We start from the raw sequence: 59,171 nt of genomic DNA, 5'->3' as shown, positions 1-59,171 counted from the left end.
TATTTTTCTTATTCAAGACCTACAACTATCAATGTGTAAGATAATAGAACGTGATTTAATTGGTAAAACACACACTTTATTCGTAACTGAGGGGTCACGAATTTGAGTCATCAAGAAGTTAAATAACTTTAATTCTGTTTTTTTTAAAAAAGAGTACTTACTAATTAGGGTAAAATACACAAAACCTCCTTGTGGTTTGACTATTTGACACGCTACCTCCTCATTATTTAAAAACACCCACACTACCCCCTCGTGCTTTGGATTAGAGTAGAATTACGCTTTTTGACTTGCTATTGAACCTGTAGTCTGTCTATTATTAATTTTTTCATTTTATTTTATTTTCTTTTCCTTTCCTTTTTTTTTCCTTTTCTTTTTCTATTCTTCGTCTCTTTCTTCCTCCGTTTCACATTCTCCACAACCCACAACATCGAAGCAAGGGGGTCTTGGCATCTGCTCATTTTTTCATTTTCACATTTTCTTTCATATTCCTCCTCTCTCCTGCTCCCCTTCCCCCTCCACTACTTCACACCACCATCCCCTCCACTAGAACTTTGCACCACCATTTCACACCACCATCCCCATCTCCACCCGAACCACCACTTCATACGACTATCCTCTCCACCCAAAGTCTAAAATCCTGCAAATTTGGAGTACCATAATATGAGAGGTAGTGGGTCAGTTTGTACTTTTATGTATTGCTACAGATCTAGTCCCTCACGGTAAAAATGGGCACCACCGGATCAGCCATCAAAGACCTAAAAATTGGGTAGAGGAATTCTACAGGTGGGTCTCATTTTTGCTACGATTTCGGGTAGAAAGAAGAAGAGGACTTGTAGTTGTAGTCTAAAACCGTTCTTAACATTTCTTCGCTTCCTTTAGTCTTTATCTTCCGCCTCCGTAATCTGCATCCCCACATCCCTTATATCTACGCCGTTCCCACTCACCGCATCTCCTATTCATCAACTGCGTTCTACATCCTGCAATTCTTTTCCAGACGGACCAAAACAATGAATCCTCGTCCATTCGTCCAAATTGTGATTGGAAACTTGGCGGTGAGGCTTCCTCCCCCATCCTCTTGGTCTAAGTCAACGACCACCACGACCCTGTGTTACTGTAAAATCAAGCTCAAAGGCTTCCCAATGCAGTATTCGACAGCCCCGTGGCTTTCTCAGGAGAGTGGTACTGATGCGATTGAGAGCAGGATTCATGCTGGGTTTAACTTCAAGAAGTTGGAGTTTGAGAAGCTTGTTGAGAAATTGGCTGCCAGAGGTAAGACTTGTGGTTTGAAGATTGAGATATATACGGGAAAAGGAAGGAATACTTCTGCAGCTTACGGGTGGAAGTTGGGTGGGAAATTTTTGGGCAATATTTTGGTGCAGCTGGACTTGAAAGCAACGGAGCATAGTAATAAAGGGTGCGTGATTCAGGATGGATGGATTAGCACGGTGAGCGGTGGGAGGGGAAAAGTGGTTGAGTTGCACATAAACGTGAGAGCTGAGAGCTAAGCCAGACCCAAGATTTGTGTTTCAATTTGAAGGGGATGCCATTTTCACTCATCTGATTTGTCCATTTTTTCAAGAATTTTATGATGGAAGCTTATGAAATTCATGAAATTTTTTCTTGGATATTTGGGTGAATTTGGATTTTGGAGCCATTGTTTTAGAAGAATCTTTGAAGACAACGCCGCGTGCGGTGGTGGCGACTGATCAGTAGAGAGAGATGGCAGAGCAAAAGTGAGAGGGTATGAATAATTTTTAGAAAATTTTAAAAGTGCATCACTAATTATAAAATTTGTAAAAATACCTATGATAATTAAGTCAAAGCACCAAAATTAAAAGAAAAAGTGACAATAAAATAAAAAATATTAAAAAAATAATAATACATCACTTGCAGGTAGCATATAGGTTACCGGTCAAATTTCACTTTAGTCCAAAGCACGAGGGGATAATGTGGGTGTTTTCAAATAATGAGGAGGTAGCGTATTGATAGGGTGCATTTTAGTGGGTATTTTGGGCATTATTGCACAACTAATTGACTAAATACTTTCATTAATTGGGTGGATTCTACTGATATTTTGTTTTGATGCTAATTGCAGGAAAGGACGTTGAAAAGTACTTAAAATCAAAACTTAGAAGATTTGTCGCTGTGGGGTCCGCTTGAGAAGCTGAAGAAACCTAATTGTAATAGATTTTATTTTAATATATTTCTAGGGAGTCTGGCTGCAATTTTGGACAAGTAACAATTCCCGGCTATTGGGGATACTATTTATCTCTCGCGCGGCTTAGGTTAGAGGGGGAGTTCTTTTTCTCTTTGTTTTGGTTTTTCCTTGGCTCTGGAAGGAGACTAGACAGCCGCAGCTTTGTAGGGAGAAAGGCAATAGCCACCTTTGTTGACTTTGGGAAGCCTGTGAGTTTTTCTTTTGTTTGGACCAAATTGAGGAATCAAACAATCTTCCTATCTCTCGTATGATTCTTGTGTGAGAAAAGAAAGAAAGCTAAAAGGAGCCGCAATTGTGGACCTTTGAAAATGCTTTTGATTCTGGCTTTGACCGAAGGAAATTGAGGCCTTGGAAATCAATTGAAAGCAATCGTAATCCATTGTTGTTTCTTTCTTTCTTCGGCTGACCGAAGTGAACGAAGGGTCAAATCTTCCGTTTGCTTTGATTGAAGAATTGACGGCTTCCCCCAGCTCTGCCGCATGGCCTGTACTCTAATTATGGGGAACTAAACCTCCTAACTCTAGTCAAGGGAGTAACTGATGAATTGGTTCAACTAATACTGTGAGATCTAAACCATTGTTAATTGTTTTCTTCATTTATTGATATTTACATGTTCCTTGCTTTTAATCGCTATAGCCTTGTGTATGATTGGTTAGTGCGCAATAATTAATTATTCATATAGGTTATTTTGCTAACTAGAGGTAATTGAATCCGTAATTGTTCGTTATCTCTGTCTTTGTAGCAACTGGCGTAATTGGGTTTATGTCAGGGGAACATGCGATCTAGCTTAAATAAACCCTCGTAGCGTGTTTGTTAGCTAGGATTGGGCCTTTCTAATTAATAATGCAATCTAGAAATTAAATCCTACGGTCGTACCTAGGGTTGTTTTCGGGTTAGAGAAATAGCTAACGGTCGTACCTTAGCTATCGATAAATTAAGGAAGGGTTGGTTGTTTAGCGCGTGCGAGACAACTATAACCAATTTATTAATAAATGTTGGAATTATTTCTGCATCAATGATCAGTGCATGAACCATTTCTGAAGTATACCCTTGGCTAGAGTTCCTCTCAGTTATTTCTTCAAATTAATTATTTTCTGCATTTAATTTGTTCAGCTGGCTTTTGATACCAAAACCCCCCATTAATCTTGATTTGAAAAGAAACAAATATCTCTCCAGTCCCTGAGGAGACGACCCTGCTTACCACTGTCTACTAGTTAGGGAATTCAGTTAAATAATTAATTCAGGTATATCGGATTAAGCAAACTCTTCGGGAACAGGGTGAATCAAGTAACCCATTGCACACCTAGAGTCCCTGCTCCAGTACTCGAATTGATTACTGACTGTTTCAGGTGGTAGTTAGGATTTATTTATTATTATTGCACAGGTTCGGCACCTGTCAATTTTTGATCAAATAGTCAAATCACAAGAAGGTTTTCTCTATTTTACCCTACTAATTAACTAATATCAATGTGTGCCTTTATACAATGATTTTTTGTGAAACATAACGTCTTCAATCTCGACGTTGGTGTTGGGCTTGTGTTCTACAGCTAACAAAATTGATGGTAATAACCAGCTCGATTAGTGTTGCGCTTGTGTTCCAGCTCTATAGCTAACAAAATTGATAATAATAACCAGCACTCAATATCTACTGGACATGACATGTATTTAAATCTGATTAATTTTTTCCTAACCTTTTCTTTTGCAGCTCGAAGCAAAAAAAAAGTATGGTGTTTTTATTCTTACCACTAGTATTTGTAGCTCGTGATGCATATGGCCTATCTCTATCTCTTACCTTAATCAAGCACTCGCCAAAAAAAAAAAAAAAAAATTAGTCACCAATGTCGGCCAGAAAGCCAGCCGTTTGCCTCCTCGAAAGCTCTGAAATTTTAGGCATACTTGTTTAGGTTATTTCTTTTTTAGAACTAGGAAACCATGTAGTTAAATGATGCATCAAAATAAAAAAAAAATTTCTAATGCTTAAACTTTTTTACTAGGGTTTCTCACTCTTGTTTTTTTCACCCTTCCTACGTACGTAGGCCTACAATTGTTGCTGTACATCTGGACAATTTATTAAATCATCTGTTTTTTGATGCCATTTGGAAACCAAATTGGAGTTTTTTTCACATGGAAAAACTGAAAAAGTAGGGAAATTATGAAAGGGATTTTCTAATTTAAGTTAAAAATAGTGGAATTAAAAATAAGTGCATACATTTGGTTGGTTCAATTTCATGTAATTTAGTTAATTTTTGTGCAACTAAAATTTGTAAATCGAATTTCTTTTTATTTATCTTTTTATTTCTCATACTAAAACATCTCTCTTGACCGCACTTGCATAACTTGTAGTACAACTTATACCTTCAGTAAAAAAAAAAAGAGTAAACTTTCAAAAAGCATTAATAAGAGGGGTTAGTTTGAAAAGTTACCATTACAATTAGCACAGATTCTGAAGAAAAAAATTTAAAAACTTTTCATTCAATTCTCAGTTTATCCACAATTGGACAGACAATAGTCAAAACAGCTGACACCAATGACTAGTTTGGCAGAAGGGAAAAAAAGAGAGAAAGTTTAAGTTAGAAAAGAAAGAATAGAATAGCTAGCAAATGTTGTAATATTTTTTCATGTTGTTTGGGAGCTTTTGGAAATAAAGAGAATGAAATGATTCTTCTTTATTTGAGAGTGGAGAGAAGTAAAAGGAAAATATTTTACATAAATGCCCTTAAAACTTGAAATTCACATGACATCACAAAACATTATATTAAAATATGAGTAAATCTTATATGCACTAATAATGTATACATTATCACCATTAGATCTATGACATATGTATAAATGTTGAATTTCAAATTCAAATTTTATATAGTTATTATTTATTCAGCTACTAACAGTTTTGGATTGACCATTTTGGACTAACAGTATTTTGTAGTTTGAAAGAAACGTGAGATCCCTCCTTTTATTTCTATTCTTTTCCTACAAATACTCCTAAATGCCAGAAATATTCTACTTTCTTTCTTAGTCCTTTCTTTTCTCACCAAATTTGTCCTCCCAAAGGAGCTATTTAAGTAGAAGGATCGAGGAGAAATCACAACATCCAAGTTAAATAATTTCATGCGGTAACTGCACTAGGAAGCTATCACATTTGGATAAGGTTCCATGTCAAACTTTGTTTCATGTTGTGCGAGCTATGTACACTTAGATTAGCATGAATATCAACTCCCTTGCACTACAAGTTTCACTTCATTGCTTCAACTGAATATTTTTCTTGTTTAAGACCTACAACTATCAATGTGTAAGATAATAGAAGTGATTTAATTGGTAAAACACACACTTTATTCGTAATTGAGGGTCACGAATTTGAGTCATCAAGAAGTTAAATAACTTTAATTCTATTTTTTTTTTAAAAAAAGACTACTTACTAATTAACTAATATCAATGTGTGCCTTTATACAATGAATTTTTGTGAAACATAGCGTCTTCAATCTCCACGTTGGTGTTGGGCTTGTGTTCTACAGCTAACAAAATTGATGGTAATAATCAGCTCGATTGGTGTTGCGCTTGTGTTCCAGTTCTATAGCTAACAAAATTAATAATAATAACCAGCACTCAATATCTACAGGACGTGACATGTATTTAAATCTGATTAATTTTTTCCTAACCTTTTCTTTTGCAGCTCGAAGCAAAAAAAAAAAGTATGGTGTTTTTATTCTTACCACTAGTATTTGTAGCTCGTGATGCATGTGGCCTATCTCTATCTCCTACCTTAATCAATCACTCGCCAAAAAATAAAAAATAAAAATCCTTAGTCACCAATGTCGGTCAGAAAGCCAGCCGTTTGCCTCCTCGAAAGCTCTGAAATTTTAGGCACACTTGTTTAGGTTATTTCTTTTTTAGAACTAGGAAACCATGTAGTTAAATGATGCATCAAAATCAAAATTTTTTTTTCTAATATTGCTTAAACTTTTAACAACACAATTCGATCCATGTTCAAGGAAGCATGTCTGGGATTACAGTATGGCTGGTTGCAAAGAACATGAAATGATATCCATATTATGACCTGTAAGTAATGATATCTGATGATTGAGGAAGTGCTACAACTGGCAGACCTTAATTCTTGTGAAAATAATTGAAATGCTGGACCGCATTATTGATTACTGACTTTAGCGGTATACAATGAAACATCAAGAACAGCGAGAACCATGTACCTCTGCCAAGACGGTGCAGTTAATTTGGCAGGAGAGAATATGGTTGGTGGTGAAAAGTTACAGAGTGTATTTACAGATGGTAGCTGGCAAATCTTACCGCAATTTGTGCTATAAATAGGCACCATGCAGTCGAGTTGAGAGCAAGGAGGTTAGGAGAGGGATTGAAGTAGCATAAAATGGCTGGAAAACAAATGAAATTGCTTTTACTGGTTTCAGTTGTGATTTCTTCTCTAGCGGTCAATGTTATAGCCACTCCTTCGCCTTGGGCAATGGCTGGAGTTCTGTTAGACCGCCTTTTCTTGGTCTTATCTCCGCTCATAGTGACAAACAAGCGCAAGCCTTTTTGGCTACTGGTGCCTTCAGGCCGGATCCAGAACACCCCTACGTGGATTTGTCAGGCAAATATCTATATATATATATATATATATACACATATATTTCCCATGCATTAAATCTGCTTCGCAACTATTACAACCACTATTTTTTCTTCCTCATAATAATGATCGAAGTTTGTTGCTGACTTTTAATCACCTAATAATTTGTTTCATTGCAGGCAGGCGTTATCACATCGGGACCATAGGGTCTAATAGTGACTGGCAAGCGTAATTGAGTTCCAATAGGTCCCAGTTTCTAGTTTGGCCACCCTTCGTTAGTTTGGGAGCTTTTGTACCAGTAAAAAAGGTTGCAATAATTGTGCTTGGATTGGATTAATCAGGTGACTGCTGCAGCAACGACCCAACTACTGTTGGACTTCTTCCCAATTAGAGCAGCTATACACTTTGGCACTGCGGGCGGCGCCGACAGTTCCCTGTCCGTGGGAAATGTTGTCATCCCAATGCAGTTTTCTCAAACTGGAATATGGGACTGGCTGGTAATATTAATTCCTTTGTTTCTTTGTTTTTTTTTCCCCTTAAATGTAAAACCTAAAGTTTCATAAAGCATAAGCACCTAAGCGTTTGCAATGAGAATGTTTCTCAAAATCAAGCGCACACAATCAGTGCCAACTGCCAACTATTCAGTCAGTATCACTAAGAATTCGAATCACTACACTCAACTTGACAAAAGAACCGTGGAATCAAAATATTGAAGAGGGGAGGGTTGGGTTGGATGGTAAAATATGGGAGGCATGACAAGTAGGAGATCCTGAATTCATGACCTACCATTTACAAAAAAAAAAAAAAAGAGAGAGAAAAAAAAGGGCAAAAATGTGCTAATTACTGAAATTTGCAAGCAAGGCTTATGAACCTGTTGTCTTTTGGATCTGGATGGTGCTTTTGTCCTCCCTCCATAAGCAGTAGACAGCAGCTCCAATTAATGAAAGCCTAAATACCTGATGGTGCAATTGAATTCCTCATTTTATTTATTTATTTATTTTATTGTGAAGTGGAAAAAATTTTAGTCCTTTCCTTGCTTCAAAAGTATTGAACGTGTTTCTTCTTCTTCTTCTTTTTTTTTTCAATATTCAAGGAATTATATTTTTGCATGTATCTTCATCTGGGCATGCATGCATACTGCAGAAACCCAAGGTAGCAACACATCCAGATACTGATGCTGCTGAGCTAGAGATCGCAAGCTATCACATTCCCGCTGGCGGATATAATCAGTTGGGTCTCGTGGCTTATTGGAGTCAGTACTTCTTTTCCGAGACAGGAAAGCCTGATACTCCTGAAAGAAAACTTTGGTTCGAGGCATCCAAGAATTTGCTGCAAATCGCTTCCATGCTAGAGGTAATAAGGCACAGATTCACATCTAGAATTAACATTCTCTTTACCCTCATTTTAAGTTGCCAAATTCTATTTCAAGCGAAAATGAGACAACCCCTTTCATACATTTCAATGTAGTAAATTCTTTTTTATTCTAACGGTGGTAGTTTTGTTCAAACAGGGAATTGAGCTAAACCAGTGCCTAAACAAAGTTTGCCTCCCTCAAAAGCCTAAGCTAGTTCTTGGCGTCAACGGTACAACTGCCAACTTTTTTGTTGACAATGCAGCTTACAGAGATTTCCTCCACAAAACTTTTCATGTTTCATCCATTGATATGGAGAGCACAGCAGTAATCATGGTAATTTTTATTGTCTTGTTACCAGATCGAGTACTTTCATCCTCACTGCTTTTTCTGCTACTTTATTCTTTTGTAAAAGCGTTTCTTCATCAAACTAGAACCAATTTGAAGAATCTTCCCTGCAATTGAATATCTGATCTCAAATTTATCCTCTCAAATTGACCCCAAGAAAACAGTATATACGTAGCAGCAGGAAGATAACTTGTCTTTGGTTATGTGCAGACATCCTTGTCGAATGGCCACTCTGTGATTGCCATCCGCGGACTCTGTGATCAGAACAAGGAGAGAATTTGAGTGCAACTTATGGGGCTATAGCTGCAGCAAATGTCGCGATAACCGTTGTTGCATTTGTTAATAAAATACCATCACCTCGTTAATTTCCGGCCATAGCTGTGGCAGCTATGTATGTTCAGCTTGATCAGGAGGAGCGCTGAATCCATCAATGAATATGCTTCTAATTAATAATTTGTCTAGAAAGAATAAATGAGCTTCAAGAATAGAAGTCTGTTGAAGCAAGACGTTTTATGTAAAATGTACCACAAAAGTATTGTGTGTTTCCTTGTTAATTTGAATGCAACGCAATTCCTCCTAGCTGGTCCAAGGAATAATTTTATGTTATTAACAGGGAAAATCGTTCAAAACGTCCATCACATTTTACAAGATGACTTTTTTCGTCCCTCACTTTTAAAAGTGTAATTTTATGTCTCTTACAAATTCACATTGACCAAATTTAGTCCCTACCTAGGTTTCTAACTAGATTTTTGCCGGAATCCACCACGTCACTTGCATGTGATCATTTTTTAAGGACAAAATTGTCAAATCAAATTTTTACATAATCTGATTCATAGTCCCTCATTCACAAAATGAATTTTTTCGTCTCTAACATTTTACAAAATGAATTGTTTTGTTCCTCACATTTCAAAAAATGAATTTTTTCATCCCTCACATTTTTCAAAATGAATTTTTTATCGCTCATTAATCATGTGTATGAATAGCTTTTTTTCTATAAACCCACGTATATGTCTATTTGATTTTACTCGTACAGCACGAATAACATGTAATTTATCTCTATTGGATTTCATCTAAACATGCTAATCGTAGTTATACACATGTTATTCAATAAATATATATATAGGGGTTTAAAACTAATAATTTTATTTGAAATTCATGTATATGTTTATATGATTTCACCATTTGAACCTGTTAAATATTTGTGATATTTCTCTTTTGGTAATAATTTATTTATTGAATTGTATAATTAGGTCATCTAATTAATGGATCGTAACTCGAATTCTATAATTGTGCTAACAAATTTCAGTTTAAATATGAAATTTCTACTCGACACTTTTAAGACCAACAGTTGAATTACTTGCCTTGTGATTGTCTTAAAATTTGAAAATGCCAATCACTTATTTCTTTTTGTCATAATTTTCTTTTATTTATTTTTTCTATCCAAATTTAATTTGATATAAACACTCGATAATATTTAGGATTAAATGTCTTTTTTGTTTTCAAATTTCGAGTAAAAAAATGAATATAAGTGAAAAACTAATAATTTTTTTAATTCTATGTATATATCTATTTGATTTCACTTGAGCAATACGAATAGTATGTAATATATCTCTATTTGATTTGACATGCTATTCGTACTGTTCAGGTGAAATCAAATAGATATATACATAAGGTTTTAAAAAAAAATTATTCACACACATGATCAATAAAAAGATGAAAAAATTCATTTTAAAAAATGTAAAGGATGAAAAAATTCATTTTATGAAATGTAAGGGACGAAAAAATTTATTTTATGAAATGTGAGGGATTATGAATTGAATTATATAAAATTTAATTTGACAATTTTGCCTTTAATATATGATCACGTGCAAGGCACATGGTGAATTCTGACAAAAAACTAGTCGGAAACTTAAGTAGGGATCAAATTTGACCAATGTGAATTTGTAAGGGACGTAAAATTATATTTTTAAAAGTGAAGGATTAAAAAAGTTATTTTACAAAATGTGAGGGACATTTTGAATGATTTTCCCTTATTAATAATGGTATACAAAAGCAAGGCAAAATTCAACTATTGACGTACCATTTTACCAAAAAATGATGGCAGATTTGTACGTGCTTCGTACTTCCTAGAGCTTGAAAAGGGTTTTTAAATGCTTCAATTACAATGTCTAAATTTTGGCCGATGCCATATTGGACCTGAATTACATTAAAGTCTTGAATTGTGAAACTACTGATAAAAGTGCCTAATAACGCTTCTCAACTTTGACAAATGAAGATTATTTGCGAACCGTGAATGACAGCACTAAAACCCTTAAAAAAAAATGCGACTCTAAAATCCGACCAAAAGTTACAAGAAAATTTTATTCCTAGCTAATAAGCGCTTCGATGGTCTACAATAATTCTCATAGGTAGCGAAATCTTATATATATATATATTCAAGGATGCTTCAATTCAAAAAGAAGAATTCTTAAAAACCACAGCATCTGGCCATGTGCTGTTGTGGACACAATTGTTTTAGGTTTGTTTAGTTTTTGATAGGAATTTGACAATTATAGGAAGTGGTATTCTAGATTGTTTCAAATTGGTTCATGGATATTTGTTTTTGGTCTATTAAGCCTGTTTCTGTCTTCCAAACGCCGATTCCTCAATGTTAAGAAGAATAAATTTAATTTTAAGTTTATAATGAGAATTTCCAATTTCTAATTTCCTTTTTCTTTAGATGACACACTAGCTAGAAAAGGAATTCTTTAATCCAAGCTTTCCACAGTAAAATTGTTGGGGCAACATCGGAAAATCAGCACGAACAAGAACATTGGGCCGTCCAGCCATCATTTCTTCTATTGTATTATTCGATATATTATGGACATAGACTAGCATATTTAATTTCTTTTAGGGTTAATCTTGTGCACACTGACAACATATGTTATAGCGCGTATGGATGCGTGCTACCTCATTTTGATTTTAATTTTTATATATGTGATATGCATCTATGCCTGCTAGTATATACATTATCAGTATATACAAAATTAATCGTTTCTTTTACAAATAATCCTTAGTCAAAATGCTATCAAAATCTCCTCCAAAATAAATTACTACTAAATTTTATTTTATTTTTATTTAAGAAGTTACTCTAAGCATTACAAAGGAGAAATGAGGTTCGAAAATCATGTATTGGCTATTGACGGCACATGATCAGAAGCAGGTGATTCAAGAAATGGAAAGATATCTTAGGAATCTATGTAAGATCTGTTCGTTCTTCTCCCTCTCCTCCAAATAAATGGTCAAAATTCATCTGGGTCTGAATCTAGTTGAGAGGTCTAATACATATTAAAATTTGTTAAAGAAATAACAAGATGTTTCTTTTTTCCCATCTAAGTGATCAACAAATGACGAAATGGTTCATATATTTAAAACAACAACGTATTTGCAAACCTGCCAATTAAATTTGGTCTCGGGACAATTACTTCCGAAGTTTGAATTTCTTGGTTTCCAAAATCCCAAGCATAGCCCGTAAAGAACAAGTTCAGTTAAATTGGAACAGTTTAGTCCGTACGGCCTCATTTCGAAACCCTCGCGCTGTCACGACTGGAGTTTGTGCTTTGTACTCAATCCAAGAAAAAAATTACTCCCTTGAATGCGTCGTCTCAAGAAAAAGATTAAGCTAATAAATAGATCCTTGTATAGCCTACTGCTGTTAAACTTTGAATGCTTTTGATTGGATCGGCCATGGTGGTGCTTCACACAATGTACTTCTAATGGCCGCTATTCTCAAGGTATCTTGAATATTGAATTTGACAGTGAGAAGAACTCGATCACTGGATCTACTTCAGTGACTAGTCAATAATCTTTTTAGGCAAAACAATCAACAGAGCAACTTTTAACAGTAAAGCTTCTTTTTGAAAATTTTTTTTTTTTTTAAATTAGGGGTATGTGGCGATTAAGCAGTACTGCTAGGGGGCACATGGGTATTAAAAGTTTCGTAGAATTTGATCAAATTTCCTTTAGGATCGTGTCCTTTCGTAGCAAGTAGATTAAGCAGCTATTTTGGAGTAGAAGCCCAATTAAATTGTCGTTCAGTTCTCATCTCTCTGTACTAATATTTGAAGGCTGTAGCCCGTGGAATCTATATGGCTGATCATTTTTTACCTTAATTAGTTGGTCGTCAAAAAGTGAGTACCTGTCTCCTGAAATGCTGAAAGACTAGTACAAGTTTTAGCCAATCGTTGTTATAGTAGTAGAGTAGCTAAGATGTTACTTTTTTGACCCAGCATTAATAGTAGGGATAATTTTACAAACCTTCCTTGAGGTATATGATAATTACAGATAGTACCCCTTAGGTTTAAATAATTACAGAAACCTCCATTAGAAAATACTTTGAAGCTCACTTTGCTGATGTAAGCAACAATTCCCCATTGAAAATCCTAAAACGCCCTTAGATGATTATCCTCCAGAAAAACAAAACTCCTTAGTAACGTTAAATTCAAAACATTACTCACACATTTTTATAAAGTTCTTTAGTAAATTTATTCCTATCCGCTAAAAAAATGTTGATACCTACTTGGCCAACAAAACTAATTCAATAAGAATCTATGTGTGGAGGAAACTAACATTTTTATTTACTCTAAAATCACCACTATATGGAGTAAGATTGGGTTTAGGTTTTGTGGGTGTCTATGACAAGATAAATAAGTTTATCACTCTTGTTCTTCTTTTTTCATTTTTCACTTTTTTCAAAGGATTTACTAAATTTAATTTACAATACATTAGTTCTCTTCATGGAGACTTTAAATTCAACATTGGATGAAGGTTATTTTTGTCATTTTAGACAATGAGGGGAGGTATGTGTAATTTTTTAAACTTGGAGGGTACTGTCTGAAATTGTTATAAACCTTAGGGGAGGTTTGTGAAATTATCCCTTAATAGTAATATATGATCTAAACATGAATCCCGTGTTACTAATAAATTAATCAAATTATTTCAATTTGTTTAGAATCACCTTGGCATCTGTGCAGTACTTTGGCCCCATAGAATGGGAAGGCCGACAACCCCCACCATGATAAGTATGTAGCTGATGTTCAGAGCAAGGAGAACCATACAATGGCTGGAAACCAAGTCAGATGGCTTTTGTTGATGCTAGTTTTCGTTTCCTCGCTTATAGCCGTTTCATCCGAAAGGAAGGCAATCTCTGCTAGTAGGACAATCAAAGAGCTGAATCGCAATGGACCTTATCTTGGTCTTATTACGGTTTTTGCCCCTGAAGAAGATGCTTTTTTCGCTACTGGTGCCTTCAAGCCTAACCCGAAGCACCCTTATGTGGATTTGTCAGGTACATGATCAATCCCCAATGTATACGCTTCAATATGGTACTAAAAGCGCAAGTGTATCGATTATGATGATTGAAAATGGTGGTTGGTTTCTTACAGGGAGGCGGTTTCGCGTAGGGAGCATAGGAGGATCAAAAGTCATTTATGTAAGATGTGGAGAGGGAATGGTAGGTTCATTTCACATCCTTCTGGTCTGGTTATTACAGACAGTTGCTTGTAGTTGTTATGATTTGTGATCAGCAACTATGGTGTCTTAGTTCACTGGCCAATCTAGTTCACAAATCATAAAGTTGAGTTGATCGGTAAAGTTAGACAGTAGTATTTAAATCGTAAGCAAAGATACTGCTTGCTTAAGAGCTACAGTGCTGGCAAAATCATTTTCATTTGCTTAGCTATTCATGTTGATAAGGAAAAGGGTGTATAACATTAGTAACAAGCTAATCACTGAAGGAAGTTTGGCAATAATGAATTTTTCTATTTCGGCCATTGCTTTTTTTCTGTTAAGTACTACTACCTCAAGAAATGTCTAATTGTGGTACACTCAGGTGAATGCTGCAGCAGCAACACAACAGATGTTGGATGTCTTTCGCATGATTGGAATTGTACACTTTGGCATTGCAGGCAATGCTAACAATTCCATGTCCATAGGAGATGTCATCATCCCTAAGCAGTTTGCTCAAACAGGGTTATGGGACTGGGTGGTAATAATCATTTGGCTCATTTCCTGCCTCTGTATATGCAGACTACGAGTTTATTTGCGTACAATCTCTTCATTTTGCAGAAATTCAAGGCAACAATACCGACAAATGATGTTGCTGAACTGGACTTTGGAAGCTATGATGTTCCCAATGGAGGAGACAATGAGTTGGGGAGCATTGGGTATTCGACGGAGTTCTTCTACTCTAAGTCAGGAAAGCCTAATGCTCCTGAAAGAACACTTTGGTTTCAGACAAGTCAGAATTGGCTAGAAGTATCTTCTAGTCTGGAGGTGAGTTACTTATCGCTAATACGTAACATCCTCATTCGCTTTGCAGCCAGCTAATTGCTGCTGCCTAAAACATTTTTTTTCCTCTTAAGTTGTCTTCAACTAGCCCTTGAATCTAATGAATGCATTTTCACTAATACAGGGGATAGCGCTGGAACAGTGCGTGAACTCGAGCTTGTGCCTTCCTGAAAAGCCCAAGGTAGTTGTTGGACTGAATGGCGCAACTGCCAACATTTTTGTGGACAATGCAGCTTACAGGGAGTTCCTCTATACAACTTTTCATGTTTCATCACTTGATATGGAGAGTGCAGCTGTAGTCATGGTAAACGCCTCCCACCAAAACTAATCTGAAGAATATATCTGCTTAGAAACTCGGGCGCGCATAATTACTAGTCAAGATAACTTGTTATGTTCATGTTTTCTGGAATTGCAGACATGTTTATCGAATGGCTTCAAGGTAATTGTCATACGAGGACTATCGGATTTAGCTGGAGCAGAAGATGGAGACAATACTATTCGTCTGTTTGGCCCTCTTGCAGCATCAAATGTAGCCAAGGCTGTTGTCCAATTTGTGAAGACATTGCGAGGATTTCACTTTCAACTGTCTATTTAGCCGCAACAGAGATTCAAGTTAATCAAGAGGAGTTTGAGAACTCATTTGCTGATACATTTGTAACTGAAACCTTCGCAGCTAAATACTTCTAGGAGCATGATTATGTACTCCAACTGAAAAAAGAATGAATGAGAAATTTACAAGTATTTATGAACTACATTACAAAGAAATCAAATCTTAAATGAAATTTACAAGTTACTTATGGCATGTATAGATCAATGTATGATAAAAAGAAGTTTCATAGCAGTCACGGGCATGCAGCAAAGGAAAACACTTAGTCAATCGCTTGACAAGATTGAAATCTTCGGCATCCTTATAATCAGATGCATATTGGTGTGGAAAATTGTCAACCAAAACCAAGAATATACGATTAAGGTTTTCATTGTTTGTTGTTCACCTTCTTTAGCAGTTTAATTCAGATGGTTCCACATTACTAGGGTTTCTCACTCTTGTTTCTTCACCCTTCCTGTGTAGGCCTACAATTGTTGTTGTACATCTGGTCATCTGTTTTCCCATTTTGGTGCCATATGGAAACCAAAGTTGGAGTTTTTTTCATATGAAAAACTAACAAAGTAGGGAAATTATGAAAGGGGTTTTCTAATTTAAGTTAAAAATAGTGGAATTAAAAATAAGTGCATACATTTGGTTGGTTTAATTTCATGTAATTTAGTTAATTTTTGTGCAACTAAAATTTGTAAAATGAATTCCTTTTTATGTAGGGTTATTATCACTTTACTTTACTCCCCCAACATTGGGCGTTACTATCAATTTCCCTCTTAACGTTATTTTTTAGTCATTTTACCCTCAAGACTAATGGTCAAACTTAACGGAATTTATTAATCTAAGTGATAAGACATGTTTAATCTTTAAAATTATTATCACTTTACTCCCATAAACTATAATCTTGTTATCAATTTATTCTACCATTAACCCAGCTTAACAAGTTAAAAAACTTTAGAAGATAGTACCCTCGTTTTTATATAATAAAAATAATAAAAAATTTAGCATGACTCTTCTACTTTTTAGTATCAAGAAAAAAAGTCAAAACATTAATCTCTTTCTTCTTGACAATCTTATTAATATTAAAAAAAAAAAAAATAGGGGAGGGAAAGGGAGAGAGCACAATTCTTTTTTTAATACAAATAAGAAAGAATTCAATATTTTTATTATTTTAAAATTACTTTTACTTTTCTGTTTATTATCCAATTTCAATCCTAATTCCGAAAATATTAAAATAATATGATAATATTATATTCTTCCTTATTTTCTTTCTTTGTAAAATCTATTTTTTTGACTCCTTCTGTCCTATCTCCTTTTCTTTTCCTAGTATTAATAAGTGTGAAAAAAGAAATTTGAAAAATCCTTTTATTGTTATGTTTTTGGAATCTTAGAGTGGAAAAAATGAAAAATAATTATTCCAACTTTTTTTTAAATTATATATAAAAAAGATAAATACATTTAAAAAATTTTGAACATGCTTTTTAGATTAATGATAGGATAAAATATCTAGAAAATAATGTTAGAAAGTAAAGCGATTATATCACCAAAATTTAAAGGGATAAAATGATAATAATAATGTAGTAACGTTATAAAATAAAAGGATATTTTTGTCAAAATTTAATTAACATACTGAGTTGTATTACCCATGGACTATGTTTTTAAACTCAGACAGGACTAGTCGGTCCGACCGATCAATCATAAACCGGCCAAGTGTCCAGTCTGAGTTACTCTAAAAAATCGAATGTATAAAAACTCGATTGAAATCGGGTTTGACCGGCAAACTAGATGAATCGGTTTGATGTCAAGCTTTTTTTTAAAAAAGGTCAAAGCATTTTCAATATTATATTTTGGTCCCTGGGTTGTTAAAAATTATTAATATATCTCAAATATTTCATGTTGTCCTAAAGTTTGGTGTTATTTTTCAATCAAATTCATAATTTTAATTCTAAACTTGTTAATGTTCATTTAATAATATAAATTGCAACTTGATCATTCTAATTTCTTTTTATTTTCTTATTAAATATATTTGAAACATCAAATATATATGAATATATATTTATTAATATTAATATACTCTTAAGTATTTTACATACAATATTTTAATTTTTAAACAATTTTTAATTATGACGTTATTCGGTTCAACCCCCGATCGAACCCGGTCGAACCCATTGACTTCTGACCCCTAAGCTTGACCAAGTCGATACTCGGTCCGAGTCTGAAAACCTATGGGGTGAAATAACTAAAAGATAACATTAAGAGATAAATTAATAATAATGATATAGTTTAAGGAGGTAAAGTGATAATAACCCTTTTATTTATCTTTTTATTTCTCATACTATTACTTAAACATCTCTCTTGACTGCATTTGCATGTACAAATTATATCTTCCGTAAAAAAGACAAAAAAAGTAAGCTTTCAAAAAACTATTTTTAATTTCTCTTAGAAGCATGAATAACTGAATAAGAGGGGCTAGTTTGACAAGTTACCATTACAATTAGTACGGATTCTGAAGAAAAAGAATAAAAAACTTTTCTTTTAATTCCGCACCCAAAAATTAATTGGTAATAAAAGAAGAGCCCTCTTCAACTTGGTTCAGCTCCCTTTTGATTAACATACTAACATATTAACTGAGTTTAATTCATACTCTAATCTTCTGCATAACGAAGGCAGAGAAAACTTAGAGGCCGAATCTGCCTGCGGATGATCCATGGCGCTATCTAGGCTCCGAAATCCGGTGATCTCTCGAGCACCTTCCCTTCTCCGAGCTCGGCTGTTTTCTTCCACCTGCCGATCCCTCCCTTGGTAAAACTCGCATCATCTGCTTCCTCTCTAACTCGCTTTGCCGGGGCTCTCAGAATTGTGTGTAATTCATTTTAATGTCTAATTGAATTTTATTCATTTTCATCGGTAGATTGTCAGAGTCAGCAGCTTAGCACATTTGTCAAACAAGAAAGATATTATTGAAAATGAGAGTTGAAAATTTTGGAACTCGGATTTGCTTAGAAGATTAGGAATTGTTTACCGATTGATGAAAGCTTGAATCATTTAGTACATGACTTTTTCATCCTCAATTAATTTGTGGTAGAGGATTATCATGTGCAGTTTGTTTGGCAATTTGTTATTGCCTTCGATTAATGTCAGACCTTAAGAAATGTAATGCATGGGCATATCTTGCTATCAGAAGTTTTGTCAATTGGTAATTTCATGCTTTATTAGAGCAATTTCGTGAATTTAGACTTGCTATGATATTCATGGACGATGTTGCAGTTGAACAGTTAAAGGTATATGAATAAGTATTTAAAAATAGTTGATTTTCTAATAAAATTTGGATGGCTTTCAGCCTAAAAAAAACATCCGTATGGCTCTAGAAAAAGAATTTGTGAGAAACATAGTTATGATACGTGAAGATTGTTAGATACGGGAAACTGCTGTTGTCGCAGTTGGGAAGTTCTTAATAAGACTGTAAGTGGAGTAAAAGGTCATTACATTTTAGAAAGTCCGTTTTGTACTGTTCTTAGTGAAGTGCATGTACAGCAGAAAAAAATAAATCCCACCTCGAACTGTGCTTTACTCCTTTAAATTGATAAAGAGATCAAGAATGTAGTGCACGTGTGGAAAAGAGGATAGTGATGGTAGAAATATGTCTTCAAAGGAATCAACAGAGAATGCTGGCCAAGTAAAAAAATACAAAGGAAAGGGATAGAGAGACAAGAAAAAAGAAACAGGATGAGTCAAGGCTGAGATTAAAGGATAAGAAAATGATAGAATGAAGAGATGCTTTGCTTTATGAGAGAATTTATGTAAACATAAAGGAAGAAAGGGAATGTGAGTCTGAGGTTAGCATGTTTGGGGGGGTGTGTGTCTCTTTGTGTGTGTGTGTGTGAGAGAGAGAGAGAGAGATAGACGAAGCAAAAAATGAGAAATTAGCAGAGACAAAAAGATCTGTTGAATTTTAGTAGGCAAGAAAAGGTCTCGAGCTAGTAAGAAAATTAAAGTTATTTTTTGAAGAAGCATATGCATATGGCTCACAGTGAAGTCAACTAAGTTGCAAACTACATTGACAAGGTCTTTATAGTTTTACATGTTATGTTTTGCTATATGAATGGTTTTTGTAATAAATAGAGAGTTACGTCGCTCTAATGAAAATTCATAAGTTAGACCTTATTAGACCCTGTACATCTTCTGGAGTAGGAGAAATTGAAGTCTCCCAGGTTTGTCAAAGAAATATGGAACACCATTGATTCCTTGGCTGCAATAGGATCTAGTTATGGTTGATGAAGAGGAAAATAAATTAGAAACAGCATATCTTTGCATTTCTGTATGTATGAGACTTAACATCCTGCTTGCTTAAGTATTTATTTTTTCAATGGTTACCTCATGCAGCAGCTCCAGGGTGCTCAGTTCCTTTGCTGATGTTGAAGGCACATTATCAAGGTGGGATTCTCTAGTGTTCACAAATTTTTTTATTTGCATGCTTCTTTCACTCATTTAATGTTAGGTTCTCCCAGAACATAGTGTTTACTGATCTGAAATTGTGTTTCTAGTAGGTTTTGTGAAATGGTATTGCATTATGTGATGCTTTCAGTCTACGGGGTTCTTGAACATCATGTTGCGGACCAACTGAATACATATCAATAGACAATATGTTGCCTACTTAACATATACACTGTCTCCCTGTAGTTGCCAGACATGATCATTTACTTTAGAAATTCTTTGATATGCTTTAATTAGTTCTACAATGCCTTATTTGCTCTACTGTAAAAGGCCTTACCACATTCATGAATTGCAGATTTTAATCTGCTAGATATCTAAAACTATATTATGGAAATTATTTGAGGTTATTGGATAAGACCCTGTTGACCCTGGGTGTGTTGATATCTGATCCACAAGCAATCTCTTTGGTTTATGCATCATAATATACATTTGACATGATAAGGTAGAGATAGTTAGCTTCTATCTTCAAATCATTCAATTTAAATGCCCACTAACGTTGTAGTTTGTCAGGACTACATCTGTACCTATTTTTGGTCGATTACATGGACATTCTTCAAAAATGAAGGTTAGTTGTGAAAAGTTGTGGATTCCTTGCTATTATTAGCCAGCACATGCTGTTTCCTAATATTGTTCCTAAATTGGCAGTCACGAATTGGTGTACGGTATTTCTCATCTGCAGGTATGGATAAACTGTTTAACAATTGTAGATTCTTCTGCATGAACTGCTGAAAATTTTGCCATGATATTGTCAGCATCACCTTGTCAGTTGTTTCTTTGCGTTGATAATGATCAAGCAGATGAAAATGCAGGGCCTTTTTAAGGGAAGTGCAGTTTGATCATGTCAATGATTGGGCCAATTATGTAGAATGTTGGACATAGAAAAACAAGCTATGTCAGATTGAGTCTAGCCTTACTATAGGCAGAATACTGAGTGTAGTATTCACACGGTATAATACTTGGTGAAGATTCGTATTGGTTAAAATTGGCTAAGGTGAAAGCTTGCATCTTGTTTGATGGATATAGCTGCCTTGTTGATCTTTATCCAGTGGTTAATTTTTAATGGTGCAGACAAACCAATTTCTAGGTTGTAGAGAAATTAATTAAGGCCTGAACTGCTTTGGGATTGTATGCATCTTTTGGCAGTATATTGAGTGTTGGCTTGTAGGCTACCTTTTATGTTTTTGAAAGTGGAGTGTGAAATATTAATGTGCAAATGATGAACATGACAAAGGGTAAATGGTTGAATGATATTGCTTGCTCAATTTTATTGTCTTGTCCTTAATGGGTAACAATGTCATTTCAGATCCTCTCCAAACGGTCGTTGGAATGCCAGCTCTGTCCCCTACAATGGTAAGATTGCTGCAAAGGAATTAAATTTCTATTTTGAGAAAGATTTCTTTGATTTGTCTGCAAACTGAAATTGATGCTCTTCTGCAGAGTCAAGGTAACATTGCAAAGTGGAGGAAAAAAGAGGGAGACAAGGTCAGTTTGTGTTGCTGTAGTGATTCCTCCATATGATGCTAAAGTTTAGGTTGATCTTTAGGGTAGTAGTATACAGATATACGGTGAAATATTTAGGATAAAAATAGTGAAACATTTTTTTAATTGAAACCAAAATGGAAATATTTAGCCATATCTGCTTTTTCCTTTATGTGCTGACTTGCAATTTGATGCAACAGATCAATGTGGGGGATGTGCTATGTGATATAGAGACTGACAAAGCTACACTTGAATTTGAAAGTCTTGAGGAAGGGTAGGCCTAAAATTTCACCACTCGTAATATGTGGGAATGTTATCCAAAATCTGGATTCGAAGTGCATGTCTTGTACCTTGGTTATCAGTGGATCTCCACTCTTATGCAATACATATTTGTCTGTATTATTCTCAAATATTTTCTCATTAATGGTTTGCATCAATAGCAACATTTTTATTGGAGTTTCCATAGTTCTGCTTTTTATTGTGCTCATCTGAGCTTCTGTTTGTTATATCCTTTTCACTTCCGAATTACATCTGGTACTTCTTTTCTGTTCTTCCACTTTCAGTTTCATGATTCTATATTAAAAATGAATACTGTGGTTTCTCGAGGATTTTAACATATATTTCATATTGAACACAGAAAGCCTGAAACACAGAAATGTAACGTTAATATTACTTTCTGAATTACCATGTTCAGCTGCTTCTGTGCTTCAATACTAATGGGCATGGCCTGGCTGAAAATTGACCGCAGGTTCTTGGCTAAGATACTGGTACCTGAAGGTTCAAAAGATGTGCCTGTGGGACAATCGATTGCAATTACGGTAACATGTGATAATCCTCACATAATATATTTTTGTTCTTCTATTTTTACTGAAAAAGTAAAAGGATTAAAAACCGGCATCTACTTTCTCTTACTTGGATACGTTCAGCAATAAGAAACTATTTGTGATAATGGTATCTTTTCTTGATAGCTCACATAGAATCCTTATTTTGTTGAGGTCATTTTCTTGGTAGAGTTGCTTTCTTATTTTGTAGAGTTATACCAATGATTCTTAACTTGTGTAGATTTTTCATCAATATACTGCTCATTCGTCGGGTGTTTTTTTTTTTGCTTTTATGGGCATCTCACTGTAAAAAAGCCTGACTTCAGCTGCTTCACTAGGTTGAGGATCCAGATGATATAAAAAATGTATCTATTCCTGCTGGTAGTGGAGCAGAAGTCAAGGAAGAAACATCTGAAAAAAGTATAGGTAACGAAGAGAAGAAACAGCAAACAAGTTCTCTGAAGACAAACACAGCTGAACTTCCTCCTCATTTTGTTCTTGGAATGCCTGCATTATCCCCAACCATGGTATGGAAACAAAGTTTAATTCTTCAATAAAAACTTCGATAAAATCCGTGCTTCTTCCAAGACTTCCATGGTCTGTCATTGCCTTGTAATGTTTCTTCCCCCGCCCCCTTCTCTCATGCAGAGCCAAGGAAACATTGCTAAATGGAGGAAACAGGAAGGTGATAAGGTCAGTTATGCGAGGATTTTTAGACATATCTGTAAGATGGGAAAATTATTTGATTTGAGTGATAGTGAACAATGTCATCTTTGTGCTTTTATTTATTTCTTTTTTGTCTGTTGTCACCTCATTCAGATAGAAGTTGGGGATGTGCTTTGTGAGATAGAGACCGACAAAGCAACCCTTGAATTTGAAAGTCTTGAAGAAGGGTAATACTTTTTTTTTAAACTGCTAATCCAGAACAAATTATGTTGAACTTTCCTGTTATTCCTGTATTTCATCATTTCATTAACATATTGAGGAAATTGGTCGTTGTTAATACATTTTGAAGCATGAAATATTATGTTTGGTCTTGTTCTGTATATGATGACTTTCTTGACAAGTTGGGGAGGGACCTAATTCAAACTTGTGTGCATGTCTTTGTCCAACTTGGTCAGTGTATATGCACGTCTTCTCTTTAATTGTTTTTTGCACTTATCTTTTATTTTCTTTTGGTTGGGCAGATAGATGTGAACTGAAGGATGAACACTTTGTTGTTTAGTTCACCAACAATCCAGTGGTTCTTGGAGACTATTGGAATCCTGTGCCCCTCAAACCATTGTTTTTTCTCCCGCTTTCTAACGTGCTCCAATAGATTTTAGAATGTTGCTGATAATATAGTACATGGCATTGTAGGGAATAAGTCAAAAGACTCCATTTATTGTACAGTAAATGACTTTCTGAGATATATGGTTTTGTTTTTATACCTTCAGATTTTTGGCCAAGATTCTAGTTCCAGACGGTTCAAAAGACGTGGCAGTTGGACAACCTATTGCCGTAACTGTGAGTTGCTAATACTTAGAATTTTCTTCTTCAGCCTTTAATTATCCTGACATTCTTTTCCAGTAGGAAGAAATTTTCCTGTGAAGTAAAGGATACAATAAATTACTATATGATGAAGCACCTAAAAGCAACGATCTTCTTTTGAAGTATTCTATTGTCTGTAGCTTGTTTTCCTATGTAATTTCTGTTAATTTGTAGCACTTCAGAGGGGATTGACGCTTGTTTTTTCCCCTAGGTGGAGGATCCAAATGATATTGAAAGTGTAAAAACATCATTTAGTGGTGATAGAATGCTGCAGGAGGACAAGCCGGTCCAGCATGACCCGACTCCTAAAACAAAAGCTCAAAACACAAGTTTCAGTAGAATAAGTCCATCTGCAAAGTTGCTTATTGTGGAACATGGATTGGATGCGTCGTCAATACCAGCTTCTGGTCCTCGTGGTACTATTTTAAAGGGAGATGTTTTAGCTGCCATAAAATCAGGGATTGGATCTTCGAAGATCTCATCATCTAAAGAGAAACAAACCCCATCTCCACAGGTTAAATCACAAACTGGTTCTCCAGGATTGTCTGGATTAAAATCTACTTTACCCCAGGCTGATGCATATGAAGATTTACCTAATAGTCAAATTCGCAAGGTAATCTCTTTTGTGTTTTGATTTTTAGTATACAGAGAAATAAATTGCCTTACAGAATAAAAGTCATCATGATAATAAATATTCTTAGCTTAGACCACAGTTTTTATGGTGTGTAAGTTAAGAGTCATTGCAAACACCTTCTGTGGAGAGATGTGAACTTATTAGAAAGCTTCAAACCTTGTATGAAAAGAGAGAACATCTTAATAGGTTTGGTAAAAGAAACCCAAAACCGTTAGTTCCTAGTACTGATACTTGCTGCTTTTGCAAGCTGCCCTATCAAGCTCTCCTCTGGGCGCATGCTTATGGATCAAAGATCTCTTGAATTAAAACATCTCAACTTTTTCTCCCTTCACAATGAGGCTTAACATGCTGATCACATATTTTTTTTCCTTCAAAAATGCATTTTTTTTCAGGCATGTCCATATCAGCTTTGCTTATTTTCATTATTGCTAATCTATACATCTCTTTGTATATTTCTATTGCGCTTAATTGCCAAGTTCTTCTGCAGGTTATAGCGACTAGGTTATTGGAATCAAAGCAATCTACACCTCATTTATATTTATCTTCAGGTTTAAAAAAGTTTTTATGAATATTGCTGCCTTCTGTTTAGCAATTTAACTCATATCTGAAATGCCTTTTGTAATTTCTGCTAGATGTCATCCTGGATCCTCTTCTGTCCTTCAGAAAGGAGCTCAAGGGTATGGGTGCTTGCTTCTTCTTTTATTGTTATTGTTATTATTATTATTATGTTTATGTTTATGTTTATGTTCATGTTTATGTTTGAGAGGTTTGTTCATAGCTTTTTGCATTACAATTCTGTCTTGCAGAAAATTTTGATGTTAAAGTTTCAGTGAATGATATTGTCATCAAAGTTGTTGCAATGGCACTGAGAAATGTCCCAGAAGCAAATGGTAAGTTGTGTCATTATGTCTTTTCTGTTTGTTCTGGAATTGAGTTATTTGTCATTAAGCTCAAAATAAAAGTTTAAAATGGTAAGATGAGTTATTAATTGACCTTTTAAAACTAGTAGTAATGGAAACCTGATTGAGCCTGAAGCTGTTCTGTTTTAAAACTCCATTGAAGATTTTCTTGTTTTGGACTGACTCTGGTTTCGTTATAACTGGTTTTCAGTTCTGCATTGTCATTATATTTCCAATCTTTTTCTTAGAGTTGAGGGAGAAATAAGTGCTTTAGCTCCTCCAACTAAATGCCATGTTGGTCTATTACTTGACAATAGAATGCTGTGGTGGTTTTTTGAAGTGTTTTCATTCTGTTTATATCCAGATTTTTTGCTGGATCAATGAAAGAACTTTGAAAAAAGTAATACTTCAGTGGCTGTTTCAGTTGTAGAAGTGTTATTTCTCATTCTCATTTATTGGTTGCTAATTGTTTCAAGCTCCTTGTCACTAGGATCATATAGGTCCATGTCACAAGGAGTCGGTTAGAAGTATTGGGTAAGGGAAAGTGTTCAACTGTCAAGTTCTTGTTGCTATGACCAAAGAGGAAGATTGTGGGCTCAAAATATGTCGCGATATTTTCTAATGCACATGGTCTTTTCAACATGCGGCTGTTAGTTCACACAGATGATTTCAAATTGGCAACCCTCCTCTTGGCGTATGTAATAATAAACACAGTATGATCATTTATGCATAGATATAACACCATATCCTATCGGAACTTCTTCCAATACTTGACTGTTTAGTGTCCTAGAAACTTCCAAGGGCGGGGGAAGAACATTTACTGGCCTGCCTAGATCTTGTATTTCCCACTTATTTCGTTAGTCAAACCAACCATTCTCTTCTCAATGGAATAGATTGTCTTTTCCTTTTTCTGGTAGATAGGTAGCTCCCGAGCTAGGAGCGCATCATCTAGGCATGGCGTAAAGGAACATAGGATGCATGCACTTTAGGGAAATTGTGATATATATGTATCTTTCTACGTCTTGTTGCTTTATGAAAGATAATCTATGTAATTACTAAGTTCTTGGATTTGTACCATGATGCTTTCTATTTGTATTATTTCTGGTCATAAGCTGCTAATGAATCGTAATATGCAAATCTGCAGCTTACTGGGATGTCAAAAAAGGTGAAGCATTATTTTCTGATGCGGTTGACATATCAATTGCAGTTGCTACAGATAAGGTACTCAATTGAATATCTGCTACTCTTGTCAAGGTATAAAACTCACTTCTCTCATTATATTCTTTGTGAATTACAGGGCTTGATGACTCCTATTATTAGAAATGCTGATCAAAAATCCATATCAGCAATTTCCTTAGAGGTACTTCTATGAACAGATGTTTAAATCTTTTCACTTTTAGATACACAAATGCAATACCTTACCTAAGCCCCATATTCTCCACTGAAGGGTTGATATGCAGAAGACTTGTAGACTTTCAACATAATTTGTATAAGATAATTTATTTTCTCCATTCTTGGCCTGCATGGTCTACTGATGAAATTGCGTATCCTCCAATAAACAAGACAGTTAAGAAGGTTTGCTGAAGAATCAATTTCACTTGGTGGAAAATAGCAGCAATTGCTGTTAAAGATCAGCTAGAATCATGACTACAAAACCGATCTCTCCCCTCCCCACCCCAACCCCCCCCCCCCAAAAAAATGAAAAAACAGTTTATTTAGCATCTTCTTTACCTGCCATAAAAATGTATTACGTAGGGTGTAGTTTCATTGCTTTCCTGAAAGGTCGAGCATTCCTCTCGTAACCGTTTTGAAATTGTCAGTGTCTAATTCTGCATTAAATTGTTCATTTTTTGTTGTGGACTTGAGAACTAAGTTATTCTTTTTAGTCTGAAAATGTATTGTTTTTTAGCTTTCACTAAGGAAGTGATTTATGTTTTGGCTGGTGACTTCAAGCACATGTATGAGTGTGTGTGTGTGTGTCACTTTGTCTTTGTCCTTGTGTGTCTGATTAACTTGTACTTTTATATCTTCTGATCATTTGCGCACAAAAGGTCAAGGAACTTGCTGAAAGAGCAAGAGCGGGAAAGCTTAAGCCAAATGAATTCCAGGGTGGCACTTTTAGGTAAATATGTTTAAGCATCTGGATTTCGCTTTCAGCTCTGTATATTCTGTTCTGGCCATTAATGATTTATATACTTCTGCAGCATCTCAAATTTGGGAATGTTTCCGGTGGACCACTTTTGTGCAATTATAAATCCCCCGCAGGTTCTCTCTCTCTCTCTCTCTCACTCTGTGACATGCACACATACTTCCAAACATTCCTTGAGGGAGTGGAGATTTTTTAATTCTGGTTTCTCAATTTGAATTTGAAGTCTAGAAACTTGTCCAATGGATTTTTTTTGTGTACCCATCCAGGCGGGCATTCTTGCAGTTGGTAGAGGCAATCAAGTTGTTGAGCCTGTTGTTGGAGCAGATGGTAAGAAATCGATGGTTCTTTATTGTCTCTTGTTGCTTTAATCCCTGGCTTTTGAGGTTAATTTGATTTTGGACTTTTCAGGAATTGAGAAGCCTGGTGTTGTCACAAAAATGAGTTTAACACTGTCAGCGGACCATCGTGTTTTTGACGGACATGTTGGAGGTACACTTGGCTCATCCTGTCCACTAGTAAAAACAAATACAAATTTGTCTTGTATCTGTCCACTCCATTCTTTGAAACGACTCTTTCTTATATGTCCACGTATACAAACTCAGACTTTGCTTTCGCTCCCTCTCTTCAACCAACTAGTAAAAAGAAGAAGAACGCTGAAACGACTACATTTATGTGCATTTTCATTTCATTGTCAAAGTTATGAACACGTGGATGTATTTTACAGGTGCTTTTCTCGCCGCTTTACGTTCAAACTTTTCCGACATTCGAAGACTTCTTTTGTGAGTTGTCACGGGGGTACAATGTACGTGTAGAACAGCCATTTCAGAAATTAGCTAGTTAGCATACCTTTGTTGTGCCATTTTGCGGAAAATTCTATTCCTGAGCTCCAACTTTTTGCTTTGAAGATTTTTCAACGGTAATTAGATATTAGTTCTTCTTAAGATTGTCTTTAATTCAATGATCATAGTTCACACAAGTGTGATTTTTTATTTTCCACCTCCCTTTCTTATTTCATTGCAGTTAAGAAAAATAATGTACAATAGGGGTGAACATTTCTGCCTTGTCCCCTGAAATTGTTAAGGTTCTTCCACTTAATGCATTTTGAGCAATTCTTTTCTTAGACTTTGTATTTGCTGTCCTGGCAAAGGATGGAAATTGAACTATATGTACAAGCAGGCCGCCACAAAATGTATGCCTATGTTTCTCCAAGGGGGTACAGATTCTGCATTGTTTCTCCTATCCTAGTTGTTGTTTTGTGCCATGGATGTCTTTTTTGATGCAATCGCGGCTGCATTTTTTGTAATTTTCTTAATCTCTAACAACATAAGGTGGTTTGATAAAGAATTTTAAGACATAAAAATCTGATGGTTTAGACCATTGGTATAACATGTAACGAGATAATCATAATCATGTATGTCCAGAAAGATGGTTGTGAGACAGATCAAGAAGTTCAATTATCTCAGGTGCTGGAGCTTTGGACGGATAGACCCTGTTGTCGCTTGAAAGATTCAACCAATCACACCGTCAAGGCTTGCAACTTCTGCAGGAATTTCTCCAGATAAGTAATTGCTCGAAAAATCAATCATTTTGACGAATCCGAGAGTATTTCTTTATTCCGACACCGCTCCTTTCCATATCAAGACAAGAATGCACTGGCAGCACAGAACAGGGGAAGGCTTGACTATCAAATCGCCTGTTTCATATCAGGACTGCCATCGTCATACATGACCATCACAGTAGCATTAAATATGTTTCAAAACCTTCAGCTAGAAGCTAAACACCTGTATGCCTCCAAGACCCAACTTAGCTAGTAAGAACATTGGCCGGGAGACTGAAATGTTCGACTCTCAAGCCATCCCCGTTCTCCCTTCCTGTTATTGTTATAAGACTCGGAGTCTTCCAAAAATAAAAAATAAACCCCTGTACTATTGTCGGCATGCTAGCATATGGATATGAGATGGTTTTGAAATTTGAGATATCCCAAATTGAAAAGAAAAAGAGAATGTCCTTAATTCTAGAAACTTATTCATAAAATGAACTCCAAATTATGCTACCATAATGTAAAACGCGACAAATATAAAACAAAATTGATAGAAACACATCATGACTTGATTTCGTAGGTTTTATTAGTGATACTCGATAAGGACCCCTTATTAATTGTCCTAGGGGAACGTTTGTTCACTATATAATATCAAGTCTCCGTTCTGTTTCTCTGTATCGTAGCACAAAGCAAAGCTAGCAAAACTATGTAGTGCTGGTCAAATACAAGAGTCTACAAATAATCTACGAATTTCAATAGGTAATTGTATAGCTGGTAAACACAGGAAAATGCCGTCACAAGGAGAATGAATGGCGAGAAAAACCTTATCGCAGTTAGTGGTGTCAAAGAATCTAAAACACTATCAACTCATTCAGTTGCTACATCTTTGATAGCCAAAGGCTCGTACCATTGAGAACCGAATCCAGCAGCTCTTCTGGCTGTCTCATTAAAAGGAGGCTTTAATGGGCCCCTAAAGTATCTCCTGACAGTTGCATGAAACATCCGAATTACTTCATCATCAGCTTCCACATCATTATCACTGTAGTTAACTTCATTTTTCTGTGGCATCAGCAATCCATCAATCACATCTGGATTTCTGGACCTCAAGCAAAGATACCTAAACCACTTAACTCCTGCAGCACAATGCGTAATCTCTTCAGGGTAAATGACTTTCTCCAGCAGGTCAGCAGTCTGATCATCTCTCCCATTGCGGAAGCGAGATATTGTCGTCGGGATCACATCCAGCCCTCGAGCCTGCAATTATTTCTACAGTTCATGAGGTTGATTTTAATAATAATTGAGAATAATTAAGAGGGGAAATGACATACATAGTTCCATCCAGCCAAGTACATATTTTCAACAGTTCAGAGAGCTCTGTATACTCTGCTGACTCATATTCCAAGAACTAAATGCCCATTGATCATTGTAACATTCTTCCATTGGCCAGCAACAAAAAAGACACTAACCTCATGAACGCAATGTTCAATAGCCAAACGTGCCAACAAATCATTAGAAGTAGCCATAGCAGAGTCCCAGAGACCATCATGGGCAGGTAAAGCTCCATAAAATGATCCTAGTTCTTCAAGCCGCACAGAAAGCAGGGTGAAATGCCGACCTTCATCTTGTGCCACCTTCACGAAGTCAGTGAAAAAATCTCTGGGCATGCACTCTTGCTTGCCGAAACGAGCAATTATATCCTATAACAAAAGTACAATGTTAATATATCAAAGGGAAAGTAGTTAAAAGAGAACTGGAAATAAAATTGTTTAGAAATGCGTATCCCATGACTAAATAGAGACCACACAAAACCAATAACCAGATAAAATTAGAATTAAAAGTATGAACCAAATTGGTCTGACTTTTGACGCTATTAACAGCAGTAGTATTAACATGTAAATGATAAAACTGCAAAGGGATAAAAATGATAAATAACTACAAGAAAAGAAAAGCAAATATTACCCAAGATAAGTCAACGGCCCAGCTCTCAGTGTGGACAAGACTGTGTACAATGGCTTGTCTACTCTGCAAGCTTCCAGCTTTGCCCAGTTTCGGCATCATGCTAGGTGACACTAGTTTCACCTGCACAATGTCTTTAATCAGTTAGCACCTTCAACACCTTCACTTGTGATCTCAAATTCATTGAGGCATTTCGTCGAACAGTTAAAAGAAATGGAACGATATTGAAGTAAACAAGATCATATTTCATAACAGTCAGAAAATCACTAACGTTGCTAAGCCTAGCAGGGCGATCCGGTACAATGACGTCTTGGGATGGGTCATAGGCCTGAGTGATGAGACCCTGTAGCCATTTATTAGCTACTTCGTCACCCAGCCGGGCCTTTTCAACTGGGTCAGCCGTGTTGAGCACTCGTAGTGCCGCTTCCACCAGGGTCTCTGAGCTGCTCATCTCTTTCCCTCCCTCTCTATCTATGTGAAAGTTCTAAAGAAATCAACTGGCCGTCAGGATATCCTTTACATTACATTGAGAGCAAGAGAGAGCGTGTTCTTGATACGAATAGCTCCCCTGTATGTGTGTATCATCAATCAACCAAAACTTCAAAGAGCAAATTATTGAGGTATCCACTAAACTTTTTGAATAGTTGAATTTTGGCTACTCAGTAGTATGTTTGTACCCGCCAACTTATTAAAAGTGTAAAGTTTGGATTATTTCGTCTAATTTTATCATCAATTTTGTCATTTCTAACCATTAATAATATATCTCGTAAATTGTGCGAATCCTTATATCTATTGAATTAATAATGGAATCAAACAAAATGGCTTAAAACTTACACTTTTAATAGTTCAATGATTAAAAACATGCTATTAACAGTTGAATAGCCAAATCTTGACTATTCAAAAGTTCAGTGGCTACTCAAATAATTTGCTCAACTTCAAATAGGTTTTGCTCAACTTCAAATAATCTGCACGCTTTTGAGGAGCCTAACTGAAAGCGCCTGCACGCTTTTGTGGAGCCAAATTAAAAGTTGGGTTCTTCTATTTTGTAATCCAAACTTCCTATGCTTAAAAAAGCTATATGATTTTACAATGCACCGACTTGTCTTTTTTATATTCTTATCCAGTGCTTAGATAAAACTTCAAAAAGTTTTTATTATTGCTTGTTGATGATAAAAATTGATTTCACGCCATGATTCTAATTTTATTCATATACATCGATTTTCCTATACATATAGCAATATAATGTGATCGTGTACAAAATAAATGTAATAAGTAAAATACTGTGCAGAACCAGACAGAACTACAACTACATTGGCCTTGCCTATTTCAAACTTAGCATGAACTGCATGTAGGGTTTGGAATGAGTAGTGTAGGACTTTGACAATATGCACCACTCATCTTAGGAAATTGCAGTCATTGTCCACTGTTAATAACCAATCAAATTAGAAGCTAATGCTACAGTGAGTATTAAGTAGTTAGTATTAACTAGCAACATTGGTTTGGTTCGGGCAAAAGCCAAAACCATAAGTTAGGGTTTGCGTTTGTCTTTGGCATGTTTTGCTATTGCGGTGAGGATATAGGACCACTAAGATATGAACTAGAGGCATTACAATTCTAAGCACCTTTGTAGGAATGGCAATGGGGCGAGGATCGCTGCCTACTAATTCCCCCCGCCCTCCACCTCGTCCCCGCTCCACCTTGTTTTCTCCGCGAGGTCAATGAAAATTTGTCCTATAATTTTATTTTAATCAAATTTTAGTAAAGAATCAAGTACTTAAGTATTAATATATCATCAAGTCATTATTCATTCTAATTTTACAATTGAAACTCATAAAAATAATTAAACAAAAGTTATTTGAATACAATCCAATATGATAAGATAAATACAACTAAAGTAGTCAAATTTTCATTTTTGAAACAAATACAATCACAAAATCATTATTGTATTTTTTTTTTGAGAAAAAAGTGTTATTGTGTTAAGTGTAATTAGGAATTTAGTATAAATGTATTAGTAAATTTAATATAACTAATTAATAATTTCTATTAGTAGACATGTATAATTATTAATATAATTGATAGTATCAATTATATGACATATACTAATATATATTATATAATACTTATAATTAATAATATCATTATTAGAAAGTTGTAATTAATTAAATTAAATATTTTATATATTTATTTAATTTTTTTAACGGGTGGCTGGTAGAGGATATACTCCCTCGCCTCGTTTTTTAATTGGGGGAAAATATTTTCCCGGTCCCATTGGCCCCTCGCGGGCATCCGTCTTAATTGTCGTTCTGCACCTTTGCAAGTTAAAAGTTAAAACGAACAAATAAAATAAGCTCTCCTAAAACCTTTTTTTTTTTTTTAAAAAAAAAAATTCAACTCAAAATTCCTTTAGACGAAGAAAGCGTGCCGTTTTATTTGTCTCAGAATCCCGACTTCGATGTGGACCTCTACATAACGCTTTCCCCCACGACTTCAGAAATTCTGAATAAAACGGTCTCTCCTCGTCTCGAGTCCCCGGAAGTCGTCCTCCTCCTTCGTTGCCTCTGCAATAGAATCGTTAAATTTAAAAACTAGGGCTTTGAAGAATTTTTCTAATTTTAACCTAAAATTAACAAGAAGATGCTGGCGGGTTCGTACCCGAGTCAAAGGATACTATCAGAGTCGACCCACCACAGACTCATCGAAGTCGTGAAAACAGCTCTCATCAAAATATTCGTGTCGCCATATGCAACTGTGTGTGAATTGTATTGTGGGAAAGTAGCGGATGAAGACAAGTGGGACGATGCTCAAATTGGTCACTACATCGGCATTGGTACTACTACCGCTGCTCTTGTCCAATTCTCTTTTCTTAATTTCAATGATTTTTTTTCCCTTTGTTGGATTTTCTAAAGTGTTCAATGTGCTTTTATATTGAAATGAATGTGGTTGATATTTAAAATTTCTTTGTTTACTCTTTTGCTGTTTGATTGATTAGATGTGGGCACGTCGGGCGTGGGAGAAGTAAGAGAAGCTTGGGAGAGTCAGCGCAAGTCTTACACTTCTGACTTCTTTGAGCTCGAGCCCTGCACTGTGAGCTCCTCCCCCTGCGTTCTACTACTACTGCATTTTTTTTTACCTTGTCTCTTTTAAGTTGGCTTCTGGGAATTTAATGGTTTTTCTCGTTTAGCCCTAATCAGATATTGGATTTGATTTTTTTTTAAAGAAAAAGAAAGACTTCCTTTTTCCCCAGCATAAGTTCCTCCTTGGTTCGAAGTTTTGCGTAAGTTTTGGCAATGATGGTTTACATTTTTAAGGTTGGATGAGTATCAATTAGATTCATGTACCTTTCTTCCATCAATACTTTCACCAAGTGTTAAAAATTGATTAAAAGTAGCTTGCTTTGGTTGATCTAGTTAATCCTTCCTTTCATCCTGCCCCAATTGTTTCCCTCCTAAAGTATATCCATGAATTTCATATGGACTTAAATTTGGATCCTTTTTGTTGCTTGCAAACTTTCTATGTAGTTAAGATACTTGGGTCGTGAATGCTTTTATGCAGGAAGATATAAGCTTGCATCTGCAGGACAAAGAGATTCAGGCTGATGTCATTTGCTGCTTGCACCATTTGCAGGTTTCAATTAAAATTCTACTTCTTAATGTCATTTTACCTGGCATATATTCTTTATTGACACTGGAGGAAAAACTTCTCCTACACAAAATTGAGACCTTGAAATAAAAGATGAAAAATAAGTATCTGGTGGAGTGAAGTTCCTATTATCTGTTGCAGCTTTGCTTTGAGACAGAGGACAAAGCGAAGAGACTGTTGCATAATGTTTCATCTTTGCTGAAACCAGGAGGTTATTTTTTCGGTATTACTCCTGACTCATCTACTATATGGTATGCGCAACAAGTTTGATAATTTCTTAGCCATCTTTGTAAATGTTATGTATATGTTTGGTCATGTCCTTGCTTTTGTGTAAGCTTTCCAAGATATCAAGTTCTTCGTCTTCATATATTAAGGGTTGTTATCCATTTGGCCCTTGTGTCAAAATTTTTCATTCTATTGTTCTTCAAGTTATGAACTCAGTTCCAATGGACTAATTCTCGCTTCTGGCTATATAGCTGCTGCTTGTTTCCAATTCATTTATTCTAAGTTGGTTTTTGGTAATGGTTCATATTCAAGGTTTTGGTAAACTCATCTTTGTCATCCATTTCACATATGTAGTCTAATATCATAAAACTCTATACATTTTAGCATATTTGTTAGCTCTACAGTGTAACTAGCCGTCTGTGCAGGGCAAAGTACCAGAAAAATGTAGAAGCATACCACAACAAGAGCAGTGGAATGAAGCCCAACATTGTCCCTAACTGTATCAGATCAGAAAGCTATATGATCACTTTTGAAGTCGAGGAAGAGAAGTAAACAAGAAATTAAATGTTTCTGCTTTATTGGATATTCTTGGAGTTTTTTATGAGTTGTTTGACAGTTCCTGCTACATGTTCAATTGATATCCAGGTTCCCATTCTTTGGAAAAAAGTACCAGTTGAAGTTTGCGAATGAAATTTCTGCTGAAACCCATTGCCTGGTTCATTTTCCAAGCTTGATTAGGTCAACTTTTATCTTGTCCACACTATCTGTTCTCCCCCTATCTACTAGCAAAAGGGTCAATATTTGTGTGGTGATCCCCTTGGTTAAACCGGATTTACAATTGTAGCCTGATGTCAGTTAATGTAAAAGCTTAGTAGATGTGGACCTTGGGCATCTTGCCATGGGACTTGCAATTAGGTGGTCATACCTCTTCTTATAGGGACCGTTACTTCATTTACCGAATGATCTTCTAGATGACTGTCGTCTATGGATAGCATTACAGTTCTTTTTTGGGAAAACCATTTTTGAATAATTGTCTGCAGGTTGGCTAGAGAGGCTGGTCTTGAGTATGTGGAGATTCAAAACTTGACTGATTTTTATGATGATAACCGGTATGGATTTTCTCCTTTTTTAATCTTTAATCATTGTAGATTGTTCCTTTGGTTGGTTCAGTCTTTCCTGTCTGTTTACCATTTGAAATTGTATATTTCACTTACCACTGTTCCCAACATTTTGTATGTGGTTTCTGTTGCTAATTTTGAAAGACTTTTATTTAGGTTCTGTAATTGTAGGTTCCAAGCTTCATTGTCATATATTGTAATAACTTAGTTTTATTGTGGTAGGTATGTTTGAAAATTTATTGTGGTAGTTTTATTGTGGTAGGTATGTTTGAAAATTTATAGGAGATAGTTCTCTTCCTCCCCTTCTTCATTCCTACATTTCTTGTACTCCGTAAATATAAAGTTTCATCTAAACCTGGTGACAAGTTACTACTAAACATCCAGAGATGTTTTATGCTTAGTGCTCTAAGTACGCGGCTTATTCTCCTAGTTCTACCTGTCATAATTTTTTTTTGTGTTTTTGATGTCACTCTTGTTATGCTTGTCTTCGGATGGCTGGCTAATGTGCTTGTCATTTAGTAATATAAACTGAAAAGATGATTATTCAGCAAAATGACAAAATTTTGTTGGTATTTTGATGGATTATTAGGAGGAAATGGAATGGGATTTTTTTATAGGTAGTGCAACTCCTAAATTGTTGATCATATGCTTTTGTTCATTTGAGAAGATGAGGCTCCAGCAATTTGTTATGAATTTCTCTCTTACGTGTGTTTATTTATATCTCTAACTATTCTTCCCTGTTTCCCCTGCATTTCAAAGTGCCCAATTTGCAGGCATGCTGCAAGACTCAGGTCATAATTTTGTTGATCCCCGGGGAAGACTTCTTCCCAGATCATATGATGTTTTAGGTGATTTCTTCCTTTCATTTGTTTTCCAAAGAAATCAACTGCGTCCTTGCTTATCTATTTCCTTAAATTACTTCTGTGTAGAACGAAATTTAGGTCTTATTCTTCTGGTATCATCCTCCTGCAGGTCTATTCACCACTTTCATATTTCAAAAGCCTGATCCTGATATTGGTCCCCCTCTTATGACCCCTGTATTGGAAGATGGGAGTCACAATAATGATGAGGCAAGTCTTTATAATATTGGAAAGTGCCATTTAAGTGGGCCTCTGGATTTGGCTTCTATTATAGGGAGGGATCAACTTCACCAGTCACATTGACACAAAATCAAAGATCTATTTTCTAGATTCACATTCTATATTCTATGTGTTTCATCCTTACGATTACAAAAAATCAAGTATTTCTTGGTTGATTACAACAGTCTTAAAGACTTTTTCTACATTTTGATGAAAGCAATAAATTTTAATCCTAATGAGTTGCACTGAGTTTGTTTGGATAGAGAGAATTTGGATGATTTATTTGAGATATTTACTGTAGCACTTTTTGTGATGTGATGTATGTGAGATAAAAAGGTGATTGGGAAGATAAAAAGGTGATTGGGATTTGTGAGGATAAATTTTGCAAACCAAAATCTCTCAATCCAAACAAACTCACTGTGTTTGAATTTAAAAAAGCACCTCTGTCTGTTGAATAGTGGAAACAGTTTATAAGAAATGCTTGAGGCATAACAAGAATTAAAATTGCTTCAAATTGATGTTGTGGGTTCACGACACGCTTGCAAAAAATAGAAAAGATCCAAAAAAAGGAATAAAACAAGCAGAAAATTCTCATCCAAAAATGAAAAGATGGAAATACAAAACTAAAGAGAGAGATTCTGTTGTTGATGCAAGAGACAAGCTATAGTTTGATAAATCATGGATTAGACTAGTTGCATTAATAAGTCAAGCTCTCTCTTATTTTCTGTTTCAACAAAGAGAAACAGTAGATGCGACTTGAACTTTCTAGTGCAACAACTGGCCAACATTTTTTTTTTGGGGCTGCTGCAGGGAGATTGGCTTGGAAATGGTTGGGGAGATGATGACAAGAGTGTGCAGACTGAAACCTCCCAAGGATTAGGCAAGATAACTGAGCAGAAAGGAATTCTAGGTCCTGGTCCAGCAGAGTTGCGCTTTGCTGAAGCCATTTGAGCCAATTTTAATTGGAAAAGGTGCAGGTATTACACGTTCAACGCAAGTTTGTAGTTGGCTGTTAAGAACTGGTAAGAGGAAGTATGATGACTGAAAAACTTGCATTGATGTTTCATTTGGCCTATCCGGATCGTACAAAATGAGATGCTTTGCTGAGTTGTGCTGAGTGAAGTAGATTTGTGAAGAGGAGTGCAAGCAACTAATCACATATGAATTTAGTTGTACGATAGTCTTATTTCTTCTCCGAATGTCTTATGTAATAGAGGCAGAATGCTTGCTCATGGATGGCTCAAATATATTGCTGGTTTGAAGCTATGTACATGCTTCATGACGAGATATTAGATCATGATGGCTTGGACAATTTTAATCGTATAGCATTGCTGTAAGTTGCCCTGAAAACTAGTTTCTCTTTTTGCCTTTATGGTATTGGCATAATTACTCCTCCGTGATTATGTCATTCCTTAAGCTAAAAATGCGCCTCGTAATGCCGATTGGTCCCTCCAGCTCAGGGGGATATCGAAGAAATTACTACTAATCAAGAGTGAAGTGCCACTTTCTACTGATTTTGGCAATGATACCCAACACTGAGACTGTTATAGTGCATTACCCGGTTAATTCCCAGGCGGCTGGAGTTGAGGTGGAGGAATTGGCTCTGACCTTACCGTCATCAATGTCCAAGTCCAGCTATTTTGGTTATTTAATTCCTAATTTGCCGCCTGAGTCCATCTTTCTTAGGCTGAAAGCTTATTGTGAATTTGTGATGTGGGATTCTGCAAGTTCTTCTGTCAGAGGCTATGGACATAAGGGAAATGGGGCGGGGGGACGGTCACTGAGCAGTTAAAGGCCATGATTTGGTCAAAATATTTTGTGCGGTTCAGATAACAAGTTGTGCATCGATTTTTACATCGTGTGTGGGTCCGCAAAATTTTGTATTAAAGTTACACGTTATGCAAATAAAATTACGTCGTGTGTAATCAAAGTTACGCGCTGTTAAAAATGACCAAAATCGTTGAGGACGGTTGCAGGTGCAACCGTCCGTGCCGCTTGTCCGGACATAAGAAATGCAGAGAGCTGCAATGATCCGTGAGAAAATACACATTGGGAGAATAATTTGAAGGAAGTAGAAGAAGAGGTTTTTGACGAAAAAGTGAGGAGGCAACTTGTAGTTGTACCTGTTTTTGACTTGAGGTCGATAATCGATATTGATTGATTGACAGGTCGATTGAAATTGTCTTCAGATTGAAATGGTGAATCTTCTTAATTAAATGCTTGTACGTCTCAATTCTGAGATTGGCTGGTGCATGGGTTGACTACTTGTTCTTGTTAAATCTGATGGAGAATCGTGCAAAGATCAATCATCTAGTTTCTTCAAACAAATCTTGCAAAACTGTGTTTTTTAAAGAAAGATTGAGCATGTTGCTTGCTATTCATGATTGGGTTGGGTTGTGAATTATAACTAGTAATCGATACGCCTTTTTTAAGATCGTTTTCAGTCTAAAATTTCAAGAATTTTCTTTTTATTATAAAAGAAATTGTGTTCATCTGTTACGTGGAAGTCATTAAAAGGGGTTTAAATAAAGTTGTTGCAGGGGGAATGGAACGCCGATATAACCAGTGAATTTTGGTTTAGTGGCTATCAAAAAGAGGCTAAGAGTTTAAATTTCACCTGGAGCGAAAGAAATATATTAAAATCAGATAGAGATATAACTATTAAATTTTGGTTCAGTGACTACCAAAAATGACTAAGAGTTCAAATTTTATTTGCAGCAAAAAAAAACCCCGATGTAACCACTGAACTTTGATTCAGTGGCTACCAAAAAGAATTAAGGGTTCCAACTTCACCTCCAACAAAAAAAATATATTAAAATCAGATAGAGAACGGACCCACGTAAAAACACCAATGAGCACGCCCGGTGGGACTCGAACCCACAATCGCCTGATTAGAAGTCAGGCGCCTTATCCATTAGGCCACGAGCGCTTCTCTATTTCAACTGTTAATTACAGGCACTACTTTTTTTTCACTTAACAAGACGACACAAAAAACCTATGAACTATTCTAAGAGACGGAATTGCCCTAATATGCGTTCACCGGTAATTTTCTCTATTTTGTTTATATAATTCGCTAAGTTTTTCATACTCCATAATTAGTATTAAATTTTTGAAATTCCCTTTTTTCCCCTAAATTTTCAACTGATATTCGACTTCATTTCAAGCTTGCCATCATTTATAAACTAAGTGGTAGTTGTAAACTTCAAGAATTTTAGAAGAGCACAGTAAAGAAACATAGGAAATTTCAGAAATTTACGGAGGGACAATTATAAGCCAAGATTGAAAATTTATTCAAGCCATTTTTAAAAATTCTTCAAAGTTGAGGAAGGGGGGTTGGGGGGTATATAGAATATACCCACCCTCACTTGAATGTGGCTCCGCTAATCAGCTTTCGGTAAATCCTTTCAAAGATGCTAAATGGTAAAAGGAATATACTTCATAAGGAGACAGGATAGTAATAGGACTTGCTCTATCAATAACAAAGCAACCATGTTTTCTTCCTTCACACCCACACGCGGAAGGCACTTTAATCTACAGGTGCCAGTCTAACTTATTGCATTCTACACAATGGGGACTAGAAAGTTGTCAACAGGTTTTTCGGAAACCATAGTAAAATAATCCCTGAAGCTTCGTCAAAGCGGAAAACACAGATAATGGAAGATGACATTTTAGGATTCAATCCTCAAGCTCAATGATCTTGACCACAGATGCATCACCCACTTTTTGGCAAACAACAACTCGATCATGCGGTTTTATGACACCAGAGGCTTTCCCGTGATCCAATGCCACCTTCAAGACTGACTCGTTGGTCGCATTTGTAGAGTCAGCCTGCAAAACCAGCCATTACGACTGTGGTTACAATGGTAAATCAGGAACATCATCTGAAGGGAGAATAACTATTGGTATTAGCTAGCATTTACCGCTCAAACATCAACCAAGCCCATAATCACTTTCCAGATTCAGTTATGATGCATGGGTGAAAAAATTGAAAGTGCATCATAACTTGGTCCAATAGGTGCACATGGTAGTACACCACAAGAAAAATCGAACAAGTTTGGTTATAAGTTGCACAACCATGGCACTCAAATCCCGTAGAATTTTATTGGAAGTAGCATGCCAATCAAGTGCAGTAGGAGATCAGAATTAAAGCAAAGGTTATGATCAGATGTTTGGGATGCATGGCAACAGATAAACCTAAAAGATATTTTCAATCAGAATAAATACCACAACAAAGAAAATATCTTACTGCATGTCGTGGATCTGCAAGAATAGGGAAAAGGCCTCTGACTATAAGAGATTGCCTCGCCTGAAAGTACACCAATCAGTAAGCAGGTTAAACAACCAATATCACTTTCCGATTACCAAATGATGGAGAATACTAGCATTGATTTGAACAATGGTTAAAATATATATATATATATATATTTATGTATGTATATCAGATTCCCAGAAGCATCCAGGCAATGCACTCTTTCTGGTAAGTCTATATATACCAAGAGGGACAAACTCTAGGCTGTTTGTATGGCATTTTAAAGTTGTATCAACTTTAAAATTCAACAAGCAACCAAGGACGCTGATCTCCAAACAGCATGCAGTACCTCAAAAGCACCACTAAATGTCCAGCGGAGCTGATTCGTCTTGAGCCGAGGAATAACAACTGACAATACAGGCATTGTTGGCCTATATTTTGCAATCAATCTGCATAATTTTGAAAAGGAAGAGTTGAAATTATATAGGTAATTGCTTCTCTAATCGGTTAATACAGACTAGATATTAGCACTTTTCAGGACATCCAAATTGTAGTTGGAAATATTCAAATTTTGAGGATTCTCAACTGTTAAAGGTTGCATTCCAAACATTTTGCTCACAAACCACACACAAAAACAGAGACATGCGCACAGAGAGAGAGAGAGAGAGAGAGAGAGAGAGAGAGAGACCTTGCAGCTCTTCCAGATGAAGTGAAGCAAATGATAACTGATGCTTTTACCTTAATGGCAGCTCGAACCTGCATTAACAGAAGTAACATTTAAAACTTGCATGTGTACAGGGTTCTCCAAGCCACGGTAAAGCTAAAAAGGATTTCAAGGAGATAGCCTATCCAAACTAAACTAGGCGGAGTAAATACAGCTAACCGATAATTTTAAGAGAAATACCGCAGAGGAAGCAATAGATTCCAAGTGGGTCATTGGTTCTCCAACATACTTGACAGTTTTCTTGAAATAGAGATCTTGATTGTAAGCTTTCTCAGCCTGCAACAGCATATGAAGTAGATTTATCTGATTGTAAAGATGCTCTCTAAATTATGACAAATGATGCGAAAGTAAGCAAAAAATTGAGCAATTTGATATTAGGGAGAGGTGGCACTGCAATTGCACAAACCAATACAAGCACGTAAAGAAGTTCATCCTCAAAGATAGGTTGATGCAGGGCTGATGACAGTCACTTAAAAAAACCCTGTCCTAGGTCTCCATTACACCAAGGAATGATACACATCCTGTATGCTGCAATACTGCATATGGGACTTGTGACATGGATCCAAAATTTCCTCTAACTTTTCACATACCTATGGTGCAAGGGGAACAGCTTAGGACAGAGTTTTCCGATTGATAAGGCTTTGAAGGCTGCATGATACGCAAGTCTGATATCTTCCTATTGCAAAAAGACTTCTTATGAAACACTACTTTCAAATCACAGGAGAATGTAGCTCATTCAAGAAAACAACATAAACTGAGATAACCCTAGAAGCTATAAACTGCAGCTAGAGGAGTCTAGAAGATTCATAAGAGGCTTGCACTAGGTTTTATCAGCTAGAGGAGGGAGAAAGCACAGATGTTGCAGAACAGATAGGTAGCTGAACCAACAAGTTTCTAGGTCAGTAACATAGTAGACCTACCTCAGCACAAATTTTACCAACAATAGAAATAGTCTCAACAGGGTATAACCCACGTAGGGTCTCTGCACCTAGAAGAATTGCATCACTACCTGAAACAGAGGTAAATGGTTATAGCTTGGAGTATCCAAGACCCAATCACAATGAATAGATGAGGACACCTCAAACAAGGATTGCCAAAAGGAAAAACCTGGGCAAGGATGAAAATTAACCGAGTACATAAGTGATAAGTGAAACTCACCATCCAATACAGCATTGGCCACATCAGTTGCCTCGGCACGAGTGGGTCTTAAGTTGTCAGTCATACTATCTACAACACGTGTAACCACAGCAGGTTTCCCAGCCATATTGCACTTGTAAACAGCAGCTTTTTGAAATAGAAATACCTGGGCATTTGGAAAGACATAAAAATAGTATCAATCAGGAATATATTCCTAGAACAAGAACATGGACAAGCATTGAAAACAAGAGAAAACACTAATTTCCATTCCTTTTCCAGTTATGATTCACTTTTTACCATCAAGACTGGCAGTGCTTTTGCTTTTCAAATAATATGAAAACTAAGGGGAACTTCGAAGAGAAAATGAGCTAATATTTCTCATTACACATCAGAATTTCCAATTCATACTCCAATTGCAATTGATCGAGACAAAACATTCAAATTACAACACAAACCTTCTCAGGGGGGAGATCTATTCCCAAATTTCCACGAGAGAGGATGATGCCATCTGCTTCTTGTAGGATCTCATCAAAGTGAGTTAACCCCTGCAGGATAATGACAGTTTAAAAAAAAAAAAGTGAAAATCACATAAGACAACATATAAGGCCCCAAATAGCAGTACTTCAAGAATACGCAGGAGACAGCTCACCTCTACATTTTCAATCTTTGCAAAAATATGGGTCTGACTGAGATCACCCAGTTTAGAGAGAAATTCACGAGCCTGTGTCAAAAATGAATAATCCACATAGTTGAGAATAAGAAGTGTACACTTACTTTAAGGCCAAAATAAGTCATAGTGAGCTTGATGAATTACTATAGAACAATAATATATACAACAGGTATTGGGAAGTGACGGGAAAGGAAGACAGAGACAACTTGATGTAGAAAAAGCAAACAAACAAGAAATTCAGAAATAAAACCTTACATGTCGAACATCTTCTGCATGCCGTGTGTATGACAGAGAAAGGAAGTCTATGTTGTTTCGCACACCCCAGGTGCTTATAACCTAAATTGAACATGAAACATTGTAAAGCAGCGCACACATGGTTTAAACATGGGAATATGACGTGGTTTCTGATTATAACCAGCGAGACCAGCAGGACCAGCAGTTCTAGCATTAAAGGACAAGAAACATAAAATGTTGGAAGAAATGTCATTAGTTTAGACTAAAATGGTTTTCAACTAGACATAGTTGAGTGACATCTGCAGCAGATATATGAATAAGAAATCAGTCCTCAAAGACCTCAAACTAAAGTCACAAGAAGTATGCAATTTTGCACAAGTCTCAGCATTAGCCAAAGATTTACAAGCACACTGGTTCAAACAGGACCTTTTTGTTACACAAAGTCCCTATAACTTTTCAGTTCCTTCACAGTGATCAAGAATAGTAGTATGGCTCATGGACCACACTATTTGAAAGGCTACCATTTTTGAATGAAAAAGAGAGAAGAATTTAAGGTACCTCCTTATCCTTGTCAGTCAGGGTTGGCAGATCGATGTGAATTTGAGAGACATGTAAAGTGAACAAGGAGCCAGCCAATGTAGCTGAGTTCTTTATAAGACATACAACATCCTCACCTTTAACCTCAGTCACCTGCAATATCGAACACTCACAACAAGTGACTTATATGCATTGCATCAATCATGAAAACTAGGCCGATAGCCCTTGGCCAATTTCTATGATTCTTCACCATGAAATCACAGATCAGCTGCTACAGTAAAAATTAAAAATTTTATCAAGTCAACAAAATTAAGGCATATACAGGCAGATAAGCATTACCTCAAGCCACACTGAAGTCGTTTCGTTTCCAGTGAATAAGTACTGACCAATGAAAATAGTATCTCCAGCTTTAACTGCCTGTAAGAACAATTTGGCCTCAGTAAAAGAGAAACCAACGTCATAGAATCAGTAAAGCCCAATTCTATCAGTCCCTTGACTGGTCCTCGGAGGGAAAAAAGAGAGAGAGAAAAGCATTGAATAGCATTACATATGGCCTGTTGTATAGGATGATATAAAAGATTATATTAGAATCCAACATGAAGGGGATAGAAGGGCCATCTATCGGCCTGGCAATTAGCAGCTGATGCAGTTACATGAAAGTACAAATTTCATGTATGCAACCAGTCCAAGTAACCAATTCAGGCACACGCCTGATTCACCATTTTCTAGCATCCAACATGGGAGGATCAACAATGAAAACAATGAATCTACAATCTACAAGTGGTAGAGCATGCAATCCACCAATTGCACCAAAAACAGCTCAACAACTAAACAGAGGAAAATATAACTACAGTTTTGGAACAAGTATGTTTAAGCATAGGTTAAACCATGGTTTTATAATGTGTTGTTAACAGTTGATTATAAGTCCTGAGAACAATAAGCAATGTTTCTGCTGATTTTTTTTTTTTAAAATCACATGCATCCTCAAGCATCTTATGCTGAAAAGTTGGATAAAAGCATAGCTTGGTAAGTTGAATGGTAGAAGTTGTAGCATAATTAGTGATTACCTTTGGTAACCCAGTGAAATTAATAGGGAGCAAACTTGAAGAAGCCTCTTTGTCTTGGTCAGGGGTTAGTGTTACAAGGGACTCAGCCTTGAGTGAGATAGGATGCTCTGTTTTGTTCACAACTTGCAACTCAGGACCCACGGTATCTAGCATAACCTGCAAGGGGCACACAAAGTTACTACTCATAGCCATTTTGAAATCGAAATATGCAAAATAACTTAATAATAAAGAACCTTCAAACATATTTTAGCTATAATATGTACTCAGACTTATCAACATACACTGCAAGCAATTGGAGCTTACCGCACAGAGCTTCTTTGTACTCTTAATAGCCACCTTCAAGTTCTCCAAAGTCTCCTGGTGGAATTCAGTATCACCCCACGAGAAATCGAATCGTGCCACTACAATGAAATTAGTGAGCTTAACTCAAGTGCCTTAAAAGTGATCTGATCTGATTAAATCAATCAAAAAAAAAAAAACCAGTAAGAAAGAAATCACTCCCCCTTACTCTCATTTTACCACTAAAAGTCAAATTATTGCAGTCCAAAACAGATCACCACAAAAACCTTTGAAAAGTTCACAGAAAACCTCAACAAGATTCTGGCAATACTACTATTAAAGCAATCTAACAATTCAAACAACAGCTTTTGACCAGGAAATAAGACAGAGATTAAGCTGGCAGATAGTATACCAGACATTCCGGCCTTGAGGCAACCAGAAATGATCTCCACAGTACGCGATTTGGGGCCCAGAGTCCCAACAATCTTCGTCATTGCTGGAAAGAAATTCTGCAAACAACGATGTTTGAAAATTAAAAAAAAAAAATTAACAAGCAATTAACTTCAAAATATAATGTCCACTGATTTTCCATCAAAAACTTATAGGAACTAAAATTAACACGAAGAACTAACAAAAACTACTCAAATTCGAAACAACAGACAGAGAAAACAAAACCCACAAAGAAAATAAAAAAGAGTGACTATTAAAGGAGTAGCAAGTAAAGCTATATGCTTACAGGCTTTGATGGCTCAAGAATTGAAGCCATCCGAATTGGCTCTTCCAGAAGCAAATGAGTTGAATGCATTTTCTTCCTTCTTTTATTTTTCGATAGCAAATCACTGAGCTGATGCAGAAATTTTAGAGAGAGAAAGAGAGGGAGTCTATGTAGTATGCAAGTATGTACTGAAAGAGAAATAGAGCAGAGCTTCTCAAGTAGCGTGGAGCTGGGATGATCAATGGAGGAGAGGTGAAAGTAGATACTTCACAAAAAAGTAGAGCTTCATATTTTAGCGTCGGAAGTTTCATATAGAATTTTTCTTTTTATTCTTCTTATTACAATATTTTTTCTTAGAAGAAAGGCCAAAAGAGGGACTGAACAATTTAATTAATATTTGGGTAAATGGAGGCCTTTTTTATTAGGGATAATTTCAAAAACCTCCCCTAAGATTTGTAAAATTACACTTACTTCCTTTAGCAGAATTGTGGATCCAGTTACTTACATCATATGAGGATAAATTACTCATATATCGTAAGATATTATGTGTTATTAGAAACTAATATCTAACAATTGAGTAATTAGAACACTAATTAATTATTAGTAACTGATTAATGCAAATAATTGTTGAAAACTTCTTTAATGATAAACGGTAACTTACAATTACAAAATAATGCCAATTGATATATCAAATGACATTCTTTTGTAATTAATTAGAAATCAGTTTTACACAATGTGAGAATAAAGGTTTTGGTAGAAGGAAAAAATATAGGGCAAAAGAAGGTTGTTCATGAGAAAAATTTCTTTGAAACTCTTAATGTTGTGATAATTATAAAGTAATTTTGTGGAAATAAAAAAGAAATGAAGGAAAAGAAAGGCAAAATTCGAAGTTTTTTCTATTCAAAATCATAAGAATCATAGCAATTCTTATGTTAAGAAAGATGATTGGTATGTTTTGCTGAATTTTGTGATTATTAGTGTAGTTTTATTTCTTATTTATGTTGCTTGATGTATTGAATGTGATCTTTTTAGGCAGTGAAATGTGTGTGTTAATTGTTTTTATGTTTTATTTATGTTCATTTTTTTTACTATTATAACTTTTATATATATATATATATATATATATACAAGGGGTATTTATGAAATAAAAATTTCATCTCTCATTTTAAAGTACTTTTCTAACTTGGACTAATTTTATTACCAAAATCTTAATCTCGTTGAAGGTTTATGTAATTTTATAAACTTCAAGAGAGACCAGTGAAATTATCACAAAACCTCAAAGGAGGTTTTTGAAATTATTCCTTTTTATTATTCTGGTTTTTGCTAACCTTGCTTTTCGTGCATGCGAACCATTTGGGCACTAAGTAAAAGCAGTAATCTGTGGGCGTCTTCTGATTGATAATTGATAGGCACACCTAGTTTTTGAATAGAAAATTAAAGAAAACCATTTGGCGGCACCGGTGAGGCGGTGGCACCAAACAGCCAAACTGGGACAGCAATTGCACGCGGATTTCGGTGAATCCAACGGTCGAACGCACTCCAAAAATGAGGCAAATTTCATGATGGAATGGCATGGAGCACACGCAAATCAAGCTCAAGGAGACATTTGCGAAAAATTTTTGAGGTTCAAAAACTTGTCAAATTTAATCAAATTTAATTGAGCATCAAATATATATATATATATATGTTTAAAACTTTTATATTTATTTGTGTATATGATATCATATTTTTTTATTTAAAGTTATATAAGATATTATTTTATATGTTGAAACTCGATTGATTTTGATTAAGTTGAATTCAATTCTATTAAATTAAATTCTATCAAGGTTGAATAAGATAAAACTAATTCAAGTCCAAATTCAAATTCAAATTTTAATAGTTTAAAGAATTTGAACTCAACTCAAACAAATTTACACCTTTATTGCTACCATTTTTCTCTGTTAATTCCTTTAGAAAAGAAAATAACCGTTAAGTTTCTAAATATACTATGATTTTTTTTCTTGAATACTAAACAAATTTGGGAGGAAAGGAGAATCACCCATGTCGAGAAAATTATTGAAAACTACGGGAGGCTAACCCATTTTTAACCATTAATCATTAAAGAATGTATATAAACCGGGAAGAGGATGTTAAAGCATGGTCTCCTCCATGTATTGCTCACGTGCGGGTTGTCAAAGTGGCTCGAGCTGGAAATCTTATATTTTTTTTTCTCTTTTTTTTTGTTTGTTTGTTCTTTCTTCTTTTTTTCTTGGAACCCAACGTCTTTCTTCTTTTCTTTATTCTGCAAGTTATCGGCGTCCTCCATCAAATGCCTTTTGTCCTTGGAACCCAACGCTAATTATAGCATCTCTGCTAGCAACCTTATACGAAGTTCCTTGGAAGCCAGCACTGATTATAGCATCTTTGCTAAGCAGCGTGCTTTTCATATTGTATTGAGCTGTTAAAATTGGGATGGTGATGATTATCGCTAATTATAGCATCTCTGCTAGCAGCCTTATACGAAAGCTCCTTGGAACCCAGCACTGATTATAGCATCTTTGCTAAGCAGCGTGCTTTTCATATTGTATTGAGCTGTTAAAATTGGGATGGTGATGATTAGCTTCCTATTAAATTAAAGGCCGATAGCAGAGATTGGAACCTTAATATATCACTGTCCATCAATAATCATCAATCAATATACAATTTTAGAGTAGACACGGCAGCTATACATGCAGGCCGGCTGTGCGCTGATTTCAACCGCCTTAATGGTTGCTCGGGTTTTAAGCACGCGGGCACTCTTTACGGCTTTTCATGGAGCTTCTCGGCCCGCCTTTCCATGGCCGGAGGTGGAGAGTAGTTTTTTTAGTCCTACTTCTTGCAGCCGCCTCGCCATCCCTTCCTCTCCTCCACTTTATTTTGGACCTGTTCCTCGGCCTTCGCTGGTTTTGTTGCATTTTTGGGGCTCTACCTCTCACCGCCAATATACTCCTTGCTGCTGTTAGCTGGAAGAGGTTCTCATTCTATTTCTACTTTTCGGTTCTTTTCATATTTCTTGCTTCCTTCCTATCCAGGTTCTGACCTTAATTATGCTGTGGTTCTATCACTCTGCACTCAAGTTTCGCTTGTTTACTGGTTAGCTTTTTTCGTTTGTGAGATTAGTTCCTGTCCCTGTACTGTTTTCCATGGTGCCTGCTGCTTAGATGGTTTACGTTTATCCGCGGCTTGGCTGGTCATCTTGTGTGCGTTGACTTTGTTAGCCCCTTACTTGCGCCTTTCTTTCTCTTTAGCCCCGTTGTTTTACCTGCTGGTGTTTTTGAACCTGCTGCTACTCCTCTTAGCCGTATGCGCTTGGTTTAATTTATTTATTTTGTCATTCCATGTGTCCTTGTTCGTCGAACTGTTCTTTGTTGTTTCTTCCTAGATGTGCCGCTGCTGTTTTGCTCGCCTCATGTGTCGTTAACGTTCAGTCCGTTCCTTCTGTTTCTTGCATGCAGGTTGTGTGTTCCATCTCCTTCAGTTAAAGGTACTCTCTACTCTTTCCCTGTCTGGAACTTTGCTGCTAGAACTTCGTCATCATTCAAACTTTTGTTGCTGCTTAGCCTTCATGCTCATTCCATCTTTTATACATTTGTTTAGCCTCTTCTTTTTTCTCTTTTCTACTGTACGAACTGTGCTGCTAAACCTTCATGATCATTCAAACTTTTTGTTGCTGATTGACCTTCATGCTCATTCCATCCCAATGCTGAATTGTTTAGCCTCTTCTGTTTTTCCTTTTCCATTTTTCCTGCTTTCTTCTTCTGCTATTTGCTTTTCCTTTCTTGTTTCTATTATTTCTGTCTATTCCATTGCATGCCTTGTCTGCTACGGCCGTTGTGTGCTATGGAAGTCAAGGACATATTTCCTGCCTTGCCCGTCTTCTGCTGCTTTATGGCTGCTAGATGCCTTCTGTCTAAGATAGCATGAATTGTTTGCTTCGGTTGTACAAGCTCCATGGATAGAAATGCCAAGCGTCGAAAGCGTTATGCCGAGATGCCACAGGACAAGAAGGAAGATCTCTTGCGGCGCCGCAGGGAATCAAATGCTGCACGGAAAAAAAAAGAAGCCCTTCCTCCTTCTGCTACTGGATCTGTATCTCGCCTCTTAAAGAGAGGTCGCGGAACTGACGGTCAGCAACCAAATTCTCCAAGCGTTGGATCATCTGTCATTTCTGGTACTTCCAATAACCAGTATCCACCTCCTAGGCAGAGATACTTTGTCGAACCAGACAGAGCCGCCCTAGACGGTCATGGACTAGCATCTTTAGCTCATTCTGTATCAACTGCACCGTACGCTTTTGAAGCAGGTGCTTCGTCTCTCCTTGGATTGCTTGCTGTTCCGCCGGAATCTGCTAATGCAGGTGTGCCTTCTCACTTATTTTTTTCCTCTGCCATTTAAGTGGTAGCTCCTTTTGGTCTTGGCGTGTTCACCACTGTCAGTTGTCCTCTAATTATCCTCTGATTACTGCTTTAGGCCATGTTTCTTTTTACCTTCTTCTTCTTAATTGCTGCTACCGCTGATGTCTGAAGCTTCAATTTTCTACAAGGTCAATGTAAAAAGGGTCGCAAAGGAACTCTTTCTCGGCTGGACAAGATTGCGGAAAAAGTTATGCCCCTCCCTTATGCTCCTCCTTGTCAGTACTGTGGAGCTCAGCGATTCCATATGGAGCCTCCTAACTTCTGCTGTTCCGGAGGAGGGGTTAGCCTTGTTAGCTCATCGATGCCTTACGATCTTCGTCGCTTGTTTACTGGAGACGATGAAGAGTGTGAACACTTTAGGAAAAATGCTCGCACTTACAACAATAACGTAGCTTTTACAACATTAGGTGCAAAGTATGATAGAGAACTGACCAAAAACAGGAATGGCCTTTATACATTTCGCGTCCAGGGCCAGGTCTACCATTTTCTTGATGGATTACAGTCGCGCGATGATAAAGCTTCTGGTATTCAGTTATACTTCTTTGATACCGAGGAAGAGCTTGCCAGAAGAGTCGATGGATCGCCTAAGTTAAGAGAAACTACTCTCAGGCTACTTCTGCGTGTCCTTGCACACAACCCTTATGCCAGGTTCTTTAAGGATCTACGCAGTGTGCCAAACCTTGATGACCACACGATCGTTCTCAACTGCAATGTGAGTCTGGATCAGCGTGTATATAATCTCCCAACCGCTTCACAGGTTGCAGCGATATGGGTTGGAGATGGTGATGAATCAACGAATGCTTCCGCTCATATTCAGGTTTATAGTCACTCAGATACAAGCCATACAATCAAGCATTTTTACTCTTGCTATGACTCTCTGCAATATCCTTTGTTGTTTCCTCGCGGCGAATGTGGATGGCATCCTGGTATTCATCGAGTTCAAGAACAAAATACAAAACGAAGCACTCGTACCTGTGAAGACCAAACCATTGTGGATCCGTCATCTTTTGCCAGTGCTTCGCAGTTGATCGATTCGGAAGAAAGAGGCAAGTTTTCTTCTGTCTAGATTCTTACCTTTTCTACTCTTCGTTGATCCTACACTCATAACACATCTTTTACATGTTTTTAGCTGCTGAGCGTAGCTAGAGGCGCAAAAGCAATGTCACTGCAAGGGAATACTACTGCTATAAGCTACAGATAAGGCCGAATGATGACAGCATGCTGTTGCATACACTAAGGTTGCTGCAACAGTACTCTGTTGATGTCTATGTAAAGATAGAAACATCAAGGCTTGCTTTCCACAGAAAGAAACAAAATGAGGTCCGAACAGAGGCATTAAAGGGTATAATGGATAGTGTTTCGTCTGGTGAAACATCAGGTTCCAAGGTTGGCCGAAGAATTCTATTGCCTGCCTCTTTTATTGGTAGTCCAAGGGATATGAGACGTCGGTACCTCGATGCAATGTCTTTGGTACAAAGATATGGTAAACCTGATATCTTTTTAACTATGACATGCAATCCAATGTGGAGGGAAATTCAGGACAATCTGATGTATAAAGAGAAGGCGCATGATCGACCAGATTTACTTTCCCGGGTTTTCAGAGCAAAGTTTGAATTGCTAAAGGCTGAAATCCTGAACAAAAAAATATTTGGGGACGTTGCAGCTTGTGTTTACGTCATTGAATTTTAGAAACGGGGTTATCCACATGCTCATATGCTGCTGATTTTGAAGCATAGATTTAAGCCGCTCAATCCAGAGGCTTATGATAGGCTCGTGTGTGCTGAATTGCCCGACTCCACTAAATTTCCTCACTTGCATTCCCTTGTGGTCAAACATATGATGCACGGCCCTTGTGGAAAAATGAATGCTCAGAGCCCTTGTATGAGAAATGGTCTGTGTAGAAATCAGTATCCAAAAGAATTCTGCCAACAAACGTCCCATGCTGAGGATTGTTATCCTTCTTATCGTAGAAGAAATAATGGCAAAAATGTTAAGGTGAGGCGTTATGATTTGGATAATAGATGGGTTGTACCCTATAATCCATATCTTCTTGCTTTATTTGATTGTCACATGAATGTGGAAATCTGCTCCACCATCAAATTAGTTAAGTATCTCTACAAATATATTTTCAAGGGGCATGATCTTGTTAACTTTCACATTATAGCTCAGGATACCTCTGACGATGTTGATGAGATTAAACAATTCCAGCAGGGTAGATGGGTTTCGCCTCCAGAAGCTTTGTGGCATATCTATGGCTTCCGCTTAAATGAAATGACTCCTGCTGTTTACACTCTTCAGGTGCACCTTCCTGATCAGCAATACGTCTCCTTTGATAAAAATGCTGATCTTTTAAACCTTTTGAGCCAAATCGATTTGTCCAAGACTATGCTAACCGAATTTTTTGAAATGAACAAGACCAATAAAAGGGAGCATGACTTACTGTGCCTGTATCGTGATTTTCCTCAATATTTTGTTTGGGCGCCAGCAAAGAGGACGTGGTCGGAGAGAAGCAGAAGAAAAGTTATTGGCAGATTGGTAACCGTTAGCCCGAATGAAGGTGATAGATATTATCTACGGTTGCTGTTATCACATGTTCGCGGTCCTACATCTTTTGATAATTTATTATCTATTGATGGCCAAAAGATGAGCTCATTTAGAGAGGCAGCGTTACAGCTTGGCTTGTTGAGTTCTGATTCTTACATAGAGGATACACTTGAAGAAGCGTCTGGGTTTCAAATGCCTTCGTCCCTCAGGTTTCTCTTTGCCACTCTTTTATTGTGTTGTTCTCCAGCGAATCCACGCTTTCTTTGGGAAAAATTTGAAGGTGAGATGTCCAGGGATTTTCATCGAGCTCATCTCTCTGGTGAATATTCTTCTGATGAAATCAAAAGAAGAGTGTTACTAGATATTAGTAAGACACTTGAGCAGATGGGCCGACACATCACTGATTATCATTTACTTTCAGACCATTTTAATTTTAACCTTAACTGTCAAGACCGCGTAACAAAAGAGGTTGATAATGAAAGGAACATCGAAGTTACGCCAGAAGATTTACTTATATCTTCGCAGTTAAATGCAGAGCAGAGGTGTGCATGTGATTTGGTCCTCCAATCAGTCTTCTCTTCAGAGGGAAAGGCTTACTTTGTCGATGGCCCCGGAGGGACTGGTAAAACATTCTTGTATCGTTCTCTTCTCGCTACCTTGAGATCACAAGGATATATTGCGATTGCTGTTGCAACTTCTGGTGTCGCAGCATCCATACTACCTGGTGGCAGAACAGCACACTCCAGGTTCAAAATTCCATTGGATTGTTCGCGAAATAGGACTTGCCAGCTAAGCAAGCAAGGCAGCACTGGCAAGCTAATTGCAGAATGTAAACTGTTTCTTTGGGACGAAGCTTCAATGGCAAGGAAAGAGACCATCGAAGCTTTTGATGAATTGCTCAGAGATATAATGGATTCCAATGAGCCTTTCGGAGGTAAAGTCGTTGTATTTGGTGGTGATTATCGGCAGACCTTGCCTGTAATTCAAGGCGCCACCAGAGACCAGTTAGTTGGCTCCAGTCTTGTTAGTTCGGCACTATGGTCCAAAATGCTACGGTTGAGATTGACGGAAAACATGCGAGCTCTCTCAGACTCTTCTTTCTCTCAGTTCTTATTGAGAGTTGGTGAAGGTTTGGAACCTATGGATGAGGACAACCAGATACGTCTTCCAAGCAATATCGTGATTCCATTTGTTGATGCAGAAGAGTCTCTCAGCAGGTTACTTCACTTTTACATTTACCTACAAGAATGTTACTTGTTCTGTCTGTGCTCTAGCGGCTTGTTTAGTTATATTGTTCAAATGATCTTTCTCTGCCAGGTTGATTCACTGTGTTTTTCCAGATTTGAACACCTGCTGGAATGATCCTTACAAATTTATCAATAGATGCATTTTGACCCCCAGAAATGCATCTGTTGATGATCTCAATGGGGTTCTAATCAACAAATTCCCTGGACAGCTTCATGTTTACACTAGCTCAGATAGAACTTTGGATCAGCGACATCAGGGTGATTACGAAGATTTTTTAAATTCTCAGAATCCAAAAGGCTTGCCTCCACATAAGCTTCTACTAAAACAGAACTGTCCGCTCATTCTGCTTAGAAATTTAAATCCACTTGAAGGCCTATGTAACGGTACGCGACTTATTTGTCGACAGCTTCTGCGACACACTATTTGCGCCGAAATTGCCTTTGGTCAGCACAGAGGGAAAACAATTTTTATACCCAAGATCCCATTGCAGACATCAGACAGTGAAAAGAATGGTATCCCTTTCATAAGAACACAGTTTCCAGTTCTGTTGTGTTTTGCCATGACGATCAACAAAGCTCAGGGTCAGACCTTAGACTATGTCGGAATCTACTTGCGAGAACCAGTCTTTTCGACGGCCAGTTATACGTTGCCTTATCAAGAGCCAAATCTGCTGATGCAGCGAAAGTTCTGATACTGCCTGCAACTTTTGAAGATGTGAAACTGGATTGCAAGACAAGAAATGTTGTCTTTACTGAAATTTTAGAATTGACTTGCTGATTGTGCATGCTTCAGTGAACTATCTTTGATAATTAATTTAACCTTAGCTTTTTACCGTCTATTTATACCTTTACTCCTTTATTAATGCTTAGCCTTACTTTTCTCTTTGCTGTCCATTTTAAGATGGATAATGTCATACATATCAAAGATGTTCCATTTGGAATGCATAAATGGACATCAAAGATTGTTGTCCAAGAGAAACAACAGGTGACTTCAGCAAGGAGCACGCCAACGAAGAAACAAAAGTTTATCTTCGTTGATGCAGAGGTACTAATCATTTTTTTATCGACTCATGTGGCCTCTATTGCTTATTTGTTTAACGGTGTCATTGACAAGAATACCGTTCATGTCTTTATTTTGAAGGGATCAAAAGTTGAAGGGATTATATTTAACACAGATATTCCTGTCATGAGCCCAAGGATTGAAGTGTATAAGAGTTATCTCATTTCCAATGCTGAGGTTAAAAAAATCCCCAATGAATTCAGAGTTCCAGGAATAAGTGCACAATGGATTATTTCTGCTCGAACTGTTGTTGAAGAGGTTATGCAAGAAGAGGATCTCATGCCCTGCAAGTTTAGCTATACAGAGTTCAAAGATCTATCACAGTATATGGATCGAAAAGATAAATCTGTTGGTGAGCATTTTTTTATGTTATACACACTTACTTCACCTGCTTATGCGTTCCGTTCACATGGTATCTATTATAAATTATCAGATGTTCTTGGAATCATTGTTACTGCACTGGAGAAGAAGCTTGTCATTCGAAAATCAGAGGAGTCATACGTGCAAAAGTTTGTAATTGTCAATGAAGAGTAGGCTTTCTAATTGTATTGCTTTGTTCTACATTCTATAAAAGCTTTATGCTTTAGTCTGCAGATGCAAATATCTGTGTGCATTTGATTTCAACAGCCTACAGCCAATCATGCTGTCGATGTGTGATGCTTTCATTGAAAATGAGGGTGCGAGAATTATAGCAGATCTTCGAAACTATCCAGTTATCATTGGAAGGCGGCTCAAAGTATCAAATTACAATGGTGACTGGAATGCCTCAGTCTTTTGCTGTACGTCCTTGCAAGATACATGAGACGTCTAACAATATCTTTATTTCACTTGTAGGAGTTGCTCTGACAACTTGGTTTGACTCAGCTGTTCTTGTTGACCCCCCAATACAGGAAGCAAGAGCCATGAAGAACTGGTTAGTCTGTAATTTTTTTTTTTGGAATTAGCTTGTTGCAACTTTATCAGTTAGCTATTAATTCTTGCTCATAGTGTTGCTTATTTTACAGGGCTATGAGAAATTACAAATTTCTTGCAGATATTGTTAACCAAGAGACATATAACAGGTACAACCCTGATATTTCTTTACAAGCGGATCAGAAAATCACCGATATAATAAATATCACACCGAGCCAAAGGGTAATGAATTCATTGCTGTCAAACAGTTTGCTGATACGATTGTAGTTGACCAACTGATTTGCTCATTTACCTCTTATTTTCAGGCTGTTTGGGTGAAAGCATTGTTCTCGTTTGAAAATATCTTTCAAAAATTCTGGTATATGGGTTGTGAAAAATGCTTTCGCTCCACAACTGCTGATCATGGAGTTACCTTTATGTGTAATACTTGCAAGAAAAAATATAAAGCACAACCAAGGTCTTTTACGTTTCCACCTTATTACTTGCATTTCCAGATGCATCTTTAGCAGCTTATTTATAGCTAACACTGATTTGGAAACTCGCTCAAACAGATGTCGACTTGATGTTGATTTAACTGATGCCACTGGAACCATTACAGCTACACTCTTTGGTGACTTAGCTGAACAACTTTTGTCATTTACGGCTGTTGAAGTAATGGAACACTTTAATCAGGTTAGCTTTCTATCGTGTCTACCAAAATATGGATGCAATTTAGCCATGCCTAATGTTTGCACTGTTTGATCGTTCTGCAGAATATGGAGCTTCCATTGGAAAAGCTGCATCAGGAGCTCAAATCAAAAATATTTATAGCTCACATCAAGCCTGTCCAAACCCCACTGGCAGATGGAAAATGTCGCTATACACTGCAGCACTATAAGGAGTATTCTAGCATAGACTCTCCTCCAGTAAAGATGGCTGCCGAATGCTCGTCTTCAAGAGCTAAAACTTCTCTCATTCAAAGATTCAATGAATCTGATGATGCTCAGGAAACTGACCTACTTACTGTCGAGGGCAATCCACTCAAAAAAACTAAGTTGAACTAAAATGCCTTCACATGGTGTAACTCAAACTCCTCTTTTTTTGAATGCCTCTTAGTGAATGGTTACTAATAGGTCTATGAAATTTGATTTTTTCACTCCTTTTGTATCGCTTCAGTCTTTGTATTGGACTGGACAGTAACTTTGTAGCTTTGCCAGCCTCAAAAATGACTATATCCATTAGTTGTTCTTGCTTATCATTTTTCTGTATTGCGTGCTGAATTTGTTAGGCCCTACGTAATGCCTTTTTTAGTTTTGCATCTGCAACTGCAGTTTCACATTGCTCTGCTGTTCAATGCAGCAATAGCTTTCATGTATACTTTTATTCTGTTTTTTTTCCCTTTACCTTTTTTTTACAGAATGTTCTTTTTAGTGGCATCGTACTTTGTCTTTCGGTACTTAGTCCATTAAAATAATCCATCCTATTGCTTTAAGTTCAATTATGGATACTGCCCAGCGTTTGGTCCTCTCCCACAAAGAAGAATCAATCAAGATAAGAAATCCACATAAATGTGTCCTCTCCAAAAAATGAAAGCACCGTTAGTGTGTCCGTTGTGATTATCGCATGTTTCCTTTTCCAATGACCAGCAATGGTTCAGTTGTTGCTATTAAATAGTTAATGAGTCCCAAGATTTTTGAGCATGCTTTCTCTATAACCAATAGCACGCCTTCAAGTATTAACTCAATCACTTAATTTCATCTCACCCTTCACCAGGCACTATCACAACCAACTTATTCAGTCTTACGTGCTTCTCCTATATATATATACACAGCGAAACAACTCCTGCGACATAGAGTACAGAAGTGGACCTTGCGTCCCAGTTTTAGCTAAGAAAGAATAAGAATAGGAAAAGAATGCAGTCCCTTGACAGTGTTGCCTCATCCAATTCGCCAGCAAGAAATACCGCATTTCATTCATGCAGCTTCTTTTTCAGATTGAACGTGCCTGCCCAGGTATATCCTTACTGTACGTACTGCCTGTCATTATTGCAAAAATGCCTTATCTTAGCTTTCACAATGCTTGAATTCTTCTGCAAATTCTAGATATTTCCTCCTCAGTTCCAGGCAATCCTCATTAAGCACCGCTGCAATCAAATTACTCTGCGTGAGGGCTACAGAACATGGATAATTAAACTGAACAGACGTTGGTTCGGAGAAGGATGGCAGGAATTCTGTCGCAGCAACATCCTGCGGCAGAGTGATGCTTTTTTGCTCCGTCATTCTGGAAGTTTAGTTTTTGATGTGATTCATTTCTCAGAGGACCGTCAGCAAGCACGCATGCCATGGACAGATCCATTACCTAATATTTTACATCTAGAGCCGTCCTTTGAATCAAAAAGTTAGCCTTGTT

The 59,171-nt window shown here is 36.6% G+C and overlaps 7 protein-coding genes and 1 non-coding gene across 11 annotated transcripts; 5 read left to right on the top strand and 3 right to left on the bottom strand.

The window, feature by feature from the left end:
- The first annotated feature begins 7,084 nt into the window (after positions 1–7,084).
- Positions 7,085–9,069, top strand: LOC113763827 (bark storage protein A-like). 2 transcript variants are annotated; one of them, XM_027307779.1, is made up of 4 exons: positions 7,085–7,288; positions 7,935–8,144; positions 8,302–8,478; positions 8,701–9,069. In XM_027307779.1, exons 1-4 carry the CDS (start codon positions 7,253–7,255, stop codon positions 8,770–8,772), a joined length of 495 nt encoding a protein of 164 aa, XP_027163580.1. In that variant the 5' UTR covers positions 7,085–7,252; the 3' UTR covers positions 8,773–9,069. The 2 variants fall into 2 exon arrangements, with proteins under 2 accessions (XP_027163580.1, XP_027163581.1); XM_027307780.1 differs by lacking the exon at positions 7,085–7,288 and adding an exon at positions 7,663–7,753.
- Positions 9,070–13,510: 4,441 nt separating this feature from the next.
- Positions 13,511–15,569, top strand: LOC113759627 (bark storage protein A-like). Its single transcript, XM_027302208.1, has 6 exons — positions 13,511–13,816; positions 13,914–13,981; positions 14,360–14,515; positions 14,596–14,802; positions 14,942–15,121; positions 15,233–15,569. Exons 1-6 carry the CDS (start codon positions 13,588–13,590, stop codon positions 15,410–15,412), a joined length of 1,020 nt encoding a protein of 339 aa, XP_027158009.1. The 5' UTR covers positions 13,511–13,587; the 3' UTR covers positions 15,413–15,569.
- Positions 15,570–18,009: 2,440 nt separating this feature from the next.
- On the top strand, positions 18,010–28,538 carry LOC113761456 (dihydrolipoyllysine-residue acetyltransferase component 1 of pyruvate dehydrogenase complex, mitochondrial). The gene is made up of 23 exons (XM_027304453.1): positions 18,010–18,214; positions 19,796–19,846; positions 20,417–20,471; positions 20,552–20,585; positions 21,210–21,256; positions 21,344–21,388; positions 21,586–21,659; positions 22,134–22,203; positions 22,545–22,733; positions 22,855–22,899; positions 23,026–23,099; positions 23,643–23,712; positions 23,948–24,349; positions 24,858–24,918; positions 25,003–25,047; positions 25,177–25,260; positions 26,414–26,490; positions 26,567–26,629; positions 27,321–27,391; positions 27,474–27,534; positions 27,685–27,745; positions 27,827–27,907; positions 28,143–28,538. Exons 1-23 carry the CDS (start codon positions 18,120–18,122, stop codon positions 28,199–28,201), a joined length of 1,914 nt encoding a protein of 637 aa, XP_027160254.1. The 5' UTR covers positions 18,010–18,119; the 3' UTR covers positions 28,202–28,538.
- A 967-nt stretch (positions 28,539–29,505) lies between these two features.
- LOC113762724 (uncharacterized protein HI_0077) lies at positions 29,506–31,546 on the bottom strand. Its single transcript, XM_027306293.1, has 4 exons — positions 31,186–31,546; positions 30,918–31,037; positions 30,425–30,655; positions 29,506–30,212 (listed from the first exon to the last, which is right to left on the bottom strand). Exons 1-4 carry the CDS (start codon positions 31,363–31,365, stop codon positions 29,826–29,828), a joined length of 918 nt encoding a protein of 305 aa, XP_027162094.1. The 5' UTR covers positions 31,366–31,546; the 3' UTR covers positions 29,506–29,825.
- A 1,905-nt stretch (positions 31,547–33,451) lies between these two features.
- Positions 33,452–38,312, top strand: LOC113764082 (mRNA cap guanine-N7 methyltransferase 2). Of its 2 annotated transcripts, none has more exons than XM_027308131.1 (10): positions 33,452–33,741; positions 33,904–33,998; positions 34,467–34,538; positions 34,695–34,804; positions 35,204–35,326; positions 35,424–35,516; positions 35,819–35,887; positions 36,656–36,744; positions 36,869–36,966; positions 37,786–38,312. In XM_027308131.1, exons 1-10 carry the CDS (start codon positions 33,549–33,551, stop codon positions 37,924–37,926), a joined length of 1,083 nt encoding a protein of 360 aa, XP_027163932.1. In that variant the 5' UTR covers positions 33,452–33,548; the 3' UTR covers positions 37,927–38,312. The 2 variants fall into 2 exon arrangements, with proteins under 2 accessions (XP_027163932.1, XP_027163931.1); XM_027308130.1 differs by having other exon boundaries at positions 35,192–35,326.
- Positions 38,313–39,831: 1,519 nt separating this feature from the next.
- Positions 39,832–39,904, bottom strand: TRNAR-UCU. Its single transcript has one exon. It is a non-coding gene; the product is annotated as a tRNA-Arg (tRNA).
- A 460-nt stretch (positions 39,905–40,364) lies between these two features.
- On the bottom strand, positions 40,365–46,884 carry LOC113761814 (pyruvate kinase 1, cytosolic-like). 2 transcript variants are annotated; one of them, XM_027304953.1, is made up of 16 exons: positions 46,609–46,884; positions 46,285–46,381; positions 45,897–45,994; positions 45,594–45,749; positions 44,866–44,943; positions 44,548–44,679; positions 44,011–44,091; positions 43,735–43,806; positions 43,541–43,630; positions 43,107–43,251; positions 42,869–42,957; positions 42,129–42,224; positions 41,913–41,980; positions 41,574–41,673; positions 41,222–41,281; positions 40,365–40,803 (listed from the first exon to the last, which is right to left on the bottom strand). In XM_027304953.1, exons 1-16 carry the CDS (start codon positions 46,675–46,677, stop codon positions 40,651–40,653), a joined length of 1,584 nt encoding a protein of 527 aa, XP_027160754.1. In that variant the 5' UTR covers positions 46,678–46,884; the 3' UTR covers positions 40,365–40,650. The 2 variants fall into 2 exon arrangements, with proteins under 2 accessions (XP_027160754.1, XP_027160756.1); XM_027304955.1 differs by having other exon boundaries at positions 40,736–40,824.
- A 5,354-nt stretch (positions 46,885–52,238) lies between these two features.
- Positions 52,239–55,503, top strand: LOC113755994. The gene is made up of 3 exons (XM_027299823.1): positions 52,239–52,613; positions 52,710–54,781; positions 54,882–55,503. The coding sequence occupies exons 1-3, from the start codon at positions 52,239–52,241 to the stop codon at positions 55,501–55,503; spliced, it is 3,069 nt and encodes a 1,022-aa protein (XP_027155624.1).
- The last annotated feature ends 3,668 nt before the right edge of the window (positions 55,504–59,171 follow it).

The sequence above is a fragment of the Coffea eugenioides genome, chromosome 2, assembly GCF_003713205.1.
Source record: "Coffea eugenioides isolate CCC68of chromosome 2, Ceug_1.0, whole genome shotgun sequence".
Classification (NCBI taxonomy): domain Eukaryota; kingdom Viridiplantae; phylum Streptophyta; class Magnoliopsida; order Gentianales; family Rubiaceae; genus Coffea; species Coffea eugenioides.
This window is presented reverse-complemented; position numbering and strand designations above follow the sequence as displayed.

What these genes read in the sequence shown, in the direction of transcription:
- LOC113762724 (XM_027306293.1), bottom strand. Translation starts at nt 31,365, where the DNA reads ATGAGCAGCTCAGAGACCCTGGTGGAAGCGGCACTACGAGTGCTCAAC. An exon ending in GGGCCGTTGACTTATCTTGG is followed by an intron (nt 30,656 to 30,917) that starts GTAATATTTGCT and finishes CTTTTGTTATAG; the next exon opens with GATATAATTGCTCGTTTCGG. An exon ending in TTGAACATTGCGTTCATGAG is followed by an intron (nt 30,213 to 30,424) that starts GTTAGTGTCTTT and finishes AAATAATTGCAG; the next exon opens with GCTCGAGGGCTGGATGTGAT.
- LOC113761456 (XM_027304453.1), top strand. Translation starts at nt 18,120, where the DNA reads ATGGCGCTATCTAGGCTCCGAAATCCGGTGATCTCTCGAGCACCTTCC. An exon ending in TTTGAAAGTCTTGAGGAAGG is followed by an intron (nt 21,660 to 22,133) that starts GTAGGCCTAAAA and finishes AATTGACCGCAG; the next exon opens with GTTCTTGGCTAAGATACTGG. An exon ending in TCATTTATATTTATCTTCAG is followed by an intron (nt 24,919 to 25,002) that starts GTTTAAAAAAGT and finishes AATTTCTGCTAG; the next exon opens with ATGTCATCCTGGATCCTCTT.
- LOC113759627 (XM_027302208.1), top strand. Translation starts at nt 13,588, where the DNA reads ATGGCTGGAAACCAAGTCAGATGGCTTTTGTTGATGCTAGTTTTCGTT. An exon ending in TAAGATGTGGAGAGGGAATG is followed by an intron (nt 13,982 to 14,359) that starts GTAGGTTCATTT and finishes TGGTACACTCAG; the next exon opens with GTGAATGCTGCAGCAGCAAC. An exon ending in AAGTATCTTCTAGTCTGGAG is followed by an intron (nt 14,803 to 14,941) that starts GTGAGTTACTTA and finishes TCACTAATACAG; the next exon opens with GGGATAGCGCTGGAACAGTG.
- LOC113763827 (XM_027307779.1), top strand. Translation starts at nt 7,253, where the DNA reads ATGCAGTTTTCTCAAACTGGAATATGGGACTGGCTG. An exon ending in CTGGAATATGGGACTGGCTG is followed by an intron (nt 7,289 to 7,934) that starts GTAATATTAATT and finishes TGCATACTGCAG; the next exon opens with AAACCCAAGGTAGCAACACA. An exon ending in AGAGCACAGCAGTAATCATG is followed by an intron (nt 8,479 to 8,700) that starts GTAATTTTTATT and finishes GGTTATGTGCAG; the next exon opens with ACATCCTTGTCGAATGGCCA.
- LOC113764082 (XM_027308130.1), top strand. Translation starts at nt 33,549, where the DNA reads ATGCTGGCGGGTTCGTACCCGAGTCAAAGGATACTATCAGAGTCGACC. An exon ending in TTGAGCTCGAGCCCTGCACT is followed by an intron (nt 33,999 to 34,466) that starts GTGAGCTCCTCC and finishes GCTTTTATGCAG; the next exon opens with GAAGATATAAGCTTGCATCT. An exon ending in GGAGTCACAATAATGATGAG is followed by an intron (nt 36,967 to 37,785) that starts GCAAGTCTTTAT and finishes GGGCTGCTGCAG; the next exon opens with GGAGATTGGCTTGGAAATGG.
- LOC113761814 (XM_027304953.1), bottom strand. Translation starts at nt 46,677, where the DNA reads ATGCATTCAACTCATTTGCTTCTGGAAGAGCCAATTCGGATGGCTTCA. An exon ending in TTCTTGAGCCATCAAAGCCT is followed by an intron (nt 46,382 to 46,608) that starts GTAAGCATATAG and finishes CGTTGTTTGCAG; the next exon opens with AATTTCTTTCCAGCAATGAC. An exon ending in AATCTATTGCTTCCTCTGCG is followed by an intron (nt 41,981 to 42,128) that starts GTATTTCTCTTA and finishes CTGTTAATGCAG; the next exon opens with GTTCGAGCTGCCATTAAGGT.
- LOC113755994 (XM_027299823.1), top strand. Translation starts at nt 52,239, where the DNA reads ATGCTGTTGCATACACTAAGGTTGCTGCAACAGTACTCTGTTGATGTC. An exon ending in GACCAGATTTACTTTCCCGG is followed by an intron (nt 52,614 to 52,709) that starts GTTTTCAGAGCA and finishes ATTGAATTTTAG; the next exon opens with AAACGGGGTTATCCACATGC. An exon ending in GCAGAAGAGTCTCTCAGCAG is followed by an intron (nt 54,782 to 54,881) that starts GTTACTTCACTT and finishes TTTCTCTGCCAG; the next exon opens with GTTGATTCACTGTGTTTTTC.